The sequence below is a fragment of the Xenopus laevis genome, chromosome 3S (genome assembly GCF_017654675.1).
Source record: "Xenopus laevis strain J_2021 chromosome 3S, Xenopus_laevis_v10.1, whole genome shotgun sequence".
NCBI classification, from domain to species: Eukaryota; Metazoa; Chordata; class Amphibia; order Anura; family Pipidae; genus Xenopus; species Xenopus laevis.
In genome coordinates, this window is record NC_054376.1 from 36901374 (window position 1) to 36963259 (window position 61886).

The 61886-nt window shown below is 43.1% G+C and overlaps 1 protein-coding gene across 3 annotated transcripts; it reads right to left on the bottom strand.

Moving 5' to 3' along the window:
• Window positions 1-835: 835 nt before the first annotated feature.
• Window positions 836-34266, bottom strand: smad6.S (SMAD family member 6 S homeolog). Of its 3 annotated transcripts, NM_001097780.1 has the most exon segments (5): window positions 838-2545; window positions 16583-16651; window positions 19276-19332; window positions 33171-33786; window positions 33824-33959. In NM_001097780.1, coding segments are annotated over 4 exon segments (1059 nt in total). In that variant the 5' UTR covers window positions 33565-33786; window positions 33824-33959; the 3' UTR covers window positions 838-2006.
• Window positions 34267-61886: the final 27620 nt, after the last annotated feature.

Here is a 61886-nt window from a genome sequence, read left to right on the forward strand (position 1 = left end):
GATCCCTGACCTAGAGGAATACAGAGCTGACAATCCCAAGAGGAGTCTTCCTAGTGGAGAATAACTGGAGGAATGAAGGTATGTGACCCGTTATCCAGAAAACCCCCCGGCTCTGAGCACTCTGGATAAGGCATCTTTCCCTAATTTGGATCTCCATACCTCAACTCCTACTTAAATAAAATAAATAATTTAAACATTAATTAAACCCGATATGAATGTTTTGGCTCAAATAAGGATTTTAATTATATCTCAGTTGGGATCAAGAACATGGTACAGTTTTATTATTACAAAGAAAAAGGAATGAATTTTTTTAAAATTTTAGTTATTTAATTAAAATGGGAAGCTATCCGGTAATCCAGATCTTTCTGGATAATGGGTTTCCGGGGTAACAGATCCTATACCTGTATACGTTTGCCCATCCCGACACCAGACAAGCGATTTAGAAAGGTTTACCCAAGAAACTAAATATAAAGGATAGCACATGTACGGGACCTGTTATCCAGAATGTTGGGGACCTGGGGTTTTCCAGATAATGGATCTTTACATAATTTGTAAGTCTACTAGAAAATCATGTAAACATTAAATAAACCCAATAGGCTGGTTTTGCTTCCAATAAGGATTAATTATATCTTAGTTGGGATCAAGTACAGGCTACTGTTTTATTATTACAATCATTTTTGACAATTTGGATAAAATGGATTCTATGGGAGATGGACTTTCCATGATTCAGAGCTTTCTGAATAACGGGTTTCCGGATAATGGATCCCATACCTGTAATGTCTCATGTGAAACACAGCCCATCTCTATTCTGAGTCTCAATGTAATCCAAGAATCATAAAAGCCAAAGTGCATTTTATTGTATTTTAGTTCATATACACATTGCACTATACATAAATAATTACAGTGTAAAAAGGACTCCATATTTACAGGTATAATATATATTTCCATATAACATATAAACATTTTATATTAAATCTAGATCATGAAGCTCGTGAGAGAGTCTTTTCCGGAGGTGGATCTGTGGTTTTTAGTTTTCATCTCTGCTGCAGATCAGAGGAATGATCCCAGTAAGGTCTAGAGGCTTTCCTTACATGGCAGAACAGTCTACAAAACTGAATGGCAAGGAATTCTGCAACATGGCACCTGACATGGATTCTGGCAACAGGAAGGGAGAGATGGAGAGCAAAAGGATTCCTCTTTTACATTTTATGCTTTCAGGTGTATCTTCTGACCGGAGTGAAACGTGTGGTCAATACATACCGTGCAGTACTATCAATATCTGCTTAAAGGGATTCTGTCATGATTTCTATGGTGTCGTTTTTGTTCCTAATTTCCACTGCAAATAATTACTCTACCATATAAAATTTAATTCCAGAACCAGCAAGTGTATTTTATTTTAGTTGTAATATTGGTGTGTAGGCGCCATCTTAGGTCATTTTGGTCATGTGCTTTCAGAAAGAGCCAGCACTTTAGGATGGAACTGCTTTCTGGCAGGCTGTTGTTTCTCCTACTCAATGTAACTGAATGTGTCGCAGTGGGAAATGGATTTTTTACTATTGAGTGTTGTTCTACCAGGCAGCTGTTATCTAGTATTAGGGAGCAGTTATCTGTTTACCTTCCCATTGTTCTGTTGTTAGGTTGCTGGGGGGGGTTAAGGGTGATATCACTCCAACTTGCAGTACAGCAGTAAAGAGTGACTGAAGTTTATCTGAGCACAAGGCACATGACTGGGAGCAGCTGGGAAACCGACAATATGTCTAGCCCCATGTCAGATTTCAAAATTAAATATAAAGAAATCTGTTTGCCCTTTTGAAAAATGAATTTCAGTGCAGAATTCTGCTGGAGCAGCACTATTAACTGATGTGTTTTGAAAAATGTTTTTTTCCCCATGACAGTATCCCTTTAAATACCTACATACCTCTCTTTCAGGAAAAAGGGTAAAACAATGGCTCTCATCCACTCTGTCTGCTCAAAGTGAAGGAAATTGTTCCTTAGGCATAAAGTCACTATCGTCCCAGTAGGACCTCGAGCCAGCAGGGGCAAGAGGTGATCATCTGGCGGGAATAACACGGGCCCCAACCCTTGGCAAAGCTTATGCGGACACTGTGGGGATCATAGGGTCCGTCTGTATGTTCTGGAGGAGTTGGGTGATGCCGCAGAACACATGATTTTTTGTAATCAAACACTTTGAGGGAATATCCAGGCATCACTTTTCTCACCACTAGGGGGCGGCAGGCAGGTGCATCTAGAGTGGGCGAGTTGACGAATACGGGATGATCGCTGCGGTTGTAAGCCCACACACCATCAGCCTCTCGGCTCAGTACTATTCCAAGTCCAATCTTCCCCCTTGTCCTGGCTGCTGCCTCACTCCGGTTTTCCAGATTGAGCTGGCCCAGGCAGAAGCCGCTTCCCTGAGGTAGATCATAGAAAATGCTTACTGAAGGCTGGCATACGGAGTAGAGACGCCCCACGCGGGTACGGTGCTCCCAGTACGCCACACTGCACCAGTGGCCCTGCTTGCTCATGTCACGAGACAGGCTTGTGTCTGCAAAGAGACAGAAAATGCTTTTTAACTCGGACGCAAATATCACACAAAATGTACACTTTCCAGTTTACAGCCAATACAGAATAAAAAATAAAAGAACATGGGCAGAAAAATTCGACCACCTGAGCTAAATGGGTAAATATACTGAGGAATGTGCAATGTAGGCATAAGCACACGCAATGCAGGTATTTACATGCACCCAAGGCCCCAGCAACCAATCATACGGCAGCACGTTCACCTCCATGATGTGCTTGTATTCCTGCCATTTAAATTCTTCTCATAGGCATATACTCTAAAATGCATTTGCTGTATACTTAAAGGGGTTGTTCACCTTTCAGTTAACTTTTAGTATGACATACAGAGTAATATGTGGAGATATTTGTGGTTCTTGAATTATTTAGCGGCTCTCCAGTTTGTTTCTGCAATCACGTTGCTAGGGTCCAAATTGCCCCTAGCAACCAGTTTGAATAAGAGACTGGCATACAAACCTGAATAGAAAGAGGAGTAATACAAAGAAGCAATATCAATAAATTGGTAGCCTTAAAGAGCATTTGTTTTTAGATGGGGGTCAGTGACCCCTTTTGAATATTGTAAAGCAGGAGTCCCCAACCTTTTTTACTCGTGAGCCACATTTAAATTTAAAAGAGAGTTGGAGAGCAACACAAGCATGTAAGTCCATGGGGATGTCAAATAAGGGATGTGATTGGCTATTTGGTAGCCACTATATGGACTGGTAGCCTAAAAGAGGCTCTGTTTGGCAGTACACCTGGTTTTTATGCAACCAAAACTTGCCATTTAAGTCAGGTATTGAAAAATAAGCCCCTGCTTTGATGCCACTGGGAGCAACATCCAAGGGGTTGATAAGCAACATGTTACTCGTGAGCTACTAGTTGGGGACCAATGTTGCAAAGTGTCTAAAGAAAAAGGCAAGTAATTAAAAACTGCAATAAATAATTAAATAAAGGAGATCAATTGAAAAGTTGCTTAGAATTAGCCATTCTATAACATACTAAAAGTGATCTTAAAGGTGAACCACCCTTTAACTCCTAGCAACCCCCCCCCCCCAACAACAACTTTCAGATGAAGTGTTGGGGAGAGGGGAAGGAATGTTGTAGTTCCAAACAGCTAGAGGGATTTAGGTCTGACACTGCTGCAAGAGATGAAAAGCAGAAGCTGATACGGGTCTGTCCCACATGCCAGACTTCATACCCTACTTTGGGCCCCTCACACGGGAAGCAGCTCCTGTGGCCATTGAAAGGAAAGTAGGGCAAGTGAATATGGACACAGTTATAATCAGAAGCAATTTTGCCCAATGAGCTGTGCAGCAAGGAGAACATCTACGGACCCAACCGTTTGAAGGGGTTAAATCACCTTCACAAGCTCATTGGTTTCTACTAGGACGCCATCAACAATCACTTATTTCAGGTGCGCTCTATTTTTTACGCTTTCAAAAATATTTAATAAAAAAAAAAAAAAAAAAAAAATAAGAATTCAGTTTATCTCCCCCCATTCATGCTGGCTGCTCCAGAAGTCTCGTCAAAGCATGAGCTGTCCAACTGGAGGCATGTGGCCCGGACGTGGCCCTCCAAGGCATTGTGGGATCTATAGATTTATTATGACTTCAACATTTGAATAGAATCTGGTTATGGGCCTGCAACATGAACATTGGGCAGCACTGCACTTCACATCTTAAAATATTAGTCTACTGGGTTTATTTAATGTTTAAAGGACTTTCTAGTAGACTTAAGGTATGAAGATTCAAATTACAGAAAGATCCATTATCCGTAAGACCCCGGGTCCAGAGCTTTCTATCTTATGTCCTAGAGCAGTCCTATCTGATCCATTAGTTGCTGGTACTTCTCAGCTAATGTCAAGGATTATGGTTTTTTAAAATGGAATTTATATAAACAGTTAAGGTCAAAGACAGACGAGAAGATTCGGGGATATTTAGTCGCCCCATCGACAAATCGCCTCTTCTTCGGGCGACTAATCTCCCCGAACTGCCGCCCCACTGGCTAGAATCTAAATCGCCAGCGGGTTGGCGACTTTGGAAAAACTAAGCACTCAGAGTTCCATCCCGCCGCCAATTTAGATACTAGCCGGCGGGGAGGCAGTTCGGGGAGATTAGTCGCCCAAAGAAGAGTTGTTTAGTCGCCTGTTGACTAATCCCCCCCCCCCCTTCCGAATCTTCTTGTCTGTTTTTGCTCTAAAATAAAATCACAAGAAGAATAAACATTTTTGATATACTATTTGAAAAGAAGTTTTAAAAAGGTGAATTAAGCCTTTAATCATGGAGGACTTCAACGATAGTGTAAACCAAAAAAAGAATGCATTATGCCTCCCCACCAAAGTATACTGTGCCCCTTGGGACGGGCTGTAGCCCCAAATTAAAGGCCAAATCATAGGATTCCTGTGCGGGGCTCACTCCTTCCTGCTGCTCTAATTGGAAAGTCTGTGACAGACACTTGGAGAGGACATCAAAGGACAGTGTCTGACAGAGGAAAGAGACGTCTCCTGCAGAGTGGGCACATCCCAAATCTTCACAGTTTTCCTGGCAAGGAAGGGGGCAGAGTAACCCTTTTCATGCCAGGGAATGTGGAAGCCGGGGGGTGGATTACGCTCTCTCTGCAGACACGCAGTGTTACATTTGTGCTGTTGGGAGCAAATCTGCAACTGATTTAACTTGGATAGTGTGCAACTGTGCGCCTTGCTTTATGCTCAGGTCTAAAAAGGATATTCATTTCCTATAAATGTTTAATTACATGCTTTGGCATTACATTTTGCTTTTTTTTGTGTTATGAATGTTACCATCCTGTTTTGAAGGCAACTGGTCTGCTCCTTCAAAGATCAGAGAAGCCCCAGAGGCTAAGAAATTGTACAGTAAGGGCCAGATTCAGGGAGATTAGTTGCCCCGGTGACAAATAGCCTCTTCTTTGGAGCGTCAATCTCCCCCTACTGCCTTCCCCTACCTTCCGCCGGCTATAATGAAAAATCGCCAGTTGGGGTGGCACTCATGGCGCTTCGTTTTTCGAAGTGTCATCCCACTGGCAATTGGAGATGGTCGCCCCGAAGAAGAGGCGATTTGTAGCCGGGGCGATTAATCTCTCCGAATCTGCCCTTACCCTTATAGGATCTGTTATTCCAGGAACTGGGGTTTTCCAGATAAAGGCCAGGGCATGTGGAGAATGAACAATTACACCAACATTAGGGTCCTTCGTCGCGCAGACATGGGGTGCCGCATCCATAAGGTTCATGCTTACTAGATAAATATTGGTATGATTGCCATTTCAGACAACCAAGTGCTAAGTACCAAGTGCTAATACCCATTGCACTGCCTAAGCTCCCACCCTCAGACAGTCCACAAAGCTTCTCCTTGCAAGAAACGTGGACGAGAATTGCCCAAAACATATTTTTTAGGTGCTATGGCCTAGTCAAGCAAAATGCTAACAAAAATACTGTTATACAGTAGATCTACAATTCAGAACTCTAGGTGCATCTCAGGTTTTGCCTTAGGGTCAAATGATTAGCCTGATATCTGCCCACCTTTGGTGGTCATAATGGGGGGAAAATCTGCTTGTTTGGTTGCCAAATGAGCACATCTTCTAATGTATGGACACCTTAAGTCACTGTGCCAGAATGTAGTCTCCAGCCACAAGCAAAGAAGTCAATCTCACGTGAGTTTTGTTCTACCACTTTACAAATTTCTATCACATTTTTACTCCTAAAGCTGGCCATAGACGCAAAGATCCGATCGTACGAATCATTGCACTTCCCCATCTCCAGACCTGCCACTAACCTTTCAGATCAAATAAAGTACAAAAGAACAGATCAGCCAATGTTCTGCCCCTGACAGCAATCGTACGAAAGTTATGTCTGACAAAGCTGGAGACTGTCTCCCAGTGAAAATCGTAATCGGCAATACACGCAGAGATATTATCGGCAGCCGACAGAAATCTTAACCTGTCCGATCGACCAAACGACCGATCTCCGCCGGATGAAAAATGTCGGGACTCTCCACACACGGTCTGAAAATCGTACGAATCCTCGAATCGTACGATCAGATCTTTGAGTCTATGGCCAGCTTAATACACAGTAGATTGATACAAGAGCTTAACTAAAGGAGAACAAAACCCAAGCTTGACAAGAAAGCTTAGCTTAAGGAGAACAAACCCTAACATTTTTTGTTGATGAAGTCGTTTACTAATGAACGTTACTTTTTCCAGCATTTCCAAACGACTCTTTTTGCATTATTAAGTGTTTAAGACTTCCTGCCCCCCCCCCCTTACTCTGCCATCAAAGTGTTCTAGTCCAGCCCATTGCTTAAGAATCTGAATTCCTGGGATGTTATCTAAACTAACAAACAAGGGGGTAAAAGTGCCTTACCATGAATGTGGACGAGTTAGGAAAAGGGGAAAAAAAAAAACCCCCACTGGTCTGGGCAATGTACCAGTGTGACACTTCCATGGGAAGGTGCTTGTTCCTTATGTGTATTCCCTTATATCACATACCAGACCAAAAGCACACTTATGGAGGGGGAAGCACGGAGCCCAACATTGTTGTGCTAAAGGAGAACTAAACTCTGAGTCTCCCCCCACACACTTGTTTAGGGTCTGGACACACACAGTCAGATGCGGCGACTAATCTCCCCACTCTGACTTCCGCTGGCTAAAATGCAAATTGCTTTGGTGCAGGCACACAGAGAAGTTTCCTCATGAGGCAATTACAGGCGACTTCGGAAAATGAAGAGTTCCATGTGCCTTCCTCCAGGCTATTTACATTTTAGCCGGCAGAAGGCAGATCGGGGAGATTAGTCGCCGCGAAGAAGAGGAGATTTGTCGCCTGGCGACTAATCTCCCCGAATCTGACCTTGTGGCCAGACCCTAAACAAGTGTGGGGGGGGGGACCTCAGAGTTTAGTTCTCATTTAGCACAACATCTTTATATGTTTCCAAAGGATGTCAGTCTGCCTCAAAATATACAGACTTTGTAAATGTATATAAATGAGAATAAATGTATATGTATTTGCAGTAATGCCTATCAAATATTTCCCCTACGGCAAATTTATTTTGATACTGGCCCTTGTACACCAATTTATTGGTTGATATGATGCACTGGACAGTAGCCTTTATATTACACACATTTATTAGGATTAATGGTGTCTCCTAACTGTGTAAATGAGGATAAGGGGAAAATCTAGACACGGCTGTTTCACTACTGTATTGAAAGCAGCAGAGAGCAAATTCCTGCTGCTAAAGGCATACAAAAGGGGTGGATTTAGGAGTTCTTCCCCTGACTGATCGACTTCAATGATATTATTTCAGCCCAGTATACACAGAGATTCCCCTCCTCGCTGGGTCAGGATCCTGCGGTCTGGGCTTTGCAGAGCTTTGGTTTAGAAGTAGGATAAAAGCAGGATGTTTGGCTGAGGTCTCCTTGCCCTCAAATAAACATCCCAAATACAGGCCAGGCAGTGTGGAAAGACTGACTCCCATATGCATGGCCCGAGCTGAGAGAAGGGCTCATCTGAAAGGAAATCTTGGAGCAGAGGGAGTTGGAAGTGTAATTATTGCGGGTGAGAGAGAAGGGGCAGGAATGTGCAGACGAGGCCATGCTGATGACAAGGGTGTAAACACCAAGGCAAGATGAGAATTTTTTACAAGCTCTAGTCTCTATTTGTGTCCTAGAAATGGTTATATAAAATAACAGAGAAAGGCAGGAGGAAAGAATAGCAAAAGACCGGTTTCGGTGACTTAGTGTTAAAATGCAATGTTCTTCAGTTCCTATGGAAAAAGAATACGCTATATAGTGTGTTAACTTGTCAAAGTAGGGTTCTAGGCCGAATTGGATCTACTCACGAGAGCGGTACTAATTCAAACATGTATCATGAAGGCACTCTCTCCTCGATCTGTCCTATTCCCAACGTGTTCCCTGCAGATTAAATCGCATATGGTGAAATACCATCAGGATCTTGTTCCAAGAACCCTGTGGTTATTTGCACTTACCAGAATGCCTATGTACATGTGCCAAACTCATGAAGTATCAAGCATACGAAACATGCTGGGCTACTAAGCGTTGAATAAAACTATTGCTTTAAACAAAAACCATTTAGCCGTCAAGTGGGTCTGCTTTTTTTTTTTTTATCGGTGCTGCTTCACTTTATAATTCGGACTTAGCGAGGAGCTTTCCTATACAGCAGGAAGAAATAATGTATACTGCTGGTAGAGTCCTGCAGCGGGTTGGGTACCCACAAAAAAAAAAAGCAAGGTACCCTGCGGGATGAGGGTAGAACTATTTTCTGTCCCCGCTCACTTTTGATGATGTCACTTCTGGTTTGCAGCAACATCTCAATTTAATGGTGTCAGTGGGTTGTGGATAAGGCAGTTGCAGGTCCGGTAGCGGATCAAAGTGCGGTTTGGGTCACGGGATCGGGTCTCATATTGGTTACGCACAGGACTTAACTGCTGGCATACGGGCTGTGCTATACGTCTACCAGATGAACTCTCAATGTCCTGAAATACTGGCATGGGGGGGGGGGTGATCTTGACATAGCTAGCACCTAACTGGAGACTGTGCCATGATATACAACCGCTGGATTAGAGACAATGCCACACAGAGGGCCCCATAGCCCCAAAATTGAAAAGAAAAGAGGGGTAAAACAGAGATCATGTGGCACCATGAGCAATCACTGCCAGAATGTTAAAGGTCTATGTGCAATGATAGTTGCTGGTGAGTGGCAAAAGCACAATTACCTAGAATTTAACCAAATCTGAGATGCAGGGTCTAGAAAATGCCACGTGTACCACTGCTCTAAGACAGCAAAGAAAGGAAGATTACAGTCTCTTGTACAAAAGCAGACATAGGATTCAGGGACAGCGGGTAATTACAGTGGAAACAAGAATAACCCATATACTGTAATTGGAGCCTTTTGACTTACAAGGCCAACATTTCTCTAGAATAACCAGCTAGATTTCTTTCCAGTAAAGAAAGGAGTGACATTAAGGGAACCACCCTTCAGACACTGCTTTGCACATTCTCAGGAATCCCAAAATAAATTAAACCGCCCTCCCAAGGTGATGTGCCATGGTGGGATACTGAATGTTACATAGAGAGCCCATGTATTGTACGACGAGTCACAGTGAGCAACAATCTTTGCAACAAATGTCCTTGAGGCAATACGATTATTAAAGTGAATTCTTCTTACCACTTAAAGAAGTACAGTCATGTTTCAAAACGCATCAGTTAGTAGTTCCGCTGCAGCAGAATTCTGCACTGAAATCCGTTTCTCAAAAGAGAAAACAGAATTTTTTTTATATTTAATTTTGAAATCTGACATGGGGCTAGACATATTGTCAGTTTCCCAGTTGAACCCAGTCATGTGACTGATAAACTTCAGTTGGATTGATATCACACCCCTTCCTTCCCCCCCCCCCCAGCAGCCTAACAACAGAACAATGGAAAGGTAACCAGATAGCAGCTTCCTAACACAAGAGAACAGCTGCCTGGTAGATCTAAGAACAGCACTCAATAGTAAAAATCCCTGTCCCACTGCGACACATTCAGTTACATTGAGTAGGAGAAACAACAGCCTGCCCGAAAGCAGTTCCATCCTAAAGTGCTGGCTCTTTCTGAAAGCACATGACCAGGCAAAATGACCTGAGATGGCTGCCTACACACCAATATTACTAAAGAAAATACACTTGCTGGTTCACGAATTACATTTTATGTTGTAAAGTGAATTATTTGCAGTGTAAACAGTGTAATTTAGAAATAAAAACGACATCATAAAAATCACGACAGAATCCCTTTAAGGTAAAATATATTTTAAAAATATTAAAATAGCTTTGTTATTTTGGCTCTCAGTGTTTTGTTCATGGAAAGCCAAACTGCACCAGATTATTTAATTGTTTTGAGAAGGCGGAAGTACAACTGTGTATGCAATTGCCTACGGGTATCGAATCGCTAAACTCCCAGAATTTTCAGGTAGCAATTAGTGCGCATGCAAGAAGGCAATTAGTATTTGCATAAAATAAATAAAGAGCAAAAAGAAAGTGGGAGCCGGTTCTTGCACCCACATAAAAACAGATCATAAAACTGGGCATGTGATGGAGCCAAACATCATTTCTGTGCCAGGTATGAAATGCCAGCGGCAGAAGACAAACACAGCCTTGAGAAGGCAAACAATGTTATCTTGCAGTTGTGCTTGGAAGCGGCAGTCGGGCCTAAGGAATTCCTAAGAACCTGGTACTTTCTGAGCAGAGTGAGTAGGAATCTGTCAGCTTCTACTTAGGTTACACCTCCTCATAACTGGCAGCTGATATACAAACTCTGTGTGCAACTAGTACAACCCCTGACTGGTTATGTGCTGCTCTCCACAGGGGCAACATTCAGTCAACTTCTGAATATTTGATTTTTCTCTTCTGAAATGAGTTGTTAAAAGGAAAACACACAATCTTAGGTACAGTCTAATAAATGGCACTAGTTCTACAGTACATAAAACAATTGAATCAAAAAGATCCCAAATCCCTTTTTAATGACATGTGAAGAAATAAGTGATTCTGGCTTCTACAAACGCGTTATTGTTAAACTTGAACTTATTAAAGGGGTGGTTCACCTTCCAACTAAATTTTAGTATGCTACAGAATGGATAATTCTAAGCAACTTTTCAATTGGTTTTTATTATTTATTTTTTTGACTTCTGACTCTTTCCAGCTTTGAAATGGGGATCATTGAACCCATTTAAAAAACAAACGCTCTGTAAGGCTACAAACATATTGTCACTTTTTATTACTCATCTTTCTATTCAGGCCTCTCCTATTCATATTCCAGGCTCTTATTCAAGACAGTGCATGGTTGCTAGGGTAATTTTGCACCCTAGCAACCACATTGCTGAAATTACAAACTGGAGAGCTGCTGAATAAAAAGCTAAATAACTAAAAAAAAACACAAATAATAAAAAATGAAAACCAATTGCAAATTGTCTCAGAATATCCCTCTCTACATCATACTAAAAGTTAATTTAAAGGGGAACAACTCCTTTAAGCAATACCACCAAGCTTGCAAATCTCTAAGCAATTTGACGCCGAATAAGTTGCATCCAAATGTTTAGTCCTCCAGTCAAACATATCAGATGGGGATCCCATGTTGTTCCAAACAGCCAAGGAACCACACTTGCATTGGACTCTGCCACCCCCAAAGTAAATACAAGCCCTGATCTGCAGCAGGAACGAGACCCTACATTATCAAATAGCCTGCACTATCGTATAAAATCACAACAAAGTATCCAGCTGCACTAAACCCAATTTAAACAGTGTACAACTGTACATAGAGCATTATGGTTTTACACAACCCCCTTACTTGTGTCACTCTATTCATCCTCCCAATTCATTCCAAGTATAATGCATTATTTCCCTTTAATTGCTTTAAATAGAATTAGGGAAGCACTTTTCCATGCACAGTTCCTGCTCCTGGTCAGCAAGTAGGAAGCACAAAGTTAAAATGCATGAAAGTCGGCAAATTATCCAAATTCTCTCAAGCTATGAAAAGCTATATTATGCATGACTCGGATTGTTACAGTATGCTAATTTTTATACAATCAGATTTTATACAACATTATAATGCTTGCCTCTACGATCATTCGCCCAAACAGCCACAGGGATATGTTTAAATACAAAAATTAAAAATAAACAAAAACAAAGCAAAGCTTAAAGGGAAAATACCCCCCATTTTTTGTATGTTGGGACTATGTAGAAAAGATGTATAAACTAGTGATGTGCGGGTCGGGTTTTTCCGAACCCGCCCGATATCCACCCTCCCACCACCCCCGGCTGCCCGAGCCCGACTTCCGGTTTTCTTTTATAGACCTGTGCCGCCAATGACGTCACAAAAGGGGCTGATCTAAGAACAGCGCTCAATAGCAAAATCCAGGTCCCACTGCAACACATTAAAGGGATACTGTCATGGGAAAACATGTTTTATTCCAAAACATATCAGTTAATAGTGCTGCTCCAGCAGAATTCTGCACTGAAATCCATTTCTCAAAAGAGCAAACAGATTTTTTTTTAAAAATTCAATTTTGAAATTTGACATGGGGCTAGACATGTTGTCAGTTTCGCAGATGCCCCCAGACTTGTGCCTGCACTTTAGGATGGAAATACTTTCTGGCAGGCTGTTATTTCTCCTACTTAGGGTAGGGGCAGACGGGCAGATCCGGGAGATTTAGTCGCCTGGCGACTAATTGCCTCTTCTCCCCGAACTGCCTTCTTCCTGCATTCCGCCAGCTTGAATGAGAAAACACCAACATGATGCACTCGCGGCGCTTCGATTTCTGAAATCGCCACTTCTCCCCGAACCTGCCCTTAATGTAACTGAATTAGTCTCAGTGGGACTTGGCTTTTACCATAAAGTGCTGTTATTAGATCTCAGAGAGCTGTTAACTTGTGTTAGGGAGCTGCTATCTCGTTACCTTTCCATTGTTCTGTTGTTAGACTGCTGGGGGGGAGAAGGGAGGGGGTGATATCACTCCAACTTGCAGAACAGCAGTAAAGAGTGATTGAAGTTTATCAGAGCACAAGTCACATGTCTGGGGGCAGCTGGGAAATTGACAATTTGTCTAGCCCAATGTCAGATTTCAAAATTTAATATAACAAAATCTGTTTGCTCTTTTCAAAAATGTTTCAGTGCAGAATTCTGCTGGGCCAGCATTATTACCTGATGTGTTTTGGAAAAAACATGTTTTCCCATGACCGTATTCCTTTACGTTACATTGAGTAGGAGAAACAACAGCCTGCCAGAAAGCAGTTCCATTCTTAAGTGCTGGCTCTTTCTGAAAGCACATGACCATGCATGCTTGTGGAAAACCTGCGAACTCTGTATTTTCAGAGGAAATGTTACTAGAATCCTTATTGAATGAATATACGACTGTATACATATCTACATCCATACAACCCCAAGGCCAATCCTATTGCAAAAGGCAGGATGCAGTATATAGATATTTTATTAATAAGCAGGCATAAAGTCCAGTCACAGAACATAGATTCTAATTAGTGAGTTCCTTAAGACTGATAACTACTCCTCCAACAGCCTATAGTTTTTGGTCCACAAAAATATGGACCACATAGACCCCAATGGTAATAATACAGCAATTGTACAATACCTACCTGCTGCTTAACTATTGCATTAACGCCCATATGCAGTATAGCCATTTACTTATAAGCCAGAATTGGCCACTACTCTCACACCACCTTTGTGATACACACGGTGCATAATCCTATATATTACATAGCAATTGTATGAATCAGAATTGGCCTTAGCCAATCCATTTGGACAAGATACATGTCTACATTAGTTACCACATTTACTGTATCTGTAACCCATATAATGATTGGGGCATACTTACCGGGGCACAGTCCCCTAAACCATTATGGACTGCTGTATATATAGGTATAATACTTACCTGCAATACAGCTGATGCACTTAATTAAGTTAATAATACCTATATCGGACTTGGCTGCCGCCTTTAAGTCAGTCTTGGCTGCTCACATAAGCATGCATACGATACCCAATTGGCTTATTTGCAAGAGTAATCCATGCTTGTAACCTAAATCAATGTTATTTAAAACAAACCCAGGGATACTGGAGACTTGACGTGTGTTACCATGTATACAAAACAAGAGGCTGTATAGGCACCCTCTGGAAATGTCTAAAACCTCACCACACCAATCACTCAGCAGTATAACATTTACCTTCAGTTTGGTTGTTATATTGATTGGTGTCCAAACCATAGAAATGTATAGCATGTACATTTATTTTTGGTTATAACCTTAATAAGCCCTAAAGCCCCTGAAATGTTTAAACATATACATGCAGTAATAGTAGTAACCAGTGTCTGGACCAAATAATGAATGACATATGCATTAATATGTGGTTATTACAGCCAGCCCCCGAACCACTGATGTTACCCCATCTACATTCAGTTTGGTGTAATATTAAGCAGTGCCCAGACCAAAAATGTATAGCATGCACGAGTCCCTTGGACGCTTTCCAGCAAGCCCTAATGCTTCCCCAAGGTTAAAAAGAAAACTTGCTTTTAACAGGAGCAAAAAATAAACTGAAGCAGAAGGGGAAAAAAAAAAGACACCAGACTGGGTGGTGGGGTTGGGCTTTTAAAGCTTTGGGGAGGTTCCTTCTGATGGGAGCACTGGGGCAGGGCTATCCCTGGTAAGTATGACATGGAGTTGTCCAGTGTAAATGGTTCTGCTACATGTAGTGGTCACCTGCACAAACACCTAAACAACAGGGCAGTGAGGGATTCACGGGCTCAATGGTGGCGCTCAGGGTGGCAGGATATGTGCAAGGAACAGTCCTTCCAGTGAAGGGTAGTATTGTCAGACATCATATAAACACTTGGAACACATTTGTAATTATGAAAAGCTCAACATAACAATGCGCTTCTTAAGTACTATCTAGAGAGGTGTTAGCATCTTGCCTGAAATGGATGGGCTTTACAAGAGCAAACATGGATTCCCCCCAACGTCTACATTAATTGGCCTTCTGAATTAGCCCCCAAGCCACTACTACAGGCCCCCAGGGAAAGCCAGCCCCACAGTTTAGGAATTACTGCCCTAGGGGCACATAAAACAGAAGATAGAAGGTCCAGTTGAATGTGATGGAGATTTAGGATGAATGCTTATTTACACATCAAAAACCTCTAGAACAGATATTTAAACCACAAGCAACATGGATTCTCAAACTAGAAAAACCTGTTTCAAACACTTAGGCTATGACTTAGGTTGATAGCATATGAAGCTAATTATCAGCCCACTGTAAAAGTGCCAAAACTCTCCACGGTCATGTCGCATACACAAGACTCATACTTCATTTAGGGTGGCCTGATATTTGGAAATAGTACGGATACCTTTTTTTAGCGTGAAATGCATCAGCAAGTGTTTTCCTGCTGCAGAGGCCCCAGAATTGTCACACATTTATCACTCAAATAAATGGATGTAGTGTAGAGGCTTACTGAACAACTAGCTGAACACTCTCATACATTTTGTGATTAACGGTCAGACCAATGCTATGTGCTTGCTAAAAATGTTTAAATCTGATTAAGTAAGAACACCCAAATTCAACAGGCACAGCATGGGAGAAGAAATTCTGCAGTGACCAAATCAAAGGGATCCATGGACTTTAGTTATCACAGGGAGGTCCAGCTGTATTTGGCCTTCATCGTCTTTCCTGTCCTGCCTATGGGCTGCAAAACTGCTCACCTGGTGCTACTAAGCATGCGCCAAGCCCAAGGCTTCCTGGGAGGGAAAAATGGCCACAGGTGTATTAGGGGGGTTTGAGAAGTTGTAGTAGAAGCTTATATTGAGCTCCGAATATGTATCTTATAATTATGTAGTGTTTTATATGAATGACAGCTTAATTTCCCCTTTCAAAAAAATATAACCTCCTTGTAAACTGAAAACAGGATTATAACATCAGCGTATTCCATTTCAAATAGCAATTTAAAGGAGAAAGAAAGGTTAAAACTAAGTAAGCCTTATCAGAAAGGCTCACCTAAATATAATAGTAAACTAAAGTAATGCTGCTCTGAGCCCTCTGTCAAAAGAAACAGCATTTCTTTCCTTCTATTGTGTATACATGGGCTTCTGTATCAGACTTACTGCCTTCATCTTAACCCTCCTTGCCCCCGGTGTGAGCATGCTCAGTTTGCTCCTCTAACCCCCCCCCCTTCTCTGCAGTAATCTGAGCCCAGAGCCATAAGTGAACAAAGAGAGACTCAGACAGGAAGTGATGTCACACCAAGCTAATACTGCAGCTGCTATCCTAAACAGAGAGCTTCTAGAGCTTTTTACTTAGGTATGGTAAAACATTCTACAGAATAAATATAGCATTCTAGCTTGCACTATTGCAGCTAATCTATTGGCAATAAAATGCATCCGTAGCTTTCCTTCTCCTTTAAGCTAATGAACATATGCAAGGACAATCAACACATCAAACCTCCATGGGCCCCAACAACAAGACGATGCGGACGTACCAGATATATCTGCGGCAGTGATCCAAAGCGAGTTGGAGGCTTCTATTTCAGTGTATGAATCGGAGAGATCTGATAACACAAGGCAAAGAAGCATGTTAAAGGCCTAAGTGTCCTCCGAAATGATGAATTTGTGAGTTAAAGCACATTAACCAGTTTCACTGCCTCCTGAGGCCGACATGTTACTGTATATAGCTTATGCTGCCTGAGACCAGTGTCTACCAAGTGCTTCTGCTGCACCAAGCCAATATTTTGTATTTATGCATTTTGACAGTGTTAATTTATTACATTAGTAGTGGTGGAACTGAATTATATTTGCCCATTACATTTTGGTAATATTTATATACTTTTTTTTTTATATAGTGCCTCTGGGATTTTATAGGGATTATACATCATTCACATTAGTCTCTGCCCCAGTGGAGCTTACAACCTAAAGTCTCTATTAAATTCCCACAGACTATGGCCAATTACCAGGAGCCAGTTGACAATCCTGTATGTTTTTGAAATGAAGTCGTACCCAGAAGAAACCACACAAGCACAGAGAGAACATACAAACTCCTTGCACATATCTATCCTAGGAACACAGCGCTGTAAGGGAGCAGTGCCAACTACTGTGCTGCCAAGCCATCATTCCATATACTGTATACAGTATAGCTCCAATATAGAGATACAACACGCAGACTTTGAGCAAAGCAATATCCTGTTATACAGAGCTTACAATCTCAACCAACAGCAAAAGTACAGAGAGGTGGTCATACACAGTACTAATTGCAATATTTTAGAGTGGCATCACCTATCAGATTGACTGGTGAATGAAGTCTGTTAAAGTCTTGGAGTCTAGTGACCTAACCAATGAGCCTTCTACAAAATAAATGAACCCTACTGGATTCATAGGACTTCCTGCTGACGTGACTGATCTACAATATCTGGCTCCAAGCATCTTCTAGACACCAGCATTCAATGGCTACTGTTGGATGCTGGGAGCTGTAGTTCCAACAACTGGAGTGCCTCCAGCTGAATCTGCCTGTGTTGCATCCTCCCCCTTGTCTGTAGCATGTCAAATTTCAACTGCCCTGACCACAAAGCAGGCTGGGACACGGTACTGGGAGGATAAGGTTACACAAAGCTTTTAAATGCTTCATAGTTACTATACTTAATTACTGACATTAACATTCTTGAAGCTGTTTATTCTTGCAGTGTTCCTTCCTTCCTCCCTCTGCTACTGAAGCACAAGAAACTTTGTTTTAACAAGTTGCCTGCATTGTTCCTTCTCCATTAAAAACACACACCATACAAAGTCCTTAACCCTTGACTGAAAGAGTCTTCAAACAACACACTGAGTGAGACCTTGGTTTTAACCCACTCACTGCCACCGACCTCAGGTCTAATTGGATATATGGTTTAAACATAAATCTTACCTATAGTTAACCACAGCTCATTCTGTAGACATTTACTCCAAAATAAAATGATTCAGGTCCAGTAGAATATAACCAAGTCCATTCAATCTCACAACTGTCAAACAACAATGCACTGGCACAAAACGACATTTGCCAATCTATGGCCAAGCCTAAAGGGCAAGTCTTCTTTTATATTAGCACGTTTGAAAACAAAACAAAAAGTTATCTATCCATATTTTATTTTTTTGTGAAAATGTCGCATATAACATTGAGAGGAATCTACATTTAAACCCTGTATAAAAGTTAGGTACATTCCTCCAGGTGTCTCGCTTTCTTTTTTTGGCATGTGTGCAAAGAGCTGCTGTATACATTCTCAAGTGAGCAGCGTGTGTGACAAAAGGAATATACACTCAGAGCAATGGCTCATGGTTGAAGTATATTTTACTAAGTATATAATGTTTATTCGCATGGGCTAAACCACTAGTCCTCCAAAGTATCTTAATTTCAGACTATTCTTCCAAACCTGCTCTAAAGTGAGCCCTCTTTCCGACCTCTAATGTGCCAATATTTTTACATTTTAAATAGAAGAAAATACATGTTCAGTTGTTTAAGGTGCTCTTCTCCCACCATTTAAATTTAGACATGTGTTGGCTGCACAGGTAGCTTACAATTGTGTGCACCTAATAAGTAAGTTACAAAACTGATTCAAGGAGACCCAGGTATGATCCTGAGGTGAGCTCAGAGAGACCCTGGTAATGGCAAGCACACTAAGCTGTACAGCACTGTGTAAATCAGACAGTACTAATATAAAACAATACACACTAGGTTTAGTGGTACTTTTAATTTTATAGCAGATACTAAGGGCACCAATTGCAAACACAATCCCGATATGTGACAATACGTCAGCCAAGTTTTCACGTAGGGATGCCCCAAATCCAGGATTCGGTTCGGGTTCGGCCTTTTTGCAGCAGGATTCGAATTCGGCCGAATCCACTATTTAACCTGTGCCATATAGGCATTCCTGGTTGCTTTTATTTAGGCAGTATAACACAGCAACTCTCATACTGTGCCCTCTGTACAATCATCATATTGACTACTGGGCTCTGCACAGTGAATCCCATGCTCTTCTTTCACTCTTCTGCATACAACTCTAAGGGCATTTTGTCTACATCTAACCATACTTACACCCAAAAGCTGCTAGTAGCGAATATGGTAAATGCAGTGGTTCGAAATGAAGGTACCCCACTTCAGGGCAGAGTCTTCAACTGGAAATTAGTTTAATGTGGCATGCAAACTTACCTAGAGACTTCTGCTCAATTTTCGGAGAGAGTCGTGAATAAGGTGGTGGTGGAGACTCTGAAACAAAAAACAATAGATCACAAATAAATGAAACACATTTTATTACAGTTGATACAGAAAGCCTTCTATGTAACATTTCTGTTATTGTGGAAAAACAGTATGTGCAGTTTTATCCACCTGGTGAATACAGAACAAACAAAAAAAATGTGGCATCAACAACACTGAACAGAAGTTGTACCTTGTAGTATAATCCAATATCTAAAATAGACCGTAATGTGCATTTTTTGATAATGCCAAGCATTCTTTCTTCATCTTTTTGTACATGCTGTCACATTTTTCAACATGACAGATGTCCTACAGAAACGCCGGCAAAGGGTGAAATATTCAGCCTACAATCTGACAGTTGGATATCCCTGCCATACGCCTTTTCAAAGAGGCAAACAATACAGTTGCTCCTCCAAAATCATGGGAATACATATACAGGTATGGGACCGGTTATCTAGAATGCTCTGGACCTGGGGTTTTCCAGACAGCAGATATTCTGTAATTTGGATATTCAACCCTTAAAGAGATACGGACATGTGAAAATAATTTTTATTTTATCTATCATAACAGTCTTTGAATGCGATTTATAATTTTGCCATAAAAGTATTTTACATTACCTTTCTTACTACCCTGTTCCTCTATCTCCCTGGTAGGCTTCCAGAAACACAGACCTATATGTTGTCTATAACTGAACTACCACTCCCATTAACCTTTACAAAAAAAAAATAATAATAATAATGACATCTTTATTACTCTGGATCATTTGCATTTATTATGTGGTCTGATAATAAAGTAGACAATAAAAGGGGAAAAGTGTTGGGAGGGAACAACATTACGGGAATCGACAGCCATGACTATTGTTTGAGTCTGTATTTAGCAGGGGGAAAGAATTTGGGGAAAAAGAAACTAAACAATGACGCTAAGAAAAAAACAATAAAAAAACAAGCAGAACTTGGGCTTAAAATGTTTATATTAATAATACCACCAGAGTAATTATAGGTGGGGGAGAGAAATGACAGGGAAGTAAGATAGGATGGAAATTAGAGAGTGAGAGGAGGGGAAGAGGACTCCAGAGATGGGGACTGGAAAGAATAAAGAGAAAATAGAGGAGGAGGAGGGTGGAGGAAAAGGAAGGGAACCAAAGGAAAACACTGAGGGTGGGGGGGGGGTAAATAGTCTGGATTTACGCTCCTAGATCTTTACATAGTGGGAGTTTTCCTGAAAGAGAATAGATACCATTCCCTATGACATAGGCCTGAATGGGAGCTGGAGGGAAGGAGATGAGCCATGGGAGGACTGCAGCTTTAAGAAAGCAGCTGTAATTGGCTAGATCTCCAGATAAACAGTCATCCCGGCGCCAGCTAAAAAGCAAACTCCAATATTATCACCACTCCCTCTCCTCAACAGCAGAGGGACCTCCTCAGGAAAACACGACCGAGTGATCTTATTTCAAAGAGAGCCCATGCCAGAGCAAATAAACTTCACATTCTCAGATTTCTGGCCTCCTCTCCTACCCAGGGGGGACAGCCTCGGCCACCCTAAAATCATCCTACGGAAGAAAGGCATCAATCTCCCAGTCTGGGTTCACATGCCGACACAGCTCAGCTCGTAACCCTCCGTCAATTAACCAGTTTGGCCAGCATACTTCTCTTGAAAACATTTTTTTCCCCAAATGGATTTTTAAGCATTAAATCTGTAACGTTACTAAAGCAAAAAAGGAGAATATAAGGCACTATAGGAACCCCTATTTCAACATTTTAACCGCCCTTTTGAACGAGGAGGGCAGAAATATTCAAACAATTCAATAGTATATCAAATATAACAATTCAAAAGGAAGGTTCCTATTTTGCTACCAATTCCTCAGAAGAAGCAAGTTTTAATTATTTTAGGGAAAGATGAATTGTGTGTAGGACTGACTATTCTCTCCTTTATATCCACCCACAAAAATGCAGAATGAATGAACCCTTCTACTGGCAGTTCTCTTTTTGCTACAGTGTTTCCTTCCTGTACTTTGCTGGAGCTCCCTCTTTACATATTTAAAGGGCTAGTCAACCGCAAAATAAAAATTTGCCTAATAAAAGAAAACATAATTCGCAGCAACTTTGCAATACATATTCTTTACACATTTTCTGCAGTTTTTAATTTATTTGTATGTGTGTTGCTATAGAAAGCAGTGTTTGTCCCTTCCTTGATGGCTCAGACTGTTGATACAATGTAAGACAAGCTGCTGATTCACAGACTTGACTTTGCTGGAGAACCAAGACTTTTGCAACATTGTTTAAAAAGTAACAAACAGGAGTTAAGCAAATGTTGCTTTTAATAAACATTTTTACAAATAACTTAAAGCACTGAAAATGTGTATTAATGGAAAGTTGCTTATAATTATGTTTTTTGTTATTAGGCAAATGTTTATTTTGGGCTAAAGCTTGGGACATTTTGTTGGACCCTGCGTCCTGGTAGCAGAATTTTCCCTTTGTTATCACTGCAGCGCAAAGTGCTCAGGATTTCATGGGAAGCCATAGAGGAGAAATAAGATTTGGCTATATACTCAAATAATAGAGATGTCAAACAAACAGTCAAATAAGAACCGTGACCAACCAGCCCCCTACAGCTTCACAAGGAGTGAGCCAGCAACTTCACCCCCCCCCCCCCATTCCAGACCTACACACGCCTCGCTGATTGCCTGCTATTCTACAAATGCAGTTCTCAGGCCCCAAATATCCCCTAGAAAGAAATGAATATTCTGTACGTCCTGCTTATCCACATCACTGTGTATTTAGCCCCCCAAAACCGCACGCACACAAACACCTCATTTGCAAAAACATCATTAACTTGCTAACCCAGTCGGCAGCTTATTGGCCCATGTGTGGGGTCATCCGGTAGGCTTCAATATCTCAATCAGGCAGGTTAAAAAAAAAAAACGTCGGATCACGGCCGCATCTGTGCATGTATGCAGTCTCGCTATTCGACCACCCGTATCAAATGCATTATGATCCAATGGTTGGACCCTAAAGCACAAGATCAGATCAGCCCAATATCGCCCACTTCAATGTGGACATATCAGGGAAAGAACCGCTCGTTTGGCGACATTGCCAAACAGCTGATCTCTACGTCTTTGGCCACCTTTACAATGCAATACTTGCAATTCTTAAAGGAACAAGGCACAACCCCTTTATATGGAGGAATATTTTCATGATGATATTAACACAATTTTTAGAGCGCCAACATATTGCGCAGCGCTGTAAAATGAAGAAATCACATGAATTACATACATAACATACAGAGTTCCATACATAACAACCAGTGTCAGTAGAAAAGGTAAGGAAGGCCCGGTGCAAAAGAGCTTACAATCAAAAGGGGAAGGGAATGAGACAAGGCGTGGGCAAGATAAAAAATAAGCAGGTGAGAGATGTAGCATTTAGTAGCTAAACAGATTGAGGCTTGGTTTCTCTAAATAAGTATTTTAAGAGATCTTTTGAAAGCAGAAAGGTTGGGAGAAAGTCGGACGTTGCCTTTTTGTTAGTAGCTGAAAGAAGCAAATATCTACGAATTCCGTCTGTAACATCTTCATTCAGCAGCAAAAACAGGCCTAGTTAAGTCATACGCAGACTCACTTGGTTCATGTCTACATGGTACTGCCCCAAGACCCTTTACATGCCCAAGTTTAGTTAGGAAGTCAAGACCCACACTGCCTAAACATCTAAGCCAAGTAGGAGGTCAGTTTTAGAAGAGCTTTCGGTCATCCTGTTGATCCACCAAGTTGGCAGTTGAATGGTGCACTGGCAAATATGGAAGTGATTTTATCTTTTATGCTGATCTTTGGAGGCATCATACATTATTTAAAGCAGGTCATCAACTTGGCTGTCCCTTACATATCAAGGGTCTCCTTATACCACAAAAAAATTGTAATGCCTTTTATATAAACTATCATATGAGATATTGATACTCATGCCTTGTATGCCCATGACCTAATAGTATGGCTCATATACAGATGGAATATCATTAGCTCACTAAAATTAGTTACATATCCATGGTCGAAACAGACAGTCAGATGACAGAAAAGTTAGAAGACAAGTAATTGCCACCAATGTATGTTTAATACAGGTGAGAGGCAAGTGTCTGTGACATCTGGGGAGTGTCACCTGTAAAAGTCATTTGGTTTTTCTCTTGACAAGTCTGTGATATTTCCCACTAAAGACCTGTTTCTATGTGTAATTATACAAGTGGCCCCGGGCAAAGAAAAACAAACGCCAGCCAGAGATAAGGAACCTAGGAATGGAAGAAGCTATCCCTGTCGGACACCCAGCAGCCATTGCTATAGTCGATACATTTAAGATGGAAAGAAAAATGCTGGTCTGGCTTGTGGAACATTCAGTGTTAAAATTCTAGGGATGCACCGAATCCACTATTAAGGATTCGGCCAAACCCCCGAATCCTTTGCGAAAGATTCGACTGAATATCGAACCACATCCAAATTTAGATGCGAAGCGGAAAATTTTTTTACTTCCTTGTTCTGTGACAAAACGTCACGCAATTTACCTCCCCGCCCCTAATATGCATCTGCAAATTAGGAATTGGTTCAGCCGGGCAGAATGATTCGGCCGAACCCGAATGCTGGATTCGGTGCATCCCTAAAATATTCAGTTTGTGCCTTGTACAAGACGAAGATCAGAGTCTGTGCAAAAATGCAAAAAATGCATTTTATCAGGATCCACAACTGCATCTACAATATTTGGCACAGGCATTTTACACTGTTTTACGTCTGGGTTATTTTATATTGGGATATACTAGGGATGTCCAGCCTGTGGCCCTGGCTGCTGTTAAACTACATCTCCCACACCTGGGATGAGTAGTGTTTTCACAACTACTGGAGAGGAAGCAAATCAGATATTGTTAATCTAGAACATTATAAACGATACCTTCAAGGTAGACCGTTTGACTGTCAGAGCACAACATTAACAAATCTAAAGGAATTGTATTGTCCTGCGTGATCCAATCAATTCAAGACTATGCAGCCGGCGCTACAGCACCACCAACAAATGCCTGTGAAAAGCTCACACCTATGCACTGCAAAAGAAACAAGCACAGTATTCCATTAGATCCACTGCTAGGCTCCCTTGGTAGCTTAAGCCCGATTTTCACGCTAGAATTACATGTACGAGGCTCCGAGGAACTCGTGGTACATTTGGTAAGGTTGCAGCAATATATAGTTGGCTCAGTTTCCCAGAGTAGACAAGTCTATATATCCTGGTGTATGGATGGGGGGGAAAGGAATCTGAAGCCTTAGCAACCTCTGATATTCTAGCCCAAGAGGCCCATAGTAGTGAGGAGGTTAAAGTATTTGAGGCTGCCTTGTTTGCCCAAAGGAATTTAATAACATGCCAAACAAAAAAGAAAGAAGAATGAGAAGAGGAGGGAGGGTAGGGAGGTGATTTGTAGAACTCAGTCTCTATAATGACAGGGAACTGAAATGCAACTCTTTCTGTGCCATTCCACTCCAGATGAAGGCAAAACGGTATCTGTAGCGCAGCACTTAGGGTCAGGCCACACAGGGTGTTTTGGGGAGATTTGGCCGCCTGGCGACTAATCGCCTCGTTTTTGCGGCGACCAATCTCCCCAAACGCCTTCCCTGAATATGCGCCGGCTAAAATGAAAAAAGCACCGGCGCTAATCACACACAGGGATTCGTTTTCCGAAGTTGCCCAAAGTTTCCTCGTGAGGCAACTTCGGAAAACAAACTGCCACATGTTAATAGCGCCGGCGTTTTTTTTTTTTCATTTTAGCCAGTGCATATTCAGGGAAGGCGTTTGGGAAGATTGGTTGCCGCAAAAACGAGGCGATTAGTCGCCAGGCGACCATATCTCCCCAAAACACCCTGTGTGGACTTACCCTTAAACAGCCAAGATAAATACCTTGGATAATCGAAAATGTAAAGGGGGTAAACTTTCCCACTGAAGTGCAGCCACTTTTTCTTGCATAAATACACGCCTTCTTCCATACATTATCTTTCTTCCTTTAACATATCGGTATCAAGAGCCATATTTTTAACCGAATAGCAACTGTAAGTGGGGTGCAATCAATTTAATTGCATGTGTGCAAAAAGCACAAAGGGGTTTGAAGAGAGAGGTGCATAGGCAGACCAATGGATGGTCTCATTTTTCACCACTAGGCTACATACCCAGACTACAGACATCTGCTAGCAGAAAATATTCAATTCAGTCGCTTGTTAAACCACCTATACCCATTGAATACAGTGTAGTAGCTATGGTTGTGTTTGTACAGCCAACTGGTGCAGCATTTTTACACATGACTAGAGGTTAAAGTAGATGCCCCGACAATCTGATCACATAAGCTCAGTTGCAGACATAAATCTGAACCTGGGAGTCAGGCTTGTCATCCTTTCACTAGTTGTATACTCCATGCTTTCTGATACATTTAACTCCAGGTTCAGTTAGGCGCCCTGTGAAAGATCACCTCAATCACACATGACACGGTACTTAAAGGGGACCAGTCACCCAAAAAAATTATTCAAATCCTATTTTATCACATTAGTCAAGCAAAATGAACTTTAATTACACTGTATAAATTATTTGAATCTATTTTCCTTCCATCTGGGAATTCATAATTATAGCAAGTAGGTAGGAGCCATTTTGAGGACACTGTTATTAAGACAAGCCTTGTATCATCTCAGAATCTTGTTTGTGCACCAGAATGGGGGACCTGATGTCCATCCCCATGTACTGGTTACACAATTAAATGGTGAAGAGAACTGGGGGAATGTGGGGAGAGCAGGGACATCTAGGAAGTGCTGAATGGAAAGTTAAAGTAATTGTCTGCCCCACCTCTATGCCTAAGGCATAGAGGAGGGGCAGACAATATTTATTGAATATTGACAGCTGAGATTTTTAAATGAGCTTACAACAGCTATGAATGCTTTAATAAAAAATAGAAATTGGATTTCATGTTTAATTTGAAATTAACTTATTATACAGATTTTTGTGTCTGAGTGACAGGTCCACTTTAAGTCTTCTGGGGTTAAAGAAAGAAAAAAAAAGTGCAATGAAATACTATTCTATAGTAAGCATACAAATACCTAGTACTATAGTAAATATTTTGAATTACCCTGGAGGTAATGGAAAAGGGAATATTCTTTGAAAGTCACATGACAGCACCATGAATTCCACTGTACTACAGAGGACACAGTTCTAATAGGTTGGCAAACCCCCCCACCTACCCCCCACAAAGGGGGTAAGTGTTCATGCAGAATTAAAAATAATATTTAATATTATATGCACTTCTCTGGCATGAGGGCATTTTACACCAAAAAGTTCTGTTATACACAACACAGTCTATATACGCCTTAAAAGAAATAAATGTACAGACTGTTTTCTTTGTGCTCCCCTGAGCCCCACTGAAGAAATACTTTGGAGGCCAGAAAAGCCAACTTCATGGCAATTAGTATAAGCATGTAAGACTGCAATGTAAAAGTTAAGCTTGCAGTCTGCTCTTGTTTTGACCTGCATCACAGCCGGTACATTAAAAATGCTGGTGCCAGTGTCCTATGTGTAGTTCAGACTGACTGCATGCTCAGGTCTTACATGACAGTCTCAGGTGACAACACTGCAAACTGTCCATTGGCACCCAAATATCCCAATTTATGTCTAGAATCTGCATGATTTTTATGAGACATGGTGGTAAATTCATTGAGCTAATTTGATGACCGTTTACAAATCCAATCCATCATTTCGGCGACTCTTTACCCATTCACTAAAAATGGTAAGCTAAAAAATTTTAAAAGCAGTGCTATTTCTTTACAAATCAACATTAATCCTGTCTGAGTTTACATTTCGGGGTTTGGCTATGCAATTTTATCTTAAAGCAATGCAGTGATTAAAATGGCAGGCATCGACACAAACCGATACGCACACACCAGTGTATTTAATGCTCCATAAATCCTGCATTCCACATTTCTGAAAATAATATGCAGGTCAGCAAATAGATAAAACAGCAAATGATCCTTAGAAATTCAATTTTAACATTTACTTCCAAAAGACACCAAATATGCCACACAAGTTTGTCAACACAAACGAATCATCGTACAATCGGACTTCCCCATCTCCCGACCTGCCACTAACCATTCAGATCAAAGTCTTACCATTCCGACCAAAAAGTAGTTAAAGAACAGATCAGCCAATGTTCTGCCCCTGACAGCAATCGTAGGATAGTTATGTCTGACAAAGCTAGTGAAATCGTACGATCGGCAATACACGCAGGGATATTATCGGCAGCCGACAGAAATTTTCTAACCTGTCCGATCGACCAAACGACCGATCTCCGCCGGACGAAAAATGTCGGTACTCTCCACACACGGTCCGAAAATCGTACGAATCCTCGATATCTACGATCTTTGCGTCTATGGCCAGCTTAAGGATATGGACACACAGCTGCTTTCAGCCAGTGTATTTTTGTAGGCTGAGAGAAGTGAATCTGCTCTATGCCTCTGTTGCATTCATCTAAGCCACTCCACTTGCATGTGGTCACACCCAGTGGAGCCAAAGTTGCCCCAAAGATGGCGCTTTCCGCATCTTTTCGCTGATCTCCGCGCAGGTGGATTGAGTTCAAACAACTGAGATAGGGCACAGAGCAGATCTGCTTCTCTCAACCTACAGAAATAAAATAATTTCGTTGAGAGCAGCAGAGCCTACACATCTGTGTATCCATGGCCTAAAAATAATGCGGACATCGTTGTGCCGTTACAAAACAACATGCCAGCGGGTCTACTCTCTTCTGAACTGACGGCACACAGCATCTACTGGGCAGTGCACACACAGGGCAGAAAATGCTAGTTTTGTGTTTTCACAGTGGAGAGTATTACATAAGTCTAAGTAGAAAATTTTGCATCCAAAAAGTTACTTTACATGAATTCTGCATGTAAAATTGATCTGTAATGTTTTTGTGGGGATAGAAGTGGTATTCACAAAGAAGAGCATAAGGATATATAGATATACTACTAGTGTATCTCTTTAGACTAATTGCACACAAGTCTGATGACAGGCTTTTCTACAGAGGAAGAGAAAATTGTACCATCGTACTTCAATTTTCATTCTGAAATACACTCAGTGTGTGCTCACGGGCGGGCACGATGCCAGTCAGTGCACCAAGAAGGAGCAAATGAGAGCACATAAGCTTTTCTCCACCTGCGAACAAAACACAGGCAGAGAAAAGACCATCATCAGCTCTGTGCGACACTACCTTAAAGGAACAGTAACATCCCAAAAATTAAAGTGTTTTAAATAATAAATAAATAATGTAGTATCAGCCTGCACTGGTAAAACTGGGGTGTTTACTATAACTATAATAATCCTTTTGAAGCAAACACCCCAGGTTTCTATTATTTATATTGTGCCCCCATGGCTACATATCAGCTTGTTTACTATAACTATAATAATCCTTTTGAAGCAAACAAGCCAATATGTAGCCATGGGGGCACAATACAAATAGTAGATAACAGATAAGCTATGTAGAATTGCATTGTATATTACAGGGCTTATCTGTTATCAGCTGTGTAACCTGTGCCTTTTCTCCTTTTTTCAGCTTTGAATAGCTGCCCGCATGGCTATTGAGCATTGATTAAATAAACTATAGTAGTCTTTCTGAAGCAAACAAACCAGTTTTAACAGTGCAGGCCAACAGTGCATTATATTTTAATTAATTTAATACAATTATTTGTTGGTGTTACTGTTTTTTTTTTTAAGTTGCCCATACATTTAAAGCTTTGCTTGTTTGAGGGAGGGTTGCCAAACAAGAGGATCTCTCCCTGATATGACCACACATTGGAGGTGGGCAATATTGGGCTAAACTGATGCTTTGGCCCTCACAATAGTGCAGGCTATCGGCGCAAGGACAGCATCAACAAGCCGCATGTCTTTGAACCAGAACTCGGATTATTTTTTAAAAAAAAGGTATTCTCATTGTATTCTCTTAAATACAGCAATAAAAGATGACAAGGGCAATCTAGAGTGAGTAAAGCTGAACTGTATATTGCAAGTCGGACTATATAACGCAGTAATTTAGCAAAGTCAAAGAAACCAAGAATAAACACAGGCCAAATAAGAGCCATGAAAGTTCAGATGTACAAAGGGGAGATAGCAATGAAACAGATATGGCACCATATCATTTTACGGAGAGCCGCTACTAAACTTTACAGTTGTACTCAGAAACAATAAAATTGTATATGTGCCAGGTAAACTTCAAAGAAGCAATTCATATATGTGTATACCATAAGTGTGATTGACGTCTAAAAATTCATAAACAGAATGAGTCGCCAGGTGACTAAATCTCCCCGAATCAGCTCCCTAAATGTTTCAGACATGGTTATAGATGCATTGAAAGCAAAGGTCTGCAACCCAACTGTCTGCAGGTTACATGAAACTGAAACCCATTGTGTTTATCCTGGATCTAACAGAAACAAAGATTAATCAATTAAAAGAAACAAAGAAAATATAAAACCTATTGATATATACATACCAACAAGAAAGCATGCTATCATATTTAGATTAGATTAAAGGGGACCTCCAAGCAAAAAGTGAAAGAAAATGTAATTCTAATAAACTTTGATATTCATTCATTAAAAAAAATATTCATTGGCTTTAAAATTCTGGGTAAAGTTAATTAGTTCATCTCTTTCTATCCTCGACTCTTGAAACAACATTTTAGAAGTATTCGTTCCTCCTTCAGGTCTGTTAACCAGCTGGCTTCAAGGCCATTGTTTTAGAAGTCAGAACCAGCAGTGTAGAGAATATAAACAGCAGTGTAGAATATAAACAGCCAGACAGATTTTAATAATTATATATTAAGTTGAGATCACCCTATAATACGGTGTTTGATTGAACTGGCTGCACCGTCTATACAGAGATATCATTAACGGAACAGTAACACAAAAAATGTGTTTTAAGTTATTAAAATATAATGTACCGTCGCCCTGCACTGGTAAAACTGGTGTGTTTGCTTCACAAACTCTACTCTATGGTTTATATGACCAAGCTGCTAGGAAGCTGTGGGGGCAGCCATTCAAAGCTGAAAAGGAGAATAGGCACAGGTTACACAGCAGATAACAGATAAGCCTTGTAGTATACAATGGAATTCTACGTAGCTTATGTACCATGTGTTCTGTGCTTGAATGGCTGCCCCCATTGCTACACAGTAGCTTGTTTATATAAAGTATAATAGTCTTTCTAAAGCAAACACCCCCGTGCAGGGCAACAAAAGTTATCTATTCATTCTATGAGAACACCTTCAATTTTGGATGTTACTGTTCCTTTAAGCAGCCTGAAATTAAAGGAGAAGGAAACCCTGTAGAAAAAATCCAGAATTCCATTTTTACACTAAGGTACTACTGTAAAAAAATGTTAGCCTCCTCTGTCACAATGAACAGTACTAAATATTGGGCCCCAAACACTTGCATCACCTGTACCCCACCCCTGATGCCTGCCCTGGCCTTAGCAACACTAGTTCTGATTGAAATGGGTATGCGATTCACTATGATTTGAAATTCTATCTTGAAGAACCCCACGTGATTCTTGGACACACACCGAAAATCGGAAGGATGTAATTCTAGCTACTAGAATGGACTGATAAGAGTAAGGGTGGTGGCACACGTAGCATTTTGGGGAGACTAGTCGCCGAGCAACATATCTCCTGGAAATGCCATGCCACCGGCTATTCACATTCTAGCCAGCGGGATGGCACTTGGGTAGCTTCGGTTTTCCGAATGAGGCAACTTCGGAAAACGAAGAATGAGAATCGACAGCAGGATGGCATTTTGGGGAGATTAGTCGCCCGAAGAAGAGTTTTGTCGCTGGGCAACTAATCTCCCCAAAACACTACGTGTGCCACCACCCTGAGACTGAAGCTGCAGATATGAGTGAAGCCTAATGAAATTAAAGACCCAGTATTTATAAATATTATAAATAATATATGTACAATTGTAGTCAACATCTGTTGATTCAGTGCCAAGAAAGATTACTATTCCTTTGCAACAAATAGTCTTTGTTATGAAAGGTTTTAAATCAATAGTTCTGTACAGACATAAATGTCATTAGACCCCTGTTTATCTCCCCGTGGTTAGAGCTAAAACCATTGTATTCTACACGGCTTATCTGCTGTGCAAATATAGGCCCCACGCTGTAGTAGGGCTTCTCAAGCAAACACACGGTTTTTTTTTACCAATGCAGGGTGAAAGTACATTGAAATGTTTAGAAAAACCATTTCATTTTTTACAGATATTTTTCCCATAAAGAAACTGGCACGCCAAGCGAAGTTGCAGCGATTGCCATTCTAATCAGCTGTCATACGATTTTAAATATCTTACTTCCCGCCCCCTTGATGCATTCCTCTCCTGTCAGGTCTGCCTAGGCCCCTATTTCTTTTCTCATCTTTCACCAAAAACCAGTGGTGTAACTAAAGGCTTACAGGCCCCAGGGCAGAATTAGCCCTGCCACGGGACTTCCAGGAGACCTGTGGCCAATGAAGCCAATCTGATTGCATGGGGAGACCCACCTCCACTTTCCGTATGCAATCATATTGGCTTCATTGGCCACAGGTCTCCTGGAAGTCCCCACTAGGGTAGTAGGTCCCAGTTCAGTTGCCTCCTTTGCCAGTTGCCACTATCAACCAGCATGATCTGGGCCACAACGCAGGTATCCATATTGGGCAAAGGTCACCAAACAAGTGGACCATTCCATCTATGCAAAACAAACATGTATGTATAAGCACCAAACGTCGCAAGTGGATCAACTGAGCTAATTGAATAGGTGGCCCAGGTGCTCCTGCCCCTCAGTTTAAGGGAGCGGACAAAGCGTATATGAGGAAACAAAATGTTGGAGCAAGGCACTCGAATAGGTCGTCCATGGATCAGATAAATGTTGAGTAAATAATAAAATTTTATTTGTATAAACAACTCATGCCTGACACGTTTTGTGTCTAAGACACTTCATGCCTATGACAGTGTCTTAGACACGAAACGCGTCAGGCATGAGTTGTTTATACAAATAAAATGTTCTTTTTTTTTACTCAACATTTATCTGATCCATCGGTGACCTATTCGAATGCCTTGCTCCAACATTTTGTTTCCTCATCTATGCCACACTTTACAGGCCAAAATGATTGGTTAGGAGCAAATTCAACTGAAGCAAAGTGGCCAACCTTTAGGGCCCTTAACAGACCAACATTCCGCTTCCCCAAACACTGTATATAAGTTAGTGTGATGCAGTTAGTACTACAAACTGAACTATCATAACTTTAAATATCCTATTATAGAAACTGGGGGCCCAACCAATGCTCCCGCCATCCAGCTACTGGTGCAGACAGGGTTGGAAATTCTGGGAATCTTAGATGATTAATTGCCAGAGAGACCTAACGACTAGACATCCCTGATAGCAAACGAGCAATAAGGAGCCTATTATCGATTCAGGACCTTGAGTCCAAATGACTTCATTAAAGTAAATTCCTGGAAGAGAGGGACTAGAGTGGTAATTAGTGCTACATTTGCTGCAACCTGTCACCTATTACAGGAGCCTAATGATAATAAGTAGACAGGCTGCAGCTATTGGCAGGGCCAGAGATAAAGAGGAGGGCTGAATGGGTCATTAACCAAAGCCGCTGCCCAAACTTAAAGGGGAAATAAATTGTGCTGATTAGGGATGTCCAGTCTGTGGCATCACTCCAAGGTTATTAAAGCTGAACTACTCCTCTCAGCATCCTGCCTACAACGTGTAGTAGTGTAACTGATGAAGGAGCAGAGAAGAGAGAGGAGTGATGGGAGATTTGAGGCAAACTCTATGGCCACTCACCCGGTGCGCACACCCGGCTGTAATGATAGGGGTTGCAGCACACGCTGTTCTTGTCCGACCCCGCGACTCCCTGGCACCAGCTCAAGGCTTTCAGTTGCCCGGGATGCTGCAGCTCTGGCCAGCGGAAGAGAGAGCACAAGAGGAGCTGAGGAGGGGGGCCGTGCCGGGTCACCATTACACACAGTCCGGGCGCAGCTCCCCGGGACTCCACGGCCTCCAGCAGGACACACACGGCTTCTTCCTTCAGTCGCTTCAAAACTGCCGAGGCGGCGGCGCGTAACTCCGGGGACCCGGCGGGCTCTTCCGACAAACCGCAGCAAGAGACGCCGCCATCCCCGCCCGCTCGGCTCCTCCACAGGCGCCGAACCAGCCCCGCGCGTCTGGACCTGAACATGCGGCGCCCCCCCGAGGGTGCGCCCGACTCTCCGCTGCCTCAGTGCCCGGGGCCAACTACAGGGGTCGGCATGGGGGAAGAGCGCGCTCTCCTGCGCCAGTCTCTCCGCTCTGCACGTACTGGGCTCTCTCTCGGGTCACATCTCGGAAGGCTCTTCCCCAGACCGAGCCCCCAGGGCTGTCACATGGCGCTACTGAAGGCTCGGTGTAACCAGCAGCAGCAGCACGGTGTAAGTTCGGTGTATGCAGCAGCAGCAGCACGGTGTAAGCTCGGTGTATCCAGCAGCAGCACGGTCTCTGGGCGCAACTGGGAGCAAGACGCTCAATGGACAGCGCGATATCCGCCGCCTACTTGTACGACCTAGCTCTCTCGCTACTGCTGCTCCGGCTCTAGTCTTCGCTCTCAGGCTCCCTGGGGTTGATGCTACTGCAGCCTCGCTCTCACCGGATTACAAACCACTGCAGCCTCGCTCTCAGGCTCCCTGCTGGGATTAAAGTTACTGCAGCCTCGTTCTCAGGCTCCTCTTGCACATTACCACTACAGTCCCGCTCGTTGCACACTGACCCTGTATCTCTAGCCCGTTGTTTCTATCACTTCCTGATAAACTCCCCCTGTAATCCTCTCGGCTTCCCCAATCCCAGTAACTAAGCGTCTTTCTATTGCTCCGGTCCCGACACACACACACTGATCCCTGCTCTTTGTGCTCACACTCTCTCTCACAGGGAAAGCTTCCCCATTGGCTCTTCCCTGTCACGTGGCAGTCTAGCCACTTTGGCGGCTCCGCTGCACTGACTGTTGCGCAAACAAATCTCAAGTTTCTTAACTCTTAAAGGAGCCACAGTCCTTTCCTCATCCTTACAAAAAAGTGATCGTAGGGTTGCCACCTTTTCTGGATAGAAATACCGGCCTTCCTGTATATTTATCTTTGTTCCCTATTAGGGTTCAAGCACACGAGCAGATTCAGGGAGATGTAGTCGCTTGGCAACTAATCGCCTATTCTGCGGGGCAACAATCTCCCTGAACTGCCTTCCCCCTGCTATAATGACAAAACACCAGCGCCAATGCACTTGCAGCTCTTCGATTTCCAAAGTCGCCCCAAAGTTTCATCGTGAGGCAACTTCCGAAATCGAAGTGTCTCGAGTGCATTGGCGCTAGCGTTTTGTCATTATAGCAGGGGGAAGGCAGTTCAGGGAGATTGTTGCCCCGCAGAAGAGGTGATTCATCGCCAGGCAACTAAATCTGCCCGTGTGCTAAACCCTGAATAACATTGGAATCAACTATAATTTAACAGCCGGGCCTGTAACCTACTAGCCAGGTGGCAACCCTAAGTACAACATTCCCCAATGCAGTGACTTTATTTGGTGCAGAGCAGATAATACAATCGTTGTACCATATAGGGCAGAGACACTATTTCAGGAGATTAGTTGCCCAACGACAAATCACTTCTTTTTTGGCCGACTAATCTCCCCAAACTGTCTTCCCACGGGCTAGAATGTAAATTACCGCAGGATGGCACTCGGATCAAGTCGGTTTTCCGTAGTGTCCCCGTGAGGCAACTTCAGAAAAAACGAAACATTCCGAGTGCCATCCCGCTGGCGATTTACATTCTAGCCCGTGGGAAGGCAGTTCGGGGAGATTAGTCGCCCGCAGAAGACCCCCCGGCAGCCGCTGGGTCTGCTTCCTCTGTAGTTACGCCCCTGCCCATGGGCAGGGCTGGACTTACATAGCGGGCACCCTTAGGTCTGCTGACGTTCATCGCCTCCACCCCCTCCCCTTTATTCACGCAAACCTCTGGAGCAATGGGGATTGGCGCATGGGAAGTTTAAAAAAGTATCATATCTCCCCACATCCCCAGTGTTTCTGAACCAATGTGGGTGTGGTAAGGCCTATTCCCAGGCCTTAGTGGCCTTTCCACAAATCCGGGCCTGCCCATGGGCATCCCCTGGAACGACCATAGCATCCAGTCAAGCCCTTGTGGTGCTACATATACTGTAGTGCATTAGCAGCAGGTCTGGCAGTCAAAATAAGCCCTGGCATTCCAAGCACACAGAGGCCCAAAGAGTCCCCCAGCAGCCCACTAAATGGTGACTGTCTATGGCAACTTACAGCAGCCCCTCTGGCATTTGCCAGAACCCAAGTAACCAAGTAGCAGACCTGAAGGGGTATGGGCCTTGATGTTGCTGCACATAGCATAGTTGCTCCTAGCCCTTTATAAATGAGGCATAGCAAGATGTTACTGGGCCTGGCAACAAATACATTTTAGGGTCCCCAACATATCCAGAGGTTGTCCTGTTTTACCAATATATATTGAAATTGCTCATTAATTAGGGTCTCATGTGGCCCTCTATACCTCCTAGGGCCCCCCTGCAGCCGCTGGGTCTGCTTCCTTTGTAGTTACACCCCTGCCTGGGTCTGTTAAAGTGATCCCACGTAGAGACCGAACCAAAATGCCTGTTCAATTTATCACATTACAAAGCCGACAAATACTACCTTACACGTATGTATTATATATGGTGGCTTCTAGAAAACAGCTAGGACAGACTGAGGGAGATGCTAAGTCAGTGGAATTACACAACAGACAGGTTATTGGTCCATGTCTAGTGGCAAAATTACCTTGGGGTGAACCATGACCTGCACCTCCCTTGGGGCACATAGGAGTCTTGCACATGTGAATACAAGGCAAAAATCATGTTGGGGGACCAGCCAGTTATAGTTACGTTACTGCCCATGAGTGGGGCCTTCCTGACCTGATGACTATCTCATGTCTTGTTTTAAAATTGGGCAAGCATTACCTTGTTCCATTGATGCAGTCGTCTCCCAACAGGTCTCCCTAGGCCAGCAGTATTTTCCGATCATTGGCCTAGTTGCCATACCAGAGGCCCCAGTTATTAACCCAGTGGTCACCTGGAGGGCAAGTATAATTAGGCCTGGGCTGGTGAGTTGCAGCAACATCGGGTCCCTCCTGCAAACAGCATTGGGCATTGCCTATTCTACTTGTTGGCAGGGCCAATCATACAGGCTGCCCTGGCCCAACAGAAAACCTTAGACCATGGGGCTACTTTCCAAATATTATTCCTCCTCTCATCACTCAACCTCTTCATTCTCTTAGTCTTTTATTTTTAACTAGCTCCTAGCTACTAGCAAATCTACTGCCATTCAAAGACTTAAAGGGGTGGTTCATTTGTAAGTTAACTTTTAGTATGCTATAGTATTACCTTTTATTAGTAACTGTTGTTCTTAATTTCTTCTTTCTTATAGTTTTTATTTCTATACCTTTTTTTTTTTCAGCCAATTTCCAAGTTTCGAATGGGAGTCACTGAAATCATGGGGGTCATCCACATACAGGACCGTAACCTGCTTATCATTGAGCATATAATGAAAGGATTTTCCATCAAAAATCCTCTGTGTGTACATTGAGGCAGAAATAAAGTAATGCGTGCCATTAGCCTAATGTCCCTGTCACATACACACTACTGGCCTGCTCAATCATTATCTGGACACAAATCAACCAGATATATTTTTATATTTTGAGCAAGTTTACAAATCCCATTGTCCTGTTGATGTTCTCTCCCAAGAAGTCTGCTTAAAGTCCCTAATATGATGGGCCAACAAAAGGGACCTATCGTATAAGATATGGACATCCCCAGACATATCAAACTGGTGTCTTGGGGGCTGCATGTGACCATCTCCCAACGTCAGACCTCAAGAATATTTTCAGACTTCCAGTTGAATGTGGCCTCAATCTCTTTTCTAGAGTTTATTCAATTACAGAAAAAAAAACCTAAGAAACTATAAATGGAGTTATTACTATATACATTTACAACAAAAATTCAATATAAATGTAGTGAGTAAATACACTTATATAATACACAAAAGCCATGAATATACTGTAAATTATATCCTTATAAACGGTGAGTTCTGATGTCATCAGTTATAAACGGTGAGTTCTGATGTCATTTCTGTCACATGACTCTCAGAAATTTGTGTATTATAATAAATAAAGTACCCCCAGTTCTAAAATATGAGGCTATTAGAAGTTACCTCGAGTTCCATGACCTGTACAAAAACACTCGGCCTTCGGCCTCGTGTTTTTATATGGTCATGAAACTCCTCGGTAACTTATAATATCCTTATATTTTACAAGAGGGGGTACTTTATTCACTATATAAATGATGTCTATATTCTGTACATGGGCCCCATCTCTTGATAACTGTGGCCCTCACTGCTGTCATTCATTGACATGCAAATTCTAGAGTCTGCCCAGTTTTACTTTATGCCTGCACACACTTGTAAGGGCCACTGAAAGGAGAACATTGAGAGAGGATAATCATTAGAGATTAGCACCTTCCATTTTTCTTCTCGCAGAACTGTATCTCCTTTCCGCCCTTTATCATTATGCAACGCTTGAAGCAAAATTGCACAGAATTAAAGAGATAATTGAGCAAGCAGAGCGAGGCCCAAATTAGCGCTGACTAGATAATTAAATAGTGATCCTATCCTTTCAAGTGCAGTGAATTTGAATGGCTTGGCCTACTAGAAGTGATCCCAAACCTCAGAAGCCATTCTTCTACCATTCCACATTCCTTTCATCTGTCCTTACTGAAATCTGTCTTCCATTCCAATTTCAAAATCTGTTCACTTAATCTGTTCACTGCTCTTTGCTGTCTAGTTATTGACTTCTGCTGCACCACCTTACATCTTCACTCGTGTCTGGATGTATATTCTACTCCTCTGAACCACCATATTTTCACTCCACAGGGTATGGGATGTTGATGGGCAGGACATGGCCTTTGCCAGCAGTGCTACTCAAGGGCAGGACAAAAGCACTTTTGCAGTTTGCTGTTATTAGGTCCAAAAAAAGATGACTGCTGTCCGTTGAGCACATGCAGAATTAGATAACAGCATGAGTGACCAAGTTAGGACAACATTTATCGTTATGGACCACACTAGAAAATGTTGTGGTGCAGTACAAACTTGCCAAACTGTTACTGGAGTAACACCACTAAATCCTTCTTCAGCTAACCACTCCCTCATCAGCAGCGTCACATATCTTTCCACATTGCCTGTGGGATTGAAATGGAGTTTGCAAGAATATTGCGCTCTTGCTGAGTCTGTACAGTGCATTTTTTTAGATACTTGCAACAGACAGCAACCTGGTACCTTTAAGGTCTCTGGCACATGGTGAATTTGATATGCCACTTCCCATAGGTACGTAACAGTGGTGGACTGGTGGACCAAACTACCCTCTCATCTGTCATTGCACTAAATATTTCTGATTGTCAAGTTCCCTACTAAATTCATATGGACAGAACTTCGGCTTTTTTGGTTAGAGATCACATTTCCACTACCTCACCATAGCAGATATGATGGAGGTATTGTGAATCCCAGGTCTGGACTGAGATTCACAATAGGCTCTGACATTCCAAATACACAGAGGCCCAAGCAGCCCTGCACCAGCCCAATAAATAGTACTGTCTATGGCAATTTACAGCAGCCCCTCTGGCATTTGCCATGATCCCACAGATTGCCAGTCAGGGCCTGAGGTAAGGGCAAGGAGCGAGGGAGTGTCGGCATCAGGCCAAAAAAGGTTTGGTGGTCTTCATTACGAAGCCTACCGAAGCGGCTGAAGATGGCGCCCGTGAACTCAGCGGGCAGTAGCCGATATTGCAGTGACTTTTAATCATTCCTATACCAACAGTTCACTTGGGGAGAGACTGCAATATCCCACAATGCCCTCTGTTGGTTTTATGAAAGAATAACAGTGCGCCCTCTGTTGGTTATATGAAAGAATAACAGTGACTGCAATATCACACAGCGCCATCTGTTGGTTGTATCAAAGAATAACAGTGACTGCAATATCACACAGCGCCATCTGTTGGTTATATCAAAGAATAACAGTAACTGCAATATCACACAGCGCCATCTGTTGGTTGTATCAAAGAATAACAGTGACTGCAATATCACACAGCGCCATCTGTTGGTTGTATCAAAGAATAACAGTGACTGCAATATCACACAGCGCCATCTGTTGGTTGTATGAAAGATTAACAGTGACTGCAATATCACACAGCGCCATCTGTTGGTTGTATCAAAGAATAACAGTGACTGCAATATCACACAGCGCCATCTGTTGGTTGTATCAAAGAATAACAGTGACTGCAATATCACACAGCGCCATCTGTTGGTTATATGAAAGAATAACAGTGACTGCAATATCACACAGCGCCATCTGTTGGTTATACGAAAGATCAGTGATGGTTTTATGACACACAGCACTCTCTGCACAATTCTCTGTCACCATCAACTTTGCAAAGAAGTCCGGTCGATCGCTGGGGGAGTCTCTTTGGCGGAAGGTGCGCTGCTGGGAGACAGGGCCGTAGTTGTGTCTAGGCTTATACTAGAGTCAATAAGTTTTCCCAGTTTTCGTAGGTAAAATTAGGTACCTCGGCTTATACTCGGATCGGCTTATACTCGAGTATATACGGTAAGTAAAACTTTAGGAGCTGGGGTAACACTTAGGCTGGGGGGGGGGACTTTTTTAAGTTCAGGGTTGAATTCTCCTTTAAGCTTGCCATAGATGCAAATACAGTTGTATGAAACGAAGATTGGTACAATTGTCAGATCGTGTGTGAAGAGTCCCGACATTTTTTTTACTGATAAGATCTCTGCATAGATTGCCGATATCATGTATCTGACAATATCAATGGGTGACTGTCACTACTATTTGTTGGGCATGACTTTTGCATGATTGCTGTCAATTAATGGCCTAGAACATTGTCCGATTTATTTCTCCTACACATTTTTTTTTCCAAAGTGTTTTTTATTTGTTTATAGACACAAACATACCATATACATAACAGTAATGTTGTACATACAAGGTAAAACTTATTTAAATCGGAATGATTAGTAGATTATTAGAGTGAAAGGAACTAGCATTCAGGTAAGTCATCAGCCCATCAGAGTGCACATGGGGTGGATTTTGGAGTGAAAATGTTGAATGTTTTCATGTGTATTGATGGGCCAATGCTGTGCCTGTCTGCATTATCAAGGATGGGCATCAGCCAGTGCCAAACAGCATTATCTGGAGTTCCAATCATAAGCACATTGATGATGTAGCTTACATAGCTGTTGCTATTGCACTGATACAAAAATGTAGCTAATTGATTTTTACAATTCTTTTATTAAAAACAAAAAAAACACCGCAGATATCCACAGCCTGACACAGTCATAGCCCATTAGTATTTGCCTCAGACAAACTGTACTGATTTTGTATACTTAGTAATGTGCCACACACTCGGTCTTACCTCCAGGCTTCCTTGCACCATACGTAGTGATTCTGGTGGCCCTACTGGAGAAACCAGGCCAGGATGCAGATACACTTGCTGCTCCCCTGATAGCAACACCGCTGTTTTGATCACTGTTCTGCATCCCCAACCAATATCTTATGCAGGGTGTTATTTTTTAAAGGTAGTAAACCAAGTGTAGGCAAGGGTACCCATTGGGTCAATCAGGTTTAGTTGACCTAAGGACAGTCCCACTCCCGAGGACTGACTTCTTCCATGTTTGAGACACCCGCTTTTAATTAAAATTATAGATTATAAGGGTATGTTTGTGAAGATTCTTATTCATCCAGGTCATGGTATATCTGTAGAAATAAGTTGAATTAACTGGACTTGCTGTGTTTTTTTTCCTTGAAGACTATTCACCAGTCATCCAACTGGCTTTCTCAATTCAGAATAAGGAAAAAAAACACAGCAAGTCCAGTTGATTTGACTTATTTCTACAGATATTATAAGGGTATTTTTTTAAGAGAAGGGCACCTTACACAAAAAGGGTATTTGTGGAAACACTCCGAGTAAAAATGGGAGCAGTAATTCCCTCCATGTGTTACATGCATTGAAAGGCATTGGGTCACCCAGTGCACATACACACAAAGCAAATTTTGGTGCAAAAAATGCAAAGGTATGCTTAAATAAATGAGGTGCAATGGTTGATCCTAAAAAATAATACAGCAGCAGTAGCTCCTTCCAGAAAAGCTGATAAACATATTAAGAAACTCGTCTATAAGGGCAAAGACAAGTGCGAAGATTTGGGAGATTTAGCCGCCCGGTGACAAATCACCTGTTATTCAGGCAACTAATCACCCCGAACTGCCTTCCCGCCGGCTAGAATCAAAATCGCGGCCAGGATGGCACTCGGAGCGCTCCGTTTTTCAAAGTTGCCAGAAGTTTCCTTGTCCGAGTGCCATCCCACTGGCGATTTAAATAGTCGCCCGAAGAAGAGGCGACTAAATCTCCCCGAATCTTCATGTGTGTCTCTGCCCTAATAAAGTTATGTTCAGTAGCCTCGGATGGAACCAAGATCAAAGAGACCAAAAATAAGAATTAAAAGATCAAACCAAATAAGGTTTTAAACCTTAAACAGCTTAAGGAATGAGAAGATCAAACACTCTAGAGGTCTTGCCTCTGCCATCTAATGGTTTATTTGTATGTAATCATTCAATCTCTTTAGGGTAGGGACACACTGGGCGATTTGGGGAGTTTTAGTCGCCTGGCGACTAATCGCCGCGACTTTTCTCCCCGAATGCCTCCCCTCGCTCTGCGCCTGGCTAAAATGAAAAATCGCCTGCGCTAATCACACGCGGCGATTCGTTTTCCGAAATCGCCCGAAGTTGACTCACGAGGAAACTTCGGGCGACTTCGGAAAACGAATCGCCGCGTGTGATTAGCGCAGGCGATTTTTCATTTTAGCCAGGCGCAGAGCGAGGGGAGGCATTCGGGGAGAAAAGTCGCGGCGATTAGTCGCCAGGCGACTAAAACTCCCCAAATCGCCCAGTGTGTCCCTACCCTTAGGGTGGATTTCCTATTATCTCACTTGATTGTAATGACTTTGGGTGGGACTTCTCATTATCTACCGAGATTGTTTTCTTTATATACTGCCTCTGTTTGTACATTAGATCTACTAGTTTTACCTTGAGATTATGATGTATACAGTTTTCCTTTGAACACCAGGATGTAGCCTGATTTTAGCACTAGATTCATTATTAGACCAATCTTACATTTTTAAGCTGGCTATACACTTACCAATGAAATTGATTAAAACTTTATTCTGAATTTGGTATGTGTAAAAAATCATGTGAATGGCTGCTGGGGAACAGGGGGTGATCATTACCACTGTGCTTCCCTGAGGCTTTTATGCTGTCGACCCTACCACATCACACTAACCCTTTCATAGCTGAAAGGGGTTTAGCACAATTGAGCTCTCTACACTAGAAGAGACAAATTTCCCATTTGAAATACCTTTTTACCTCCCCTGGTAACTTGTGGGGTGCTGCTGCCTGAGGTGAATTTTTCAAGTCGCCTCATTGGCAGTGCCACCTGCCGGGGTAACATATGCAGAACCATAAGCAGCAGTTTTTAAAGAAGGTGGGCATCAGGTGCCTATATAAAAAAATAGACGTTAAAAAAAAAAAAGTCCCAGCCGCTGGAGACCTTGCTATCTTAATCCAGAAGGTGGGTCACTGGGGGAGTATTTGGAGGAGACTTTTCTACTGCACTAGGGGGGATTAATTGCAGAACAGATAGTCTGCTCAATCAGTGGCTAAATTATAGAGCGGAGATCCCCAACCTTTTTAACCTGTGAGACAAGTTTAGGGCAATGGCACACGCTGCTACTGGGGGAGATTAGTCGCCCAGCGAGACATCTCCTCTTCTTCTGGCAACTAATCTCCCCTAAATGCCTTCCTGCCGGCTAGATGGCACTCGGAACGCTTTGTTTTCCAAAGTTGCCTCACAAGGAAACTTCGGGCGACTTCAGAAAGCCAGAAGTTTTTAGGGGAAAGCATTTAGGAGAGATTACTGTAGGTGCCTGAAGAAGAGGTGATTTGTCGCTGGGCGATTAATCTCTCCCAGTAGCAGCGTGTGCCACTGCCCTTAAATGTTAAAAAAGTAGGGGGGGCAACGCAAGCATGTTCCGGGGGGGTTGTACAAAATAAGTGTGTGATTGTGTGTGATTGGCTATATGGTAACCCCTATATGAACTATCAGCTTCTAAGCCAGAAATTCTAAAATAAGCACCTGCTTTGAGGCGGGAGCACATCCAAGGGGTTAGTGATCAACATGTTCCTCACAAGCCACTGGTTGGGGATCACTGTTATAGAGAAAGCAGACCCCATGGCCAGGGGGGGGGGGTCCAGATTGTGGAGTCCGCTTCCTTTATAGTTCTAAAGAATCCCCCCCCACTCTTGGCTTACCTTTGAGCAGAGATGGTTTTGAAAATACAAACTAGTCAAGGTACGGATTTGGGCTACTTTTTGGGCCTTTGGCTGGTTTGTACTTTGGAAACCAGCCAAAGTTTTTTTCTTGCCCTAATATGCCAAGCCTGCTTCTCTCAGTGCATGTTGGGTAATGTAGTTTTTGTTTAACAAATTGCCAACTGCCAAGTTGAATGTATGACTACAATACCCAGCATGCTTTGGGACTAAGTTGTGTAGAAGTTACCAAATTTGGGGCCCTGTACCCCAGTATCCCATCACTCTTAAGCATTCTCACATTTTCCATAGACTTTCCTCAATTTCAAGACAATTTGGGGGCAAAAATCTGCTGGCCACCAAAATGTCTAGAGGTTAACCTGTTTTACCAATATTTATTTATTATGGGGCCCCTATACCTCTTGGGGCCCCCCTCTGTAGTTACACCCCTGGTGATGGGCAAATCTGTCCCATTTTGCTTCATGGAAAAATATGGGAAACCGTGAACATATTTTTGCATATATTCATTTATTTTTTAGACTTTTTTACTCCAAGAATTGTGCTATTTTTGGGCTACTTTTGAAGCGCCTGTTGGCTAGTTTTGGGCTGATTTTGTAAATTAGTCCTGGCAACCATGTTCGGGAGAAAACAGAATGGACTGGAACGAGTGATGCGGGTAGGGATTGTTGTGCGCCGAGGCCCGTCCAAAGATTTCTGGCACATTATTTACAATACTGTCCTCGTTTGTCATTGGCCTATTCGTACAACGGAACACAATCCGCTAATCAGGAAGTAATGGGTGACTAAACCCATTATTAAGAAATAAAGATTTACTGCACTATCTCAGTTGTGTCCCATCTAATCTACTCCTGCAGCAATATGCACTTTAGTATTAATCTCAGTCCCTTTGGCCAAATGTCCTTGAGCAGCTAAGAGTTATCAGTGAGTATTTGCCATGCTCTGGGTTGCACTGTATGGGTCCGGGCACACACTCAGATTCGGGGAGATTAGTCGCCTGGCGACAAATCTCCTCTTCTTTGAGGCGACTAATCTCCCCAAACTGCCTCCCCGCCGGCTAGAATGTAAATCGCTGACGGGATGGCACGCGGATCGCTTCATTTTCCGAAGTCTCCCCAAGTTTCCTTGTGAGGCAACTTTGCGCGACTTCAGAAAACAAATCGATTTGTCACCTGCCGACTAATCTCCCCGAATCTGAGCGTGTGTCCATTTAGTCACCTGGTGATTTATCGCCTCTTCGCGGCGCTTCGATTTCCGAAGTTGCCTCACAAGGAAACTTCAGTCGGCTTCGGAAATTAAAGCGCTGCAAGTTTATTGGCGCTGGCGTTTTGTCATTATAGCAGGCGGAAGACAGTTCGGGGAGATTGTCGCCCCGCAGAAGAGGCGACTAGATCTCCCCGAATCTGCCAGTTTGCTTGAACCCTTAAGGTCCCCATAGACGCAAAGATTTTTCTTTGCCGAACGACCGATTTTAGTGAAGTCTGACCAATCCGTCAAATTATCGTGAAGTTAGTGGGATTCGAACGATCGACATCTGTCAGAAAATTGATCGGCCAGGTTAAAAAATCTTTATCGGTCCCAGTGCAATCTATCTATGTCTGCAGGGCCAAGCAGGCAACTACCCTTCAGTTTTGCTGGCAATATTGTCCGAAATGGTCTTTTTAGTTGATGGACACATCGTACATTTAAACAATCATTTTGAGATAATCGTGGTCTCACGATAACGATTGGATCTTTTAAAAATCTTACATCTATGGCCATCTTAACAGCCTGTGTTAGGATTCCGTTGTAGCCCAGACTGGAAGCAATCGTCTCTGCACAGTGGCACTGGCCAAAACAAGCAAAGCCTCACAAAGTAGCAAACAGAAAGCCTTCCGGGAAACAATGGCCCCCAATGCTTATCCCAAGTCTGGTGTCACCGGGCTTATCCGAAATCACTATGCTAGCTCATGTCTCCATTGTACTGACAGATTATTTTGTTCTATCCCTCTCAATCATTAACACAGACACAGTGGCAGACTCTTCCAGCCGACGCCAGTCTCTGATTGACAGCTGTCCTTCACGTCAGCCAAGGGGCCAATCAGGAAAGTGGGGGGACAGGCCTGGAAGTTCATTCGACCAACCACAGCTCTTGAACTTTTGCCTCCCTGGCCAAGTAAACACAAGGAGTGGGCGTGGCCAGCCACCCTGACTCCAGAACAGCCAAGGGCTTAACCCCGCTGGTGCTGCGAGACTGTCACTGCTGCTGTAACTTGCTGCTGCGACTCTGCAGTGATCAGACCGTTGCTGTACAGCGACAGTGATTTAGACCTCAGGTGCCTCACTATCTTATATTGTCTCCTTTATACAGCAGGTGTGTCTTTTATCAGTATCGGAGTTTGAGCTGCTGTTTTTATTTGCCTTATTTATTCAAGCAGATCATCAGATCCAACCAAACTGTTGAACATGCTGGCCTTGCACTATAAGATCTTTATGCCTTCTTTAAGAGGAACTATCGCGAAAATGAACATTTAATCTAAGCTCCAGCATACTGAAATAAGAAACTTTCTAAATACAATAAAAATGTATGTACCATTTCTGAAATAATCAAGTTTATCTTCACTATTCCTCTCTCAGCATCTGTTTCTCCTCACTCTGTCTTCATGCAGGAGTTGGGTGTCGGATGAATGATCCAATATATCTTATAGGGGGGCTCCTTTTGCCTAGAAGATGTATTTCAATGAATTTAACTCATACTGAACAGGAGGATATAATGCACCTTTGGGACCTCTGGGAACTGCAGCTTGAATGGTCTTTTTAGAAAGACTTGGCCCCCAGGGAAGTTATTTTTCTGGCATTTTGTCCCCCACACTGGAGAAGAGTAAAAGCAGGTGACAAAACTTACCTTGGGGTAGGTAGAAGAGGCACGTGCCTAGGGCGAAATATTTTAGTTGCTGGGCACGTAACTCCTATGTTGGTCTTCCCCCTAGTCCAGACCTACGCTCTTCCACTCCAGCAGTGTCGGACTGGGATACCAGGGGCCCATCCAAAAACCTTAGACCAGGGGCCCACCAAGAAAATTTAGACCAGGTGCCCACTCTCAGTACTATCTATTATTACATCTATTTAGCCTCTTTGTTCTCATAGAAATAGGGAATGGCCATGAAATAGGCCAAATGTTTAGCAGCTCAAGGGCCCACTGACACCTTGGCCCACCGGGAGTTTTCCCGGTATCCCGGTGGGCCAGTCCGACACTGCACTCCAGGTAGATGCCGCATGCTCCCGCCCACCTCCCTGATATCACTGCACATGTCTGGGCTCGTTCACATGCACAAGGGGTGGAGGAGGGGGATGGCCGGGTTGCCTAGGGTGCCCAGCTGGTTGAGCCCGGCTCTGCCCTTAAGGCATTTGGATTTGGAAGCTCCACCACCAAAAGTGGCGAAAGAGTTAAAACAAATACCAGGCAAATAAAAATCCTTACTGCTGGTGCTCTCTATGCCATTTATACATATGTTTTTCATAACAAGACCTTTAACTTTTTAAGTGCGAGTGCATAAATGCTGAAGGGAACAATGCGGCCTGTAACATCTCACTCGCAGGACAGGGACCATGATATTCTTTTAAAGCGTTGCCCTTCATTTGCATTGTCACAAGTTCATAGGCTTGCAGTGTACATGCCTCCAAACCAGGCCTGGACTGGGAGTCAAAATAGGCCCTGCCATTCCAAGTACACAGACGCCCAAACATCCCCCTACCAGCCCAAATAGCCCCCTACCAGCCCACTATATGGTACCTTTCTATGGAACCATACAGCAGCCCCTCTGGCATTTGCCAGAACCCACAGATTGCCAGTCCGGGCCTGCTCCCAACATTTTTAAAATAGAAAGAGGGACAAAAAGTTTTGCCACATGCAGCGAGTCAAACAGTTTTCGACTTTTTTGACCATGCCCATTTTATGGCCACACCTCCTAATTGCCATTTTACAAAATTTGACAGGTTATGGAAAGTTTGAACATAGTTCTGGGGGGTTTAGGGTCAGGCCCGGATTTGTGGAAAGGCTAACAAGGCCCGGGCCTAGGGCTGCAGGATTTTAGGGGGCGGCATGCTGCCCAACCACACCCACATTGGTTCAGAAAAACTGGGGATGCACAGGACATACAACAGTTTTTTTACATTTCCTGTGCGCCAATCTCCATTGCTCCGATCCTGATGGTGAAAAAGTTGAGCAAATAAAAGTGAGGGGATGGGGGCGACAAACGGCAGCAGGCCTAGGGGTGCCTACTATGTAAATCCGTCCCTGTTTAGGGTCAGGTTTTATGTGTTATTACAGTTTTGCTAATGAAGGTGAATTGCTGCAAGTCTCAGTTTTCCCAAGAGAGCTGTCAAAACCGGGACTGTCCCCCGAAAACTGGGATAGCTGGGAGGTGTGTGTGCATTGTGGTTGATTACATAGTAGCTGTTAAAGGGATACTGTCATGGGAAAAAAAATTTTTTCCAAAATGAATCAATTAATAGAGCTGCTCCAGCAGAACTCTGCACTGAAATCCACTTCTTAAAAGAGCAAACAGATTTTTTTATATTCAATTTTTAAATCTGACATGGGGCTAGACATATTGTCAATTTCCCAGCTGCCCCAAGTCATGTGACTTGTGCTCTGATAAACTTCAATCACTCTTTACTGTTGTACTGCAAGTTGGAGTGATATCACCCCCTTCCTTTTCCCCCCAGCAGCCAAACAAAAGAACAATGGGAAGGTAACCAGATAACAGCTCCCTAACATAAGATAACAGCTGCCTGGTAGATCTAAGAACAGCACTCAATAGTAAAACCCATGTCCCACTGAGACAGATTCAGTTACATTGAGAAGGAAAAACCGGAGCCTGCCAGAAAGCATTTCTCTCCTAAAGTGCAGACACTAGTCACATGACCAGGGGCAGCTGGGAAATTGACAAAATGTCTAGTCCCATGTCAGATTTCAAAATTGAATATAAAAAAATCTGTTTGCTCTTTTGAGAAATGGATTTCAGTGCAGAATTCTGCTGGAGTAGCACAATTAACTGATGTGTTTTGAAAAAAACATGTTTTCCAATGACAGGATCCCTTTAATGTTAGTGGTTTGAGGTGAACCATTGACTACTGACTACATCTTTATCTGTAGTGATCTGACAGCAGAGATGTCTGCTATATCTATGTAATCAAGGTATAAGGATCCAGAACTAGTATTTTTAAGGCCCCTGGCACTAAATACCCTTTATCTGTCCCTGATCCTTATGCTAATGAATTAAAAGTGCATAATTCTCCCTCTGTCCCCAAACCACCTGTCATCAATCTGTCGATATTCAACTAGGGCAGATTTGGGCCTTAAAATACACACTTGTGGCAGAATCAGAGCTGTTTTGGAAGAAAACACAAATAGTGACATTACCCTTGTGTCATGGGTAGCATGTATCAGCACTGCAATGGTGGGTTGAGATGGAAGGGAAGGCAATTTGGGGAGATTAGTCGCCCAAAGAAGAAACGATTTGTCGCTGGGTGACTAATCTCCCTACATAGCAGCGTGTGTCTCTGCCCTAAATGGGAGGTGGCAGGGGCTGTTTTGAGCACTTCACACAAAGAAATGCAACATATTTTGTTTTCTGTATTAGTGTTTCCCTTTTGGAGAAGTGCCTGTGTTTATGGACTGATTTATGAAGTGGTAATGTCCAGCTTGTGGTCTTCTAGCTGTTTTGGGGCTGACAGTGGATGCTGGTATTTAACTTTGGAGTGGCTGGGGTGCTGGGGAGCTGGCCCGGACTGGCAATCTGTGGGTTCTAGCAAATGCCAGAGGGGCTGCTATAAGGTGCAATAGAAAGTCACTATTTATTGGGCTGGTGGGGGCTGTTTGGGCCTCTGTGTGGCTTGTTGGGGCCTCTGGATACCTGAAATGCCAGGGCCTATTTTGATTCTCAGTCCGGACCTGCTGGGGAGTTACTGCTCGCACCCCTTGTATATCTTGTGACACTCAACATAAATACCAGGGCACGTCTCCCTGATAATCCTATCACTGACACTCGTGTATCTAAAGGACTCATCCCAATGTCCTCAACCTTCCCCCCACAAAGCAGAAGACATTAGCTCTGCTGCTCTCAGCCTGTGTTTCTTTTTCAAGACTAAAAGAGCAGATCTGCTCCCTTGCCCAGCTCCGTTTTCTGCACTTTAGGGTAAGGCCACACGAGGAGATTCGGGGAGATTTTGTCGCCTGGCAACTAATCGCCTCGTCTTTTGCGCGACTTTCTCCCAAACTGCCTCATCGTTTTTCATCGAAAGGTATAATCACTGCATGGGTGCCGAGTTGTTAGACACTTCCCCACTGATTCTATTTACTTACTTAAGGCCACAGTTCCTCGACTTTCAAAAATGCACCAGCCTAGGGTATTTTTCTTCTCACAAACTCACCTCCATACTCTTCCACTGACTGTCCTTTGCACCACTCTGGGCGAACACACATGTGGTACAGAAATTCTTTACCAATTTCTGTAGTGCACATGCTCAAGTGCAATGGAGAAGAAGAAAAAGTACCTGGGGCTGTTATTTTTGGAAGAAGAGGATTGCTGGCCTAGAGTCTGAAATAAAGCTGACCATACACCTAAAGATCAGCTCATTTGGGGAGGTCGGGGTAGGACTGCATAAATGTACCAATGAAGTCCTTGCATTGACTGGAAAATCAAATCTGTCTGATGAATATCTGATGGAGATCCAAGTATAGTGTAGGTATTAAGGTGGAAATCTCTCTGCTACCAATATGTGTCTAATTAGAGAGAATTACCGTATCACACCATCATTATTCCCATTAGTAAAGTTAGATCACACATCAGACCTCTAAACCCTCTTCAAATGATATTGGAACAATAAAGGGGAATGTAGAAAAGAAGGAGAAAGGATTGCCAAATAAACGCATATTGAGATCTTATAAGGGTTCCTGCAGATTTCAGTATCGCCTTATTTGTTTTGAATGTAAAAATTTGTTAGATACAAGGTTAAATAGGAAAGGATTAGATGCAGTGGTGTTAACTTGACCCTTGTCACTATGTCCTTTCAGAGGCACCCAGGGCCACCATCAGGGGGGGGGGCACAAATGTACTGGGCACTTACTGGATTAGTCAAGCCCCCCTTGAGTCGGCGAAAGCTACCCGAACTCCGAAAGCAGCTGTATGGAGCTGAAAGCCACCGAATTGAGCCGAAAGTCACCAAATGGAGCTGCAATCCACAGAATGGAGCCGAAAGCCTCAAAAAGAGCCGGAAGCTGCCGATTGGCACAGAAAGCCACCAAATGGATCCGAAGAGAAGAAGCAGAAAGTCCTGAATAGACCGGAAGAAGATGAGAGTGAAGAAAGTAAGTTCAACTGTACACCAATGGTGTTTTTTTTAAACCCTGGATCTAATGGTCTTTTTTAACTTTTATGGGGGGCCTGGCACTCGTGTTTTTGTTTTTGTTTTTATAGGGGGCCCCTGGCCACCAATGATTTTTTAAAAATTTGTATGGGGGCCCTGACTGCCTGTTCGGATTGTCCATATTACTTCGGGACATTGGAGTAAATGGCATGGCGATCGGCCAATCGGTGATCGCCATGTCATAGGTTGCACCCCTGATTTCATTGGCCCTGCCTCTACCAGTCGCAACCTTCTACATCTTACGTTGGGCAAACAGAAAAGTGGCAACCCTTATCTACCTACACCCAAGCCAATTTAATGTATCTGGATGCAGGCAAATTGAGCAAAGGAGGAGCAGATTTTTGGCCTGTGTTTCTCTTCAGGATGAAATCTGCTGCATTTAGCACTGCCCTTGAGTAAGCAGCTTATCTTATAAGTAAGCAGCTTATCTGCCTGTATATGGGGCCCTTCAACGGGGTTAAATGACCTATTTTCATGTCGGATCGAGGACCACATTGGCTTGTTGATGCAGTCCTTGGCCCAAAAACCCCAATGGTCATTGTAATCCGTAGTGCCAAATGATCAGATTAGCTTCATATCACCCACTTTTGGTGGGCATATCAGGGTAAAGATCCACTCATGTGGCGACCGTACCAAGTGTGGGTAGCCACCACGCAACCCCGCCCATTCACGCATGAGCGCCAATAACAGCGGGGAGGGAGGGAATAGAAGAGTGAAGGGGAATGGGAGGTAGGAGTGACAGAAGGAGGGAGGCTAGAGCAACAGAGCGGGCATGACAACCCAGACTAGGGGTACCTAGGTACCTGCTCAGTGTCCCATCTTTGTGCCCTAGGTAGGTGCATCTTCTGCCTACCCCTACTTCCAGCCCTGCCTTTAGATGCATGCTGAACATGCATTCTGTTTAATACATGGGCAGTTTTAAATGGGTAAAATGCAAAATACTATAACCTTCCTCTTGATACTGTTTTAAAACGTATTTCATTGGCTTGATTGTATTTTAAAGTATTGTTTCCTGTTCAAATAATGTATTGTTTCAATGTGCAGTACACCTTTCACCAGTAGCGTCATTAGAGGGGGGCAGGCCCTGGTGCGTGACGCGCAGCCGGGCCCCGCCCCCTCCGTATGGCCGCATTTGTCAGTGGCGCGTGAGCTGCCGGGGGGCCCTGAGGGGGTGCGCACCCCCTGCTCCCCCAGTAGTTCCGCCACTGCCTTTCACAAGAAACACTTTATAAGTAATAATATGAATGCATACGATGTGAATACATAGAGCACTAGAGAAAGGAAGAGTGCCTTACTTGCTGATAGGGTTGCCACCTTTTCTGGAAAAAAAATACCGGCCTTCCTATATATTTATCTTTTTTCCCTATTAATAACATTGGAATCAACCATCATTTTTACCGGTCAGGCCAGTAAAATATCGGTTAGGTGGCAACCCTACTTGCTGACCATATTTCTTCTTCTTTTATACACAATATGTTGTCAGGGCCAGAACTAGAGGTAGACAGAGGAGGCAGCAAGCAGTCTTGGGGGAATCTAGTTCTGGCCCTGGAAGTGGTCCATGGATAAGTGAGCTGAGGGTAAGGATTGGAGAGGGGTCTGGGGTAACGGAAGGGGGGTCTGAGCAGATATTGGGGACAAAAGTTGAAATCTTTCAACTTTTAGATTGTAAGCTCTCACTAGCAGGGCCCCATTTTCTCGTAGTGATATGCAAATGTAACTGTGCATTGAACGTCGATTCTGATGAAGTGTTTGTATATGTAATCCAGTATGCAAATGAATCTCTCTGTTCTATAAAGTACTTCAGGACGGCGCTATATAAATAATAATAATAACTTCCAACAATTATCTTTATTCTTGGGAGTTTCCTTGTCAGACAAGAGGAGACAGACTTTTCTAAGCACGAGGGCAAAAATATGAGGACAATTTCAGATTTTATATTATCACCCTCTCTGGCTGAATGGTGAGGGTCTGGCACAGGGGTGTAACTACAGACGCAGCAGACCCTGCAGCTGCAGGAGGGGCCCAGGAAGTATAGGGGGCCCCATGAAGCCCTAACAAATGAGCAATTTCAACATTTATTGGTAAAACAGTGCAACCTCTGGATGTTTTAGGGGGCCCTAAAATTAATTTGCTGTGGGGTCCAGTAACATCTAGTTACGCCACTGACGATCAATAGTTCAGGCTTTAAAGTCTGTCATAGATTCTTTGTGCTCATAATTGTGAATATCAGCATCAGCCATTAATAATTACTTATAAGAATGTTTCTTTGAAATCCCCAAGCCTGTCCCCAAATCTGAGGGAAGTGACAAGTCTTTGTTGACATGAGGGGGGTAGGGTCGGTCTCCAGCTCTGGCTTCTTTCCCACATGAGGAGAGGGGGGGGGTGAGGGGCTAATGTTTCTTATCTCAGGAACATGTCTCCAGGCTATTCCCACACACTGATAACTCCGAGTCTCGGGAATTCCTCTGTCCCGCTGGAGAGGGCAACCGGGCGCCAGGCTCAGTAACCCCTTCCCAGCCACCAGAGATACTGCTGCTGACTTGGCCAAATTGCTTAATCCTTGATCTGACTAGGATTAACCCATTCACAGCAGCACAACTCTCACTGCTAACTCCAAAATTGTCAGTGATTGTCAGACCTCTTGCTTCAACCCCCTGTGCATAAGACTTTAGCTAGAATCCCTTTTGCCTCACAGTTTAACATATATATGATGTTGGCAGTTCACTGGCATTTATTACTAACCCATGCAAGTGTTGTTGTCACCTGGCGGTAAGGTTGCCACCTTTTCTGGAAAAAAAATACCAACCTTCCTATATATTTATCTTTTTTCCCTATTAATAACATAGGAATCAACCATCATTTTTACCAGCCAGGCCAGTAAGATACCGACCAGATGGCAAACCTACCTGGTGGGTGTTTGGCTGGTGAGTGTAAAGAAGTGCAGGGCCAGTTTGTGTGTTTTCTAACTCTGTGGCAGTGATGTGCGGGTCAGGTAAAACCAGTGTCGGAAAAATACCGGTGGGCTCCAACCCTCATGGGCCCCCTGGCGGGCCAGACCCCTCTTCGATATAGGAAAGCCACAAAAAAATACTTTTTTTTGGCGCCGCGCAGTGCTGTCTGCGCATGAGCGCTGCCCGTTCGCACATGCCTGTAGATTCATGCATGTGGCCCGAGCCTCACCTCACAGTAGGGGGCCAGAGGGGCCCTGGACAGCGGTCTTGGTAGGCACCGGGCCCCCCAGTCCGACCCTGGGTAAAACCCAATACAAACCCGCCCTCCCTCCATCTGTGCCCACCCGCACTCAACTTCCGGGTTCCTTTTATAGACCCGCCCCACCAATGATGTCACAAAAGGGGTGGGGCGAGCATGTGCGTGGCTATAAAACCAGCAGGCGGGGAAAGCAGGAAGAAGAGCTTGATGGGGGTGCAAGGCCTGCCCGAACCCGACCAACCCGTGGGTATAGGGTCGGCCTACACAACACTACTGGAAAGTCAAAAAAACTAAATGATACCCCCCCCTTTCAATAAGAATAACTACCAAGCACCAGGTCAATGACAGACACAGCACTGCAACATATGCACCTTCCAGCTTCAGAATGGGGCCCACCGTGTTTGCTGCTTCAGGGACCCCCTGCCCCATGCCAGCCCCCAAGTAGCTTGTTCTTTTTTTCATGTTGCCATGAAAGGGGCCAGTGGGGAAGGTCAGGGAGTGGGTCTGGGTTAGGTTGTTTCAATGCAGAGAGCTCAACTGCAATCAATGCACTAAAGATGCTATCCGCCAATGTTCCCTCTAAGGTGTGCGCTGGTATGCGAGCTCACACATTTCGAGGCCTGCGAACACAACAAATTCTGGTGTGCACCAATAATTTTGGGTGAAAAAAACTGAGCACACAAGTTTAAAATGGGCACACAAAATAATTGTTTTATGCACATAGCCGAGAAAGAATTACATGGACAGGGCAGCAAAAAGTTTTTTTAGATGGAAATTCACTCAAAATAGCATTCACTGCACTAGAGATGCGGCCCCCCTGGACCTGCTCCGACGCTAAATGTTGAAAGCGCAGAGGAGATTTTAAAAACTATTTTATCTCCTGTGAATCCCCAGTGCCTCCTAACTAATGCGGGTGTAGCTGGGAATGCCACCCCTCGAAGATTCAGCCGGCCTTTCCTCAAATCCGCGCCTGTTTACAACCATCAAACCCAGCGATCCCCAGCCATTGGCTCGCAAGCAACATGTTGCTCACCAATGGCCTCAAACCAGGTGCTTATTTTTTTATTCCTGGCTTTGAGGCATAAATACCATGTATATTCCCAAACAGAGCCTCCTGTAAATTGCCAATCCACATGGGGACTTCAGTCACAGCCATTGTTTGGTATCCCCTGGAACTTTTTTTCATGCTTGTGTTGCTCCCCAACTCTTTTTACATTTGAATGTGTCATAAGGGGTAAAAAGGTTGGGGACCCCTGATCTAACCTCTGCCTTTCCAAGTAATACTAATCAATAGAAACTGCTACCTCTCGGTGCTTGGTCCCCACAGAAACAATCTATTCCCCCACAAACTAAACTCTTCTCTCTGTTTAGGCCCATAAATTGGTCTTTTTCTGGCAAACACTACTGGTATTTCTCCCAAAACTGGGACTGTTTAGAGAATCAAGCTCCATCCAGCAGCAGATGCCTAATACCAAAAATCAGGGACTCTGTCACAGATTAATTCTGAATTTCCACGCCAATACCCACAGCTAGCAAACAAGAAAATGGTGGGGGAATATTGGTGTGACTTGAAGGGAAAACAGACCCTGTCGATGAGCAGGGTTTTAAGTATAAACAGTAAAATGTCTGACAGAGGTTCTTCTCCATAGAAACCCTTACTTATCTGTATATCTGTTTCTATTAATATGTGCAGGAGATGCTTTGCTTCTTTGCTTGGAAAAGCTTTGAACTTCAATTCAACAAGTATGTCACAGCATGATTTTGGTAGCGCTTCCCACGACATGGAAAAATACTAACCACATATGGAAACTGAAAACAATTAATTTTAAGTATGGATTTTATTGCTACTAAATCTAGGGTGCTCCCTTGTGTTAGACTAATGTAGCTTATTTTCTCAGCTGGCAGGAAAAATAGCCAATAACCCCAATCTTGAGCATTCTCCAGCTGAATTCTGCCCATGTGTGCAGGGACAGGCAGATACAATTAAGCTCAGTTTGCGGTGGTTTAGAGTGGTATTGGCATTTCCTCTGCCAGCATGGCATCTGCTGTGCCATTAGTCTATGATGTAGAGAGTTATTTAGCTTTTCATTCACCAGCTCTCTAGTTTGTTGTTTCAGCAGCTGTTTGCTAGGGGACACACTACTTTAGCAACCATGCCATAATTTGAATAAGGAATTGGAATATGAATAGGAGAGGGCCTGAATAGAAAAAAAAAATGTAATTAAAATTAGCAATAACAATACATTAGTAGCTTTACAGAGCATTCATTTTTTTAGATGGGGTCGGTTGAAAGCTGGAAAGAGTCAGGAAAAAATGCAAATAATTTAAATACTAAAAAAAAAAAAATATTTTTTTGAAAAATTGTCCATTTTACAACATAGTAAAAGTTAACTTAAATGTGAACCACCCCTTTTAAGGGTGCTGGCAAAGGGGAAATCTGCTCTATCCGCAAGTGTCACTTAAAAATAACGTAGGATTAAAACATGTGACTGTTGGAATTGCAGACAGGGACTGTGGGTTCTGGCAAATGCCTGAGGGGCTGCTATAAGGTGCCATAGAAAGTCAGTATTTAGTGGGCTGGTGGGGCAGTTTGGGCCTCTGTGTATTTGAAATGCCTATTTTGATTCCCAGTCCAGACTAGGGTTGCCACCTCTTCTGGAAAAAAATACCGGCCTTCCTATATATTTATCTTTTTTCCCTATTAATAACATTGGGATCAACCATCATTTTTACCAGCCAGGCCGGTAAAATACCGGCCAGGTGGCAACCCTAGTCCAGACCTGGCTGGAAATGGCATTTTCTGAGAGTTACACAATTTATATACTGTATTTAAAGATATCTTGGGGGGTCACAAATCTCGTCTGCAATTAATCTAAACATGACTTCCTAGTAGCTGGAAAGGGCAACACCAAAGATTTGCCCTGGTTAGTAAATAGTATGTAAATGGCCATAATGTTTATTTTTATAAAAAGTATAGCTTCAGCTTTAGTACAAAAAGCATGTGCAAAAGCAGGTTTTTTCAGGTCAACCTCCACTCTGGTCAGTAAATAGGCCTTGTTCTGAACATATTTAGGGCCGCACCTAGGGTTGCCACCTTTTCTGAAAAAAATACTGACCTTCCTATATAGTTATCTTTTTTCCCTAATAATAACATTGGGATTAACCATCATTTTTACCGGCCAGGCCGGTAAAATTCCGGCCAGGTGGCAACCCTAGCCGGACCAAGCCAACTGGGCATCCCTAGGCAACCTGGCCAGCCACCATGCCCCACATGCACATGCGCAAACAGTATGGGGGGCCTCAGTGAGGCAACTTCGGGCGACTATAGAAAACTCATCTCCGCATTTGCATTAGCTCAGGCGACTTTTCATTCTAGCCTATGGGGAAAAACGCTGAGGCAGTTCGGGGAGATAGTCACTCAAAAGACAAGGCGATTAGTCGACAGGCGACAAAATCTCCCCGAATCTCCTCGTGTGGCCTTACCCTAAGCAGAAGAAAAGACAGCTCCCTGATTCAAGGGCAAGTTTTTTTTACCACTTGCCAGCAAAACTTTTGCATAAGGCATTCAGCGCCATTTGTGTCCCCTTACAGCGACCCTTGTCTTGGGCAGTAGCTGAGCAGGGGACTTAGCAGATGGCAGCACACAAAGAGCACTGCCAGGCATAGACGCCTCAGAAGAGAAGCAGGGTTTTAATGTGATTTCACAGGCTGCATTCCAGGCAGGTTAAACAACCAGAAGAAATAATCAGAAATGGATGGAGCTGGAACTGCCTGTGGCTGTGACTGTAACAGAAAGCAGAGGAGCTCCTGGGGGGTAAGAGGAGGGGTTGAGGTTTGGCTCAGAGGACTTCTCCATCCTTTGATGTTGGAGATGTTCAGAAGATGCTGATACTGTTCCTATAACCTGCTTCATCACTGAATGTCTCCATTGTTCTGTTCTTCAAAGTTCACTTTGCTTTTTTTTTTTTTTTTTTTTTTTTTTTTAACAGGCCAGCCCAATCAGTGGATTTACCATTTCACTGCTGGAGGGGAGTTTCAGAGAAGCAGGTTATGGGGACTCACAATGTAGTTTATGCAGTTTTGGGGAAGGGAGGGTTATTACTATGAGTCACTGCAATGGTAACATAGCCTTTTCTAAGTCAGACTGTGAGTTTCCTTTTAATTTATAAAGAGATTTGAGTTGTGAGCTGTGAACCATGCACTGGAATGTTATTTTCCTGAATTATTTTACCCAGCCACTGCCAGAGAGGCTTTATCTGGTTCAGGGCTGAATCTAAGGGAGTCCAAGCAAGAGCCCCAGGTCCCGTAAATATTTATTTATTTCCTGGCAGCACCAACATATTTCCACAGTGCTTTACAGTGATTATATGTCATTTACATTAGTCCCTGTCCCAGTAGAGCTTACAGTCTATGGTCCTGAAGGGGGGCCCGGGCCTGAAGGGGGACACGACTGTGCTGCACTTTTCGAAAGAGTCTGCGCCAAAGCTGTGCTGCTCTTCCGAAGTCCCGAAGAGCCGAAATGCGGAAGTGCAGAAAAGCCGAACAGCCAAAGTCCCGCAGCAGCGAAAAGACCTGAAGCCATGAAAATAGCCAAAGTCCCGAAGCGGCGAAGACCCGAAGTCACAAAAACAGCCGAAATTAAAGTCTCGAAGCAGCGAAAAGACCTGAAGCAACGAAAATAGCCGAAGTCCCGAAGTGGCGAAGACCCACAAGTGCCGAGTTTTTGGCACGAAATGCATTAGTTTGCACCCCACTGCTGTAATTTAATTATGTGTGCCCAATAAAGAAGCCAGTATTGATATTATACACGTCTCTCCTGTATTGGATCAGCGCATACAAGCGAGGTCACTTGTAAGTTACAGAAGCCGGTCAGGAAGAGACAAGGATCTCGCAATAGCAGCGATCCCAGGAGTTGCAGCGTTTGGGTGAGCTCCGCCATACCACGCTAGAATACTTGTGGCATTTAGCTATGGCCTGGTACCTATAGTAGCAGTGGAAAGAATAGTCTCTGGGAAGGAGGTGTAGCTGTGGGATAGCAGGTATAGGAGGGAGAGATGGTGCTTATAGTAGCAGTGGAAAGAATAGTCTCTGGGAAGGGACTGTGGCTGTGGGATAGCAGGTATAGGAGGGAGAGATGCTTATAGTAACAGTGGGGATAATAGTCTCTGGGAAGGGAGTGTGACTGTGGGATAGCAGGTATAGGAGGGAGAGATGCTTATAGTAACAGTGGGGATAATAGTCTCTGGGAAGGGAGTGTGACTGTGGGATATCAGGTATAGTAGGGAGAGATGGTGCCTATAGTAACAGTGGGATAATAGTCTCTGGGAAGGGACTGTGACTGTGGGATAGCAGGTATAGTAGGGAGAGATGATGTCTATAGTAACAGTGGGGATAATAGTCTCTGGGAAGGGACTGAGGCTGTGGGGTAGCAGGTATAGTAGGGAGAGTAGATGTGGGATATCATGTCAACACAATGATAGTAGCAATATCTGAGTGTTGCCCAAGCATAAGATGGACAATCCTAATTTATATAAATAATGGGACAATCTATTTCCCCAGATCCCAAGACATTACATTGTGCTTTGCTAATTCATAACCCAGTGTTCTTGGACCTACTGTCTTAGTAATTATGAGCCTTGAAGTTGCAGCCTCTATTTCTTGCAGACCATGGGCAGATGTAGCTGTGTGCCTTCCAACCTCTCCTTCTTCTGGACTGTTTACCTCCTCTCCCCAGGTTCAGTGGTTAAGATGAAGTAATGTACAGACCTGAATGGGATGCTCAGTTCCATAGGAAACTGCAGGATTTTTTTGTCATTTAGCAGCAGTGTCTATACTAGAGCTCCGAGATCATGTTGAGAGATGGTGTTTGAAATGACCACTCTGACCGCTGCATAAACAAAGGAGAAAGACCCACCAGTTCCATTTTTATAAATTTCTCTCTGTTTTAAACTATAGCTACCTTGTCCTTGGAAAGACTGCAGAACCATCCTGTTTCTAGAGCAGCAGGACATAGTGAGGGACATGCCGCAGTCTGACAGATGAAATTCACAGGGGATGTAATTATAGGGGCAGCAGACCATGCAGCCAGGTCTGGCCTGAGATACAAAATAGGCCTTGGTATTAGGGGGCAGATTTATCAAGGAGTCAAATTTCGAAGTACAAAAAACGGCAAAATTTGACCATAGAATTAAAAAAGTTTTTTCAACAAATTTGGCAATCCTGCAGTCGTCTAAAAATCGTTTGATCAAACGATTAATTAATTCAAATCGAACGATTTTTAGCGATCGATCGAAGGATTTCTATTCGACCAAAAAAAAACATAGAAAAGTGCTCTGGAAGGTCCCCATAGGCTAACATTGCACTTCGGTAGCTTTAATTTGGCGAAGTATGAAATCAAAGTTTTTTTTAAAGAGACAGTACTTCAATTATCGAATGGTTGAATAGTCGAACGATTTTTACTTTGAATTCCAGGGGACATTCCAGGGGCCACAAGGCAAAGTCCAAGAAGGAGAGACACTTCTGGGTAGCAGCCAAGAGACCAAAGAAAGCCGAGAGAATCCTTCCCCAGCACAAACCCTGCTCCACCAGCCAACACGCTGCTGTCAGTAGAATTGCCAGGGAGGAGAAATCGAACACCGCAGTATGGATGGTCGCCTTTTCTGAAGAGGAAAGGAAGTGGAATATCTGTAAGTTATTTCTTAATAAAGGCTTTGCTATTTAAAACTTTAATTTGTCTTGGTGTTTATTTTTCGTTGTATACTAACGAATTTTTTAACAAACATTTTTGGTCCTTTAAGATTAGCCCATGGCCTGCCTCCAATCTACCCGACACTTATCTTTTTTACTTCAAGGATCGCTCCATAACCAATCCTCAGGCGTTGAGTGCAGTGAACCATCATAACCACACCCCATTGTGCCACTGTCAACCCCCTCCTTTAGGTCACTGCCCCTCCCCCCACCAGCCAGTAAGTATTAATTTAAAAGGTGGCAACCCTAAACCCAATAAGTAATGTAGTGTCCGGGTGTCCTGTGCGCCATGTGAGAGTCAACACTTAGAAACTGGAAAGGAACTTCATGTTTTATTGTTAGGATCTCTTATTTAAAAAAAGCAAGATTGTGTCCAGATCTAGGGGTGATGTAAATTAGGCCCCAGGGATATACAAATCAGGATGTGTCTTTCAGTGCCAACCAGCAGGTGGTGCTGTTGTAACAATATTCATGTATTAAGAGTACATATTGCCCTTAATATCTTGGAATCTTAAAAATAAAAAAAAGTAAATTGCATAAGTGCTTAGAATAGCGCTCTCATTAACTTTAATTCACTTGTTTTAAAGGTTTACTTATCCTATAATTAAAGGATAATAAAACCAATTATGATCCTGACCCCTGTATAGGGTTGCCACCTTTTTGAAAAATCTTTACCGGCCAGGGAAGG

Excerpts from the sequence above, each read along its gene's own strand:
- smad6.S (XM_018253962.1), bottom strand. The coding sequence starts at position 33,564 with ATGTTCAGGTCCAGACGCGCGGGGCTGGTTCGGCGCCTGTGGAGGAGC. Across the intron at positions 19,333-33,170 it reads CAGCCGGGTGTGCGCACCGG|AGTCTCCACCACCACCTTAT; the intron begins GTGAGTGGCCAT and ends TTTTTGTTTCAG. Across the intron at positions 2,546-16,582 it reads CACTGCCGCAGATATATCTG|ACACAAGCCTGTCTCGTGAC; the intron begins GTACGTCCGCAT and ends GTCTCTTTGCAG.